The 72,089-nt window shown below is 35.9% G+C and overlaps 2 protein-coding genes across 2 annotated transcripts; one reads left to right on the top strand and one right to left on the bottom strand.

The window, feature by feature from the left end:
- Positions 1 to 22,138: 22,138 nt before the first annotated feature.
- LOC141713910 (cytochrome P450 72A397-like) lies at positions 22,139 to 29,973 on the top strand. Its single transcript, XM_074517473.1, has 6 exons — positions 22,139 to 22,418; positions 22,525 to 22,751; positions 28,689 to 28,825; positions 28,886 to 28,993; positions 29,089 to 29,476; positions 29,557 to 29,973. Exons 1-6 carry the CDS (start codon positions 22,139 to 22,141, stop codon positions 29,971 to 29,973), a joined length of 1,557 nt encoding a protein of 518 aa, XP_074373574.1.
- A 4,798-nt stretch (positions 29,974 to 34,771) lies between these two features.
- On the bottom strand, positions 34,772 to 39,724 carry LOC141711760 (putative F-box protein At4g22660). Its single transcript, XM_074514436.1, has 3 exons — positions 39,494 to 39,724; positions 35,862 to 37,157; positions 34,772 to 35,169 (listed from the first exon to the last, which is right to left on the bottom strand). Exons 1-2 carry the CDS (start codon positions 39,549 to 39,551, stop codon positions 35,875 to 35,877), a joined length of 1,341 nt encoding a protein of 446 aa, XP_074370537.1. The 5' UTR covers positions 39,552 to 39,724; the 3' UTR covers positions 34,772 to 35,169; positions 35,862 to 35,874.
- Positions 39,725 to 72,089: the final 32,365 nt, after the last annotated feature.

The raw sequence follows: 72,089 nt of genomic DNA on the forward strand, positions 1-72,089 counted from the left end.
AAGTAATAAATCTCAAAGAAAGGAAACCATTAAGTCTGTTGATAATGAAAAGAACATAGGACTTTTGTTAGCAAGACAATTGAAAAAGAAAATATCTGAGGTTACTGACAAACCTCAAATAAAAACTTCTAAAACAAACAGGAATGGTAAGCAAGGTATTTTTAAGGATTCGAATTATAAGGTTGTTCCCAATGCTCCTAGAAAAACTTGTTTTAACTGTGGAAATACTAATCATCTTGCTATTGATTGCAGGAGGAGTAAGAAAATGAAAAATGCTATTTTATAAACCACAAAATCATTATTTTCATTATGGTAGTAGTTGGCATTCGATTTATACTTGTAATTCTTATCACAAGTTGTACCATAATTATTATGAACCTTTGCCTAAGTTTAATAAATTTGCTTGTGTGCTTAATTCTGTTGGTTTTACTAAATCTGCTTCTGACAAGACAAATCCTGACAAAGAAAAAACTGTCAAAAGTACTCCTGACACACAAAGGCTTAAGTTGTCCAAAAAGAAGGCCCAACAAGTGTGGGTCCTTAAAAATCCTTCTAATTAATTATTCTTCTGATTGCAGGGTAACAAGAAAAATATACTTGTCTTGGATAGTGGATGTTCAGGATACATGACTTGGAATAAATCCCTGCTGTCAGAATTTGAGAAGAAGGCTGGCCCAGATGTATCTTATGGAGATGGAAATGTAGGACACACTCTGGGATATGGCAACTTGATAATTGGAAAGGTAGCAATAGAGAATGTAGCTCTGGTGGATGGACTGAAGCATAATCTTCTGAGCATCAGTCAAATCACTGACAGAGGTTATCATGTGGTATTCTATTACTCACACTTTGAGTCGAATAAATCCCGAAAAATTGTAATAAAATTAGATAGGGTTAGTATTTATAAGTATGAGTCTAAAATTAATTCTAAAAATAATTATAAGTCTAAAAATTAATTATGTGCTTTATGTGCTATGTGCTTTACGTGATTATGTGAATCTTATGTGCTATATAATTATATGTGTATATATGCGAGTCAGATAGAAACGCATGGGTAGACTGATAAGGTTACGTGATATCAATTCGAGATACACGTATATAGTAAGCTATCTAAACGACTATCTTTCTATGATTGGTTCAGTGTTAACAAGGCAGAGCAGGCTAGAGACAGAAGGCGGTGAGTTGAACCAGGTTAAGTACGCGCAAGACAAGTTTTTCCCCTATTCTAAATTCAGAAGAGTGAATTATATTTCTTTTATCATATCAGTTACCTTTGATAATCATTGTTCATATACGATGTTACCTATTTATTAATGCTTGTTTCAATTTCATTTCGATTCTTGATTTCTCTCAATTTATTGAATCCCCTATTCATATTCCAATACTTTTACCTTTGTTACATATACTCTGGTATATCCTGGTGTTGGGATATATCAAAAGCATTTTGATTGTTCCGGATGCTATACCTTGGACTGGATGGTTACTATATGGGTTGGGTTTTACCCTAACCATTATTTAATAGGCCATAGTTGCCTGAGTACTCTTTATGTTGGTTGGGTCTATGCAGTTGGGTATAGATCCGCACTATATCCTGACTGATCAGCAGGTTATAGTGCATATGTTGGTTCTTGTTTCCAGTCTTGTTCATTTGGTACTCGCCAGTATTGGCAAATTATTGTCCTATACAGATTCAGATGGTTGTTTAAACCAGCAGCTTATTGGTTCACTTATTTCTCTCTCTTTATACTATATATATTGTTGCAGGCTTGTTGAGCAATTTTGGCTCATCCCCTTTTATTGTTATTCCTATTGTTTTACAATTAAGGTAGAGAATGAAACCCATCAGGACCCGCGTAGTCAAGAAGCGAGTCAAGCAGCGGGACCCTCTTATACCAAGAGTGTTCCTTCCTATTCCCGAATAGAGCTTTGAATTGCCAGATCAGGTGTAACAGGATAAGTAGTACTGTTGGGTTGAATAAAAGTTTTGTGTAGTTTGAATAAAAGTTGTGTGGTGAGAATGTAGATAGAATAAAGTTTTGTAACAAAGAGAGTTCTTGGGTTTGTAATAAAGTGTAGTATGTGGTTCTTGTTTTCAACTCAACCCTTAAAAGATCCTGAGTAGTAATAGTTCGGGGTAATTATTATATTTATATTCCGCTTGTGCAGGTTTAGTTTGTAGTTATTGTTAATAATGCCCCAAATTTATACCCCGGATTTGGAGGGTGTTATATAAGTGCTTTATTTTGAGAACTCATACTGATCAGCTTGGAAAGTTTGAATCAAAGGCTGATGAAGAAATATTTGTTGGGTACTCACCTTCAAGAGCATACAGAATTTTCAATCTGAGAACAAGCACTGTAATGTCTCCATCAATGTATCTTTTGATGATAAGAAGATTCATGGATTTGCAGAAGATACTCATGAAAGTCTAATCTTTGCAAATGAAAATGTATTATTGGAATCTGGATCAAACTGTAATGAACTGAAAAATCCTGATGATCCAAATCTTGACACTCCTTCAGATCCTGAAGATAATCATTGTACTAATGAACCTGCACATATTGAGGGGGAGCAACTGCAAGGGTCAGCTGATGGCACTAACACTGAAGAATCATCTCAAGGTTTTTCTCAATCTAATCTCTCAGAATCCAATGCTGATTTAACATCAGATGAACATGAGTCAAGTCCCAATATCTCATCAGGAGATAACACAACATATTCAGTGGGAGCCTCAAATGCATTTGATGAGGCATACAATTCAGGGGGAGCATCTAGCTCCAGAAGGACACTTTCCAGTGCCAGAAAATGGACTAAAGATCATACTCCTGATCTGATTATTGGAAATCCTGATGATGGTGTAAAGACAAGAAGTACAACTCAGAATGAATGTTTATATCATAATCTACTTTCAAGAGAAGAACCAAAGAAAGTAGAAGATGCATTTAAGGATACAGATTGGGTCATGGCTATACAAGAAGAATTGAATGAGTTTGAAAGAAATGAAGTATGGAAGCTGGTGCCTAGACCTAAGAACAGGTCAATTGTAGGCACAAAGGGGGTCTTTAGAAATAAGACTGATTCAGATGGAACGATCATCAGAAACAAGGCAAGATTGGTGGCTAAAGGTTATTCCCAATAAGAAGGTATTGACTATGATGAGACATTTTCTCCTGTTGCTAGGCTGGAAGCAATCAGAATCTTCTTGGCATATGTTGCTCACAAAAAGTTCAAGGTCTTCCAGATGGATGTCTAGAGTGCATTTCTCAATGGAGAACTTGAAGAGGAAGTCTATGTTGAACAACCACCAGGATTTGTGGATCCTAAACATCCTAACTATGTTTACAGACTTGATAAAGCACTCTATGGACTGAAGCAAGCACCTAGAGCATGGTATGAAATCCTTGCTCATTTTTTACTTGAAAGTGGATTCAAAAGAGGTACAATAGATAAAACCTTATTTTATCTGAATAAAGGTAAAGATTTGCTTTTAGTTCAAATTTATGTGGATGATATCATTTTTGGATCAACTAATCAAACACTGTGTGATAAGTTTTCAAAATTGATGCAATCAAGATATCAGATGAGTATGATGGGAGAGATGAGCTATTTCCTAGGCTTGCAAATTAAACAGACTGATAATGGCATCTATATTAATTAGTCCAAGTACACAAAAAATCTACTGAAGAGGTTTAATATATAAGAAAGTGCAACTGCAAGTACTCCTATGGCAACTGCTACAAAACTTAATCCTCGTGAAGGTACAACATTTGATATCACAAGCTACAGAGGTATGATTGGTTCTCTTTTATACCTAACTGCTAGTAGGCCATACATTATGTTTGCCACTTATTTGTGTGCAAGATTTCAGGAAAATCCAAGGGAGCCACATCTCATTACAGTAAAGAGAATTGTCAGATACCTCAAGGGTACTGTTTCACTTGGACTTTGGTATGCAAGGGAAGCTGATTTTGCACTATGTGGTTATTCAGATGCTGATTTTGCTGGATGCAAAATAGACAGGAAGAGTATATCAGGAAGCTGTCATTTTTTGGGAGGCAGATTAGTCTCATGGTTCAGCAAGAAGCAGAAATCTATTTCTACTTCAACTGTTGAGGCTGAATATATTGCAGTTGGAAGTTGTTGTGCTCAGTTGTTATGGATGAGGAATCAGCTCATGGACTATGGATTATCATTTTCAAAAATTCCTGTTTATTGTGATAATCGAAGTGCTATTGCTATGACAGGAAATCCCGTGCAACACTCTCTTACAAAACACATCAGTATCAAATATCACTTCATAAGAGAGAATGTAATGGAAGGAACCATAGAACTTCATTTTGTTCCTACTGATCAGCAGCTGGCGGATATCTTCATAAAGCCATTACTTGAAGCAACATTTACAAAGCTTGTGAATGAACTTGGTATGGTTAATTGGGATAAATAAATTTATTTCAATTTATATTTGATCAAATCCTGATGTATACTGATCAAATCCTGATATGTCCTAAATGATGTGTTTTTAGATATTCAGCCAGAAATATTTGATGTAATTCATTTTTATATGCATGATAAATTAAGTGAATTTATTTGCTAAGCGTGCATGTATGAATAAATATATCATTGTCATCATTACACATCAGTCTAGGGAGATGTGCCTTCAAAAGACATCTTTTGGTTAAACATTAAGTTAACTCTTCACTTAATAATTGGCCAGTCTCTTAGTCTCTTGATATTCCTTCTCTATCGCTCTCGGTTATTTAAATGACCACTCATCCTTAAGTCATTTTACCTCTTCTCATACTCAAATACATTTCTTCACTTTCAATTCTCACACACAATGGCGAATTCCAGCTGGTTCTACTGCTATGGCACAAATAATGTGACAATTTTTCGAAATGGAATCCAAACTCAATATCCCATCAACAACATTCCACACGACATTTGGATTCAACTTCCAGACGTCATCAAAAATGATCTTCTGTTTTTCCAGAGAGAATTTCATCTCCACAATATTAAACAGCAGGAGAAAATTATTCGTCTTGTTGTTCTCTTTGTTGAAAGTAGGAAGAAGCATTAAACATCCTCCATCCGTTTCTCTTCACCATCAGCTTTGTCAGGCTTCTTAGACCAAGGCTGTTGATGTTCACCATCTTAGACTAGGACTATCTTGTAATCTTTTTGCATGTAATCTATAAATTTCATGAAATGTACTCTTCTGATATATTAATGAAATTTCTTTTGATTACAAGATTTAGTCTATGCTTATCTCGTATTATATGCATGTGAATGTTCTTATTGAAGCCTGTTAATCTTTACATCATCTACTTAAATTGTATATCTTGATGATTGTTTTGATTAAAATTGTGGTTGCTAATAATTTGTGTTGCTTTGACAAACAAATATTGAATTCGAATCGACATATCCTGAGTTTGTCAAATTCTGACGGAAACAAGGTCTCAAATACTGACGACAGGTCAGCACGTTCTAATTCAGATTATTAATCTTAATTAATTTCTGAGTAGTTTTCTTGCTGTAATTAATTATCTCACTTACTTATTGGTTAATGGTGGATTATCTGATAAACAAATTTCTACAGTTGTGTCTTGACATATCTGTATGTATTTTATCTTTACTTCCATAATTTACTCCACCGTCAAATTCTATAACTCAGTAATTGTTACCTGTTCAAAGTCATATTCACTTAATTACCTTCTTCATAGGAATGTGTTATACTCCAGAATAGAAAAGTTATAACAGAAGAAATTATGTGACATAATTCATCGTATACATAGCTTCACTGTGCATATCTCACGTATTATGTCTCTCACAAGCTATACATATTATGACAACGTCTGAAGTTTCGCCACTCTTCAGTCAAATCACAATCATTCATGGAAATATATTTGGCACTAACAATTACCTAGCTATGCTTACACATCAGCAGCTACCATCATCTTTTCATGATATTCAGGATTTTCTCCTTCTATGTCCAATTGGGTATGCTCTCACGAATCATGTCGAATCATGTCAAGGTGTCAAACAGGGCTGTCATGCAGGTTTGGAATACAGTTGTGGTAAATTCAACAAATACTGGCTTTTCCTTTAAATATAAGGGCCAAAGATATGAAGTTGATGTTGATATTCTGCTTCAAGCCTTGAGATTGCATGCCCTTGATGGTGCTCCTGATACTCATACCACTGAGCAGCTGTTTGATATGCTAAGGACCTTAGGCAATCAAGGAGAAATCACAACCATTGGAAAACTGGCCAGGACTAAACTGAAAAGAAAGTGGAATTTTTTCTTTGACTGCATCAGTAGGAGTTTCTTGAATAAGACACCAAATTTTGATGCTCTTCCATCCACGTCTCTGAGAATTGGGTACTCTCTTCTTTACTCTGGTGATTTTGATTATGGTAATACTATACTACAATTCATAATTGCTAGGAGAGCAGATGCTTCAGGAGTAATAGGGTATACTAGATTTCTACAACTGATTTTCAATTTTCTATGCCCTAATGCTATTTTTGATGATAATGAATTACTCCCTGTTTTTCAAATTTCTAAAAAAGCAATCACTGATCATATTAAAAGGGATGAAAAGAATAAATTTTCAGGACCTCCCTTTCTTCCTAGAGAGGTCAGGCAATTTTTGTTAAGAAATAGACCTACTCCTACATAAGTGCCTGTAAATCCTGATGCTGGCACCTCTGTCACAATTCCTAATGCTGAGAATCAAGAAACCACCCATCTTGTTTCTAACCCAAGCATTTCTTCTTCCAAACAGCAAACACATCAAGCTCTTATATTAGCTTCCTCTGCTGTCTCTTAAAAGACATCAGTTGTAACAAAGAAAAGGCTGTTTAAGAAATCTGTCACATCTGGACAGAAAGCTAAACAAGCCTCACTGAGTGAGAGTGAGAAGAAAGAAGACTGCTTTCCAATCAGGAAACGAAGACTGATCATACAAGAAGATTCTGACTCAAATGATCAGATGCCAATAGGGTCCTTATCAAAAATCAGGATGTCCATTGATCAACATCCTGATGACTCTGTAAACACTACTGGAACCAAGGAGCCAACTACTGATGCTAGTGCTCTGCTTGACAATCTTCCAGTAAAGGAAGTGAAAGAGATGTGTCCTAAGTCCAATCATGTATGATGATTTAGGAATAACTTTTATGTAATCTATTTTGATTTCATTGATATTAATAAAAGACTTGTTTTAGTTTTATTGCGGGCTTTATCTATTTAAGTGTTTAAATAAGATAAAACATAGTTTAGAGTAAAGCTTTTTATGGATTATAATGAGATCAGAATAATGAGACCTAAAAGATAATAACTCTAAACTTAAATATTTCTTGGTCATAGGATTACTAACTGGTAATTAGTAATCCGCAAAGATCGGTACATACTATGTTTGCTTCATTATGAAGGATGTCTGTTCTCATAGACATTTGTGTGGTGACACTATAGCTAGTATGTAGGTGCTTATTATAGAATAAGTTCACTGAACATGACTCACACAGCTGAACAACTGATGGAGTTCACTCACGTGTCAGCAGTTGTTCATATAGTGATAGTTATACAAGTATCCTTAGACTTGAGGTCATCATAGTCATCTTGTGTACACTGAACTAAGCTTTGGTTTAGTTCTTAGTCTCCAGGGACAATTATAAGGGCTCTACTAGGTATAGGAATTTGTACACGAAGATAGTGTATGATCAATAAAGGATCTACCCCTTCCAGTGAAGGAAGAGAATGTTCAATGCTAATCCACTTTTGCTAGTTCAGGAATCTCTGGCCAGAGTGAATGAAATTAGAAAGGAGTTTCTAATTTACATTAAATAGAACTAAGCATAGTGAATGGGAAAGCAAATGATTAAATAAGATAGGCTTGACACAAGTTCCATGCCTTGTATTTAATCGTGACATTGCAGGGTAGAAAGAATTGATTGTACGGTGACTACTCACTGAATAGGTTCTTGGTATTCTAAGCAGTGAATTCGTATTATCCGGATAGTCGCGATATGCTAAGAAGTATCCCTCACGATTTAGAATAAATATGATTAATTTATTAATTAATCATATTGAATTAGAGAATTTATATAAATAATGATAAAATAGTTTTATTATTATTTATTTCTACTACCGGCTTAATATTGAACCTACAGGGTCACACCATAAAAGCGAATGATTTAATGGTGGAGGAATTAATTAATAATGGCTAGTAATTATTTATTTGTGAAATAAATAATTAATTAGCAGATTTAATAATTGATTAAATGAGATTTAATTAATTCTTAATATTATTAATTAAGAATTTAATTTTGGAAATTAAATCAAGTGAGAGAATTATTTTTCTAAAGTGTTTAGAAAATGGATTAATGATTAAAAGGTGTTTTAATTATTAGTTAATTGGTTAATAAGAATAATCAATTAAAGGGTTAATAATAATAATATTTTATGGAAAATTTTCTGCGGAAAATTTTGCCTATAAATATACTATTATAAACCCTATTTGCCTCAACCCAAATAATTAACCATAATTCTAAAGTAGAACAAGAGGGAGGCAACTAATTCTCTCAACCTCTTCCTCCTCCATCACATTGTACTCTTGGTGGATACCAGTGGAGTGCTTCACACTTGAGGAGCAGCTGCTAGGGATTTCCGTTCATTATTCTTGGATCGCTATTAAAGACCTCCATCTTTCCATTAACGTAAAGCTTCTTAAGGTAAACATACTGAACTACGAATTTAATATTATTTTTCGCATGGATCCTGCGGAGGGTTTCGGTTTTTTTTTTAAGATTTAAATTTACATTTTCGTTGCGTTTATGTGCTAAAAACCCTTCAATGGCATCAGAGCTACTTGCGAAAAGTTTTTAATTCGTTTATGTGTTTAACTGTTTTCGATATATGAGCATGTACGTGATTCGCCATGATTTGATATTGATATAATATGCTTATATATGTATGGTTTTGAATATATGATATTCATGTGAGTTGTATACTCATAAGATGATTATGTAATCTGTATCTATACTGATATATACATGATTTATGTTTGTTCTAATTATGAGAATCATATTAGATACGGATTCTAAATTGGCTGCTGCAGATTTGCTAAAATCTGGGTCTGGTGTCCGATTTACGCAAATGAATACCCTATTCCATGGGTAAACGAGCGTCTGAACAAAACTGATAGCTAAAGCTATCAACGACTCGTGTGTAAGGCGTTTGACGTCGTTTACTGCCCGTAAACAGTGATTCTTATTTTTCTGATTTGATTTTGATTTTTCTGATTTTTGTCATATTTTTTTTCTGATTAGATCATGGATAATATGATATGTTAAGATCAGATTATGTGTTTTAACATGGTTTTATGTGTTGTATGAGCATGGTGGATGGTTATGGCCTTTCGACCTTAGTGTAATGGTTTTGGTTTTGGTTTTAAATACGACTTGCATGTCGTCAATCTTTGTAATCATAAATCTCCAATGTAACTCGAGTTATTCTTTTAAGCTCATTAGATTAGTTTTACTTTCAATCTATGTAATGTAATTGAAGACTCAAGAAGGCTATCCAATGGAGGTGATACAAAGAAGAAGACGAGGCATACAAGAAACCTAAACAAAGAAGAAGACTTATGTAATAAGTAGTTGTATTTATTTCAATCACCATATTAGATTGACCTTGATCTTTATCATGAGCTTGATAAAGATCACATAGGATGGGGCCATAACCAAACACATTTACTTTATTGTACTTTACATTTACTTGTTTATTTAATTTTATATATGAGATATATGCCTATGTTTACCATGCGATGATAGATTTAGGTGAACTTAAATCAATATAAGGCGTGCTCTAGAAAATCTAGAATAGGAATCGTTTCTTGCCTTAACAATAATATTATGAATACAATCATGAGATTCTTGTGTTTATGAAACACGTAATTAAATATGAATTTTCAATATTGAGAGAAAGGATGATTCTGTCAAAAGCAGATTTCTATCTGTAAGAAAGGGGTATTAAGTGACGCCTCTTGACAATGCTCCCCCCGATCTGGGAATCATCTGATTATCGATTATTGATTTGAAATATTTAATTTAAAAGGAAGAATCTCTTTATAATATGATTAGGATTGTAACATAATATAATCCCTCTAATATTAAATAATATCAAGTAGTAATTGGCCAATAACACAACGGGCTTGTGTCGGTCATAGCCTTCCAACATGGTAGAAAGTGGTTCTTATTTTTAAATCATTGTCATTTCGTGCTACAGCCGAGGGCTTTGATTTCGAAATAAGAAATACTTGTCTATTACATAGAGATGTGTATATTGAATTAGAATTTAAAGGTCGTTACGTGCTACAGTCGTGGGCCGTTGGAGACTAATTCAATTGTACGAAATGTTGGGTTAGACTTGACTTAGAATATTGAGTTTGTCGTGCTACAGCCGTGACTCAATTATTCAAGAGGCTAAAATTTTATTAGGGAATAACATAAGATGTAATTGATAAGAGTTGGCTACCTATTGAACATCACATGACGTTTCGTGCTACAACCGAGGTTGTGTGATGGAATGTAGGATCCCTATTCCCACTAGCATTATGAATGCTTAATTCTTAGGGGTTGTATAAATTAGATAAACTAGTGGGAGCCACTTATGAATAAAGACCCGATTCATATAGTGTCTTGAAATGAAATTGAATATTTGCTAAGTGTTGTTATGTGTTCATCATTTATAGATTTACTATATTCGTTATGTCTTCTGCACTATCACTCCGGAGTATACTAGATGCTCACAAGTTGACTGGTCCTAATTTTGCTGACTGGCTTCGAAACTTGAGAATTGTTCTCAGGGTTGAGAAACTGGAATATGTGCTTGACTCACCTAAGCCTACTGAACCTGCTAGTGATGCACATAATGATGAACATGTTGTGTATCGTAAGTGGATAGATGACGCAAATGTTGCTCAATGCATCATGCTAGCTTCCATGAACATTGAGCTACATAAGCAACATGAGCATATGGATGCTCACACTATCCTTATGCATCTACAAGAGTTGTATGATATGGCAGGGAGGACAGATCGATATGAGATATCGAAGGAACTATTCGGTTGTAGGATTTCTGAGGGATCATCTGTGAATGACAATGTACTTAAGATGATCAATTTGATTGAACGTCTTGGACAACTTGGTTTTGCCATGGATGGGGAGCTGAGCCAAGACTTGTTCTTGCAATCACTTCCGAGTTTGTTGTCGCAGTTTGTTGTGAACTTTCACATGAATAAGCTGGATATCAGCCTGCCTGAACTCCACAACATGTTGAAGACTGCGGAATCGAATTTTTCCCCTAAGAAGAGTTCTGTTCTTCTAATTGGTGAAGGTTCCAATCCTAAGAAAAGGAAGAAGAACCCTTCCAAGAAGAAGAAAGTAGGTGAGAAAAAGCCGGTTCCACCAAAAGCTGAAGACCCCAAGAGCAAAGCCGTTTGCTTTGACTGTAACAAGGTGGGGCACTGGAAGAGGAACTACAAGGTTTACCTTGCAGAATTGAAGAAGAAGAAGGGTAGTGAGACTACCGCTTCTGATTCAGGTATGTTCATGATCGAAGTTAATATATCACTAAGTCAAATTTCTACTTGGGTATTAGATACCGCCTGTGGTTCTCATATTTGCAATTCGTTGCAGGGACTAAGGAGAAGTAGGACTCTTGAAGAAGAGGAGGTGATTCTACGGATGGGAAATGGAGCAAGAGTTGCTGCTGAAGCTATAGGATCATTTCATTTACATATGCCTACGGGAAAGACTATTGTTCTAAATAATTGTTATTGTGTTCCCTCGATTGTGAGGAATATTATTTCTATTTCATGTTAGACTTGGCTGGATTTTCGTTTGTTATTCAGAATAATAAATGTTCAATTCTTAGAGATAACGTTCTTTATGGAAGTGGTATTTTAAACAATGGTCAGTATGTATGTGACGTAGAGCATAATTTACTACAAATTGAACATACTAATAAAAGAAAAAGGGATGATGAAAATCTCACTTTCTTGTGGCACTGCGGACTTGGTCATATGATTGAAAATAGACTGCGGACATTGTATAAGGAAGGGTTACTTGACCCCTTTGATTTTGAATCATATCCTACATGCGAGTCTTGTCTATTGGGTAAAATGGCCAAATCTCCATTTAGTGGACATGGAGAGAGGGCTGCAGATTTGCTAGGATTGGTACACACAGATGTATGTGGACCAATGTCTACGCAAGCCATGGGTGGATTTTCATACTTCATTGCTTTCAAAGATGATCGATCTAGATTCAGATATGTGTATTTGATGAAACACAAGTCTGAAGCCTTTGAAAAGTTCAAAAAATATAAGTATGAAGTGGAGAAACAAACCAAACATAGTATTATAACTCTTCGATCAAATCGAGGTGGTGAATACTTGAATGGAGAGTTTCTAGCTTATCTCAAAGAAAATGGTATAGTCTCTCAGTGGACTCCTCCATATAGTCCACAGTTGAATGGGGTGTCTGAAAGGAGAAATCGAACTTTGTTAGACATGGTTCGGTCCATGATGAGCTATGCGAATCTTCCAGTATTCCTGTGGGGTTATGCATTGGAAACCTCAGCATATTTACTGAATAAGGTGCCTTCCAAATCTATTCCTCAAACTCCATATGAGATATGGAAAGAAAGGAAACCGAGTCTTAAACACATTAAGATTTGGGGATATCCAGCTTATGTCAAGAAAGTTGACCCGTATAAGCTGGAATCTCGATCTGTAAAATATTTAAATTTTGTGGATATCCTAAAGAGACTTTAGGGTATTACTTTTACACCGATCATCGGGTGTTTGTCTCCAGACATGCTACCTTCTTGGAAAAGCAGTTTATCCTTGAAGGAAACAGTTGGAGCAAAATTGAACTTGATGAAGTTCAAGAAGCACAAACTACTACGGATCAAGTGGAAATACCTGTTCAGACTAAACAACCTTCTGTGGAACAGCCCATTCGTAGGTCAGGGAGAGTGTCTCGCCAACCTGAGAGGTATTATGGCCTTGTCATTGAGAATGACAATGAGTTGTCAATCATTGATGATGACGACCCTGTGACCTATAATGAGGCTATGAGTAGTGTTGACTCAGAGAAATGACATAGTGCCATGAAATCCAAAATGGAATCTATGTATACCAACCAAGTATGGACTCTGGTTGAGGCGCCTGAAGGTGTTAAGCCTATTGGGTGCAAGTGGGTATACAAAACAAAGATTGGAGTAGATGGGCAGGTGGAGACCTATAAGGCCAGGCTCGTGGCAAAAGGATTCAGACAAAGGCAAGGGATTGACTTTGATGAAACTTTTTTGCCTGTATCCCTGTTAAAATCAATTCGGATTTTGCTTGCGATTGCTGCTTACTACGACTATGAGATCTGGCGAATGGACGTGAAAACGGCCTTCCTCAATGGGAAACTTGAAGAGGAAGTGCATATGACACAGCCAGAGGGTTTTCTTTCCAAGGGAAATGAACACCTAGTGTGTAAGCTGCTGCGAACCATATATGGTTTAAAGCAAGCTTCTCATAGATGGAACATCCGTTTTGATGAGACAATCAAAGAGTTTGGTTTTATCAAAAACATAGATGAACCATGTGTCTACAAAAAGGTTAGTGGGAGCGCGGTAACATTTCTTGTATTGTATTGAAAGAGGAGACGTCAAGAGAGTTGACACACATAACAACGTAGCAGACCCACGCACAAAGCCACTTTCTCAAAGTCACTTTGATCGTCATAAAGACAAGATGGGTATTAGATACCAGAGTGATTGGCTTTAGTACAAGTGGGAGATTGAAAGAGATGTGTCCTAAGTCCAATCATGTATGATGATTTAGGAATAACTTTTATGTAATCTGTTTTGATTTCATTTATATTAATAAAAGACTTGTTTTGGTTTTATTGCGGGCTTTATCTATTTAAGTGTTTAAATAAGATAAACCATAGTTTAGAGTAAAGCTTTTTATGGATTATGATGAGATCATAATAATGAGACCTAAAAGATGATAACTCTAAACTTAAATATTTCCTGGTCGTAGGATTACTAACTGGTAATTAGTAATCCGCAAAGATCGGTACATACTATGTTTGCTTCATTATGAAGGATGTCTGTTCTCATAGACATTTATGTGGTGACACTATAGCTAGTATGTAGGTGCTTATTATAGAATAAGTTCACTGAACATGACTCACACAGCTGAACAACTGATGGAGTTCACTCACGTGTCAGCAGTTGTTCACATAGTGATAGTTGTACAAGTATCCTTAGACTTGAGGTCATCATAGTCATCTTGTGTACACTGAACTATGCTTTGGTTTAGTTCTTAGTCTCCAGGGACAATTATAAGGGCTCTACTGGGTATAGGAATTTGTACACGAAGATAGTGTATGATCAATAAAGGATCTACCCCTTCCAGTGAAGGAAGAGAATGTTCAATGCTAATCCACTTTTGCTAGTTCAGGAATCTCTAGCCAGAGTGAATGAAATTAGAAAGGAGTTTCTAATTTACATTAAATAGAACTAAGCATAGTGAATGGGAAAGCAAATGATTAAATAAGATAGGCTTGACACAAGTTCCATGCCTTGTATTTAATCATGACATTGCAGGGTAGAAGGAATTGATTGTACGGTAACTACTCACTGAATAGGTTTTTGGTATTCTAAGCAGTGAATTCGTATTATCCGGATAGTCGCGATATGCTGAGAAGTATCCCTCACGATGTAGAATAAATATGATTAATTTATTAATTAATCATATTTAATGAATTAGAGAATTTATATAAATAATGATAAAATAGTTTTATTATTATTTATTTCTACTACCGGCTTAATATTGAACCTACAGGGTCACACCATAAAAGAGAATGATTTAATGGTAGATGAATTAATTAATAATGGCTAGTAATTATTTATTTGTGAAATAAATAATTAATTAGCAGATTTAATAATTGATTAAATGAGATTTAATTAATTCTTAATATTATTAATTAAGAATTTAATTTTGGAAATTAAATCAAGTGAGAGATTTATTTTTCTAAAGTGTTTAGAAAATGGATTAATGATTAAAAGGTGTTTTAATTATTAGTTAATTGGTTAAAAAGAATAATCAATTAAAGGGTTAATAATAATAATATTTTATGGAAAATTTTCACCTGAAAATTTTGCCTATAAATATACTATTATAAACCCTATTTGCCTCAACCCAAATAATTAACCATAATTCTAAAGTAGAACAAGAGGGAGGCAACTAATTCTCTCAACCTCTTCCTCCTCCATCACATTGTACTCTTGGTGGATACCAGTGGAGTGCTTCACACTTGAGGAGCAGCTGTTAGGGATTTCCCTTCATCGTTCTTGGATCGCTATTAAAGACCTCCATCTTTCCATTAACGTAAAGTTTCTTAAGGTAAACATACTGAACTACGAATTAAATATTATTTTTCACATGGATCCTGCGGAGGGTTTCGTTTTTTTTTAAGATTTAAATTTACGTTTTCATTGCGTTTATGTGCTAAAAACCCTTCATGAAGCAACTGCTGAACACAAGAAAACTTCAAAGAGCCAGTTGAAAAGAAAAAGTGAAGAAGTAGTTAGATACATCAGAAAGAAGAAGAAGAAGACTCAGCCTCTTGCCAAGGATGTCAGTACACAAGAACCTAAGTCTCAAAGGGATTTAGCAACTGCAACACAACCAGTCACACAAGAACCATTTTCTCAACGGGAAGATGCAGACAATGAGGATGCACAAATTATTGTTAATATTGCTCAGAGTGATCTTCTTGCTGACTCTATTCAACTACTACAGGAAAATCAAACTCATCAGGAGATACTGTCAAAGGTGGATGCAATCATAAATGATCCTATTTTTGAGAAGAGCACACAAGAACCTTCACCAAGTACTGCTGAAGCAGCTCACATGTCTCAGACTCCACAAGAACCATCAGTTCAAAGTACTGATGCTGGTCTTTCACTTTCTCGTGACAGAACAAATCCTGATGTTACAACAGCTCCTATTGAGAATCATCCTTCAACTGCACTAACTACTATTGATGATCCACTAATGATTGCTAGTTTTTAGAAGCATCCTGATGTGCTGTTTGTTCCTCCACTATCCTCACTTCCACTTGAGGACTCACCTTAAGGTATTGCTAACTTTCTCATATATATTCTCATATTTGTATGATTATAAATAGTCTCTTCTTTGAGGTTACCTCTATTTATATGACAGACATACAACTCTTCTCAACCATCTCATATTTCTTTGCTAAATGTATAATTGAGCCTTTCTGTGAGACTGTGTGAAAATATCAGATTAAAAAAAAAATTAAGTGGCAGTCTCATGTACTGGCAAAAGGAGAGGTATCTTTGAGACAAGAATCTTATAAGTTTTTCTTTACTTATAAAGTTTCTTCTGTGAGAACAATATTACTCTTAAAAGTAATATATTGTGTGAGAAGTGACGAGATCACTTGAAAAGAACAGAGAGATTTAGGTGTTACCATGTTTCTGTTTCAGGATCTCATCAGCCACAGGCATCTCTTGCAAAGAATCTGGATAAAGGCAAGGTAACTCTGCCTGATTCTGCAAATTCTTCTGATGGGCTGTCTGATTCAGATAATGACAGTGATTAGGATAATTCTGACACAGCTCAGCTTAAGTCTGCAATTGATGCATCTAAGAAGTCCAATGTTGGTTCTTCTTCGCACTTCAATGAAAATCCTTCTTATTACTATGCTGATGCTGAGCATTTCAAACAAACAGACATAATGGGATTATAAATGGAGACTTACAAATACTTTTATCTCATCTGCTGTTGGACTGCAACATATTCATCGTGCCTATGATGAAATTCAAACTCTTGATCTGAAGTTGCATCTTAAGGTCTCCACTATTTCTGTTAAAGGAATTCACTCTGACCTTGATGAAATGAAGAAGTCTCATGCTGCTGTCAAGGAGAAAATTGATGGATTTTTGCTTCACACACCTACCTTAGCTGAATTCAAAAGTGTGAAAAATATTATCATAGATGTTGTTGAATCTCAACACAGCATGGCCTCTCGAATTTCCTCCCTAGAAGATAAGGTCTCTTCTATAGGTGACAAACTGGACGCTCTATTTTGTCTTCTTTCAAATACCGATGCCAAAAAGGGGGATAAGATAGTTGCTACAAAATGTATACCAGATTATATCCAGACAAAGGATAAAGATATTGATGATGATATTGATAAGAATAATCCGGTTACAGATGTTCAAATTGCTTCTATTGCTCAACAACCTCAACATTCCAAGAAGACTCATTCTTCAGGACAAAAGAAGTCTACTGGTACTCACAAAGCCAAGCACAAAACTACTGCTGGTGCTCCTGAGGATGATGATATTACAATCTCTAATTTAGCAGATGCTAAGGGATAATTCTTTCCTCACAGGCATAAGGAAACAGGTGAAGAGATTGTCTTGTACAACAAAGACAAGAGGTTTGAGCAAAAGAATGCTAAGAGTGCTCTTAGGTATATAACTAAAGAATTTCCTGATATGACACCTGAAGAAGCGGTTATGCAACAAAAGGAGCTAATGGCTCAGATTGAAGCTAATGCAAACACTTCTAAGGGAAGAGGAAAAAGAGGTGGTAGATCTACGAGAGCTAGAGGAATAGGAGGAAGAATTTCTAAATCAAGTCATGTGTCTGCATTTAACTCTACTTTTCCGAATTTTCTATCCAGAGAAGGGTATGTTCCTGTACAAGGACATGAAGGATATGAAGAAGGTGAAGAAGTTCAGAAGCCAGAAGAGTCGATTATACCAAGGAAGAAAAGATCATCCACTGACAATGATCAAGCTGATACAACAAATCAGAATGTAACTCCTGATGCAGACACAAATCCTGAGGTAAAAGCAGATTCTGATGCTATGAACCTGATAACTGATTTTGACTCTGATGAAAAGGTGATCGAAATATTAAATGATTCAGTCCTTACTCCAGTAGTCACTCCTCATTCTTCAGAGGTTGATGAAAAAGAAAAGGTTGATAGGAGGAAAGCTGATCAGGCATGTAAAGAATATTTGCAGAGAGTTTTAAAATCAAAGAGAGAGCTATGACATAAAACAAAAGGGAAGATTAATGACCTGTCTACAACTTATGCTCCTCTCAGCAAGAAAGACAGAAGATGGAAAGATATTTATACATTTGACTATCCTAAAGGGTTCAAGCATGTTGAATTTATGTCGGCAGGGTTAAGAGATTCTATTCCAGAACAGAATGATGTTGATAAGTCCATCAAAAACCTTCTTGGGTGGAATACAATGAAAAACTGAAACTTGTCAAATCTTGAACCAGAGGAGGGATTGATCATTCTGATATGGAGATTCTAAGATATGATCTGCTGGATACAAATACTCTGACAGAGAATCTTGGTGAAAAAGTTTCTCCTTCACATCTTGAGAAAGTTGAAGCTGCGAAGATCGTCTATAGAAAGATAAATGATAATGATGTCAGAGAAGAGATTTTGTACTTTTTCAGGGATGGTAAAATAAATAACTTTACATTGTAGCAACTCTTAATGAAGACTGTGACAGAATTGAAATACATTCACTATCTTCTTAGAGTTGAGAACAATGTCACTAGAAACTGGTCTTCTATGATACTTGAAGTCATCAGAAGAAGAGTCATGACAAAAGATGATAAATATAATGGTGATTATGTTCCTGAGTACAGAACTTATACTGGTCAAGAAATAAAGATGAAAAAGGGAGCTATAGTGCTACAAGTTTTTCTCAACAGTCATCAGTTATCCTTCAGTCCTGATCATGAAGATGTCAGTTTAACCTACATGTTGATTGGTGATCTTGAGATAGGAAAAAGCTCAATTTCTAAATTGAGATCAGCTATCTATCAGCTTGGAGAAGACACTGAAGAGAAGAGAGAGTTGAAGAAAAAGCTTGTTAAAGTCCTACGAGACAAGGAGGAAGAAAGATTGAAAAACTTTCTGGAAACAACTGTCAGTTATCTTCAGTTACTGAAGTAAGCTTTACTCCTTGTACATTTTATAGATTGGTTTTGGCATCATTGAGAATGGAATTTGTGCTTCATAACATTAAGCATAAATTTGGGGAGATTGTTACATATTGAATTCTCAATGATCAGAAGAAACTCAGGATCTGGCTATTCGGGTGTCATCAGTATCTGATGTGTCGTCAGGATTTGACACATCATCAGCATTTGGATGTCATCGGTATTTGAAAATAGTTAGCTTAAAAGATTTGTTTTATTCCTTATATTGTGGAGCATATATCTTTTATGTCTGAGTTATAGGACTTTATCTATTCAGTTGAAGATATGTATCAGTTTCGGTTATCTTTTGATAATGCATATCTTAGATTGATTTGTTGTAGCTGTATAGTATATAAACACAGTTTAGGTCATCACTAAGTGTATCGATCTCGAGTATCATTCGACCTAGCAGCTCTCAAGAATATCAGAATTTCTTGAGAGAGTTTTGTAACAGTTTTTATCAGATATATAAAAAGCTGTTATATTTTATCACTTGTTCGAAACATTTATACAATTGTATCCAACCCCCCTTAAACATTTGTATCTTCAGTGGGCAACATGTCGAACTTTCTATTTCAAATGTTAAGAATTTAGTGGGATGGGGGTGTTAGCCCTAACTGTCACAATTTGAAGGAGAATGACCCTCAATGTCATTTCGAGAAAATATGGCCCAAATGTCACTCCAAAATGGAATTTCGTGTTCTGTTTTATTTTTAATCAAAAACATAGTTGCGTGTTTCATTTTCATTTTTTTTTATTTTTTTACTAAAAACGTAACTTACAATCATGTTTACCGGGGCAAAACACAATCCCAAACTATGTTTTTCATGTTAATGTATATTGAGTTTGCGTTTTGTTTTTTTTATACCCAAAATGCTAGATAATGTTATATTTTAAAGTTTAAAAATTTACTCTAACGGGTTTTTTCATATTTTATTCAGATCTTTAATTATTTAATATTTTTAAAACTCAAATTGGGAATTGGTTAACCTTAAAATATTAAAACCGGTGAATAATTAGAGTTTGATGTCTAGGGTTTAGATCGTAAACCCTAGATTAAATTAGGGTTTAGACTCTAGGGTTTAGGCCCCCTAAATCCTAAATCCTAAATCAGTGTATCTTTTATTAATTTATTTTTTAATATTTCTAAAAACCTGAAATGGGGTGGGTGAATCCTAAAATGTTAAAAATTATTAAATTAGACATATTTTTTTCAATTTTTTAATATTTCTAAAATTCAAAAAAGTGATTATTGAACCCTAAAAAGTTAATGATTGTTGAATTGTAGCCCACACTTGAATTTTAAAAAATTAATTTAAAATTTTAATATTTTTGAAACTCAATAAGAGTTATGAAAATATAAAATATTAATTAAAAATAAATGAAAACATATTTTTAAGTTATGTTTTATTGTTAAAAACGTAATATCAAGTATTGTTTACGGTCTCCGAATATGACTTAAGTTATGTAACATAGTAAAGAAAAATAAAAAAAATGTTGAAAACGTGAAACAGAAATGAGTTTTTATATTTAACAAAAATGTGAACTGATTTTAAAGTGACAATTAGGGTCACCTTTTCATAAATTGACATTAACGGTCATTTGATTCAAAAAAATGACATTTGGGGCTTATTGGGGGACGGGGAGTATTATTTATTCCCGTTGCTTATAACAATAACTTGAAAATATGGACATTCTACAATTTTTTGCTTCATTTTAACTGCAATTTTTGTGAAGTAATTAATTATACAGTAACGTTAGAAAGCATTGTAGTGATTTTAGTATGAGCTAAAGTAATAGGGATGACTTGGTTGAGATATCAACTGAAATCAAATGCCAGTGAGCAACTTCAAAATTGATCAAGAAATGTTGGAATGGGCCTGGACGATGTGATAAAGTGAATGCAAGTTTTACTGGCGAAGAAACAACCTTAGATCTCCTTGTCTGGACAATCTTACTTACCTTAAAACTGTAAGTAGGCACAATAGTAATAGCAATAATCTTGCTCCTTCACCATGACTAAAATGTTTGGGGCAATGATGGAAAAGGACGGTACTATAGTGATCTTGATGAGCTTATAGGATATGTATTGCTAAGTCAGTAATAATTAAGTCAGAACAGAACATGCTCATGATTTACCCTCTGCTTGGGGGGGGAGATCGTTGTTCACAGTATTTCCGTCTGTTTGGCCAGATCAAGCTCAATAATCATATCAAGCTTTCAGATTATTAGTAAGTTGAAAGAAGCGAGGCCTACCTAACTTTTACCCATTGTTTCTTGACTCAGAATTGTAATCAATTTTCTGCTAAAGATTTTTAATTATTTGAATGCTGTGTTTTATTTCTATATTTCTATTTGTGTTGTTGTATAGCTAGTTGTCTGTATACCGCTTGATATTTGGAGAGTCTTTAACTCGTTGTGTTTGCTGAATACTATATATGCCTGAATTAAGTTATGCTTCTAACTACTTGAGATGACAAGGAGAGCCGATAACTTGACATTTTTATATAACTCAACCATATAACCCAAAACAAGTGGAAGAACATTATTCATGTTATAGGTAGAACAATCAGAAATAATCTAAGTTAAGATAAGATTTCAAAGCTTATTCTGAACCACTCATAGTACCTTCTCTATTTATCCGATGCATAAAAAGAATGATACAGTAATAGATTTAAGACCAGTGACGACTTTTATTCTTCGTCTTTGTTTATTGATTTCTAAAAGAAACTAATCAAAGGAGCAGTTGAATTAGGAAAGCTGAATTTTCTTTTGAGAAATATAAGTCAACAACCTAAGAGAAAGCAAACATGTGATGAAGAACACATGTGTCTACTTAATTCTAGATTGAAAAATTAGTTTAGGGCGTCAGTTATGACCACATTGAGTTGCTTACAAATATATAAATTGTTCTTGCAGTCCCGCCATGTAACTACTTATATTTTGTCTACTTATAATCTTGATGCTTATTTAATCCTTACTTTAACATAACAACTACTTATAATTTAATTACAAACTAGCTAGTAATGGATACAATAGGGTTGAAAAATATTGTTGTGAGTTTAATTTTAGCTTTGTTTGTGGGATGGACATGGAGGGTCTTGAATTGGGTATGGGTGAAACCGCGGAAGATGGAGAAGTGCTTAAGACAACAAGGGTTTCATGGAAACTCTTATCGCTTCTTGTCCGGTGATAACAAAGAAAACTCAGAAATGGTAAAAAATGCTCTTTTGAAGCCTATCAATCTCTCTGATGATGCTGTCGCACGTGCAATCCCATTCATCCATCACACTGTTGAGAAATATGGTAACACTAACATTCATTAGGCTTAGATCTTCTTTCTTATTTCTGTAGGGCTGCAACCATGATTCAAGATCCAACTATAAACAAATAAAGTTTACATTACTTGCAGGGAAAAATAGTTTTATGTGGTTTGGGCCGGCTCCAAGGTTGCTCGTCACAGATCCTGAGCTCATTAAAGAAGTGATGAACAAAAATAACATATTCAAGAAGATTAAGCAAAATCCAATCGTGAGAATGTTTTCTCATGGTCTGGCAAGCATAGACGGGGACCAGTGGGCTCAACACAAGAAACTTCTTGCCCCAGCTTTTCATCTTCACAAGTTGAAAAATATTGCAGTGAGTTTAGCTTTAGCTTTGTTTGTAGAATGGGCATGGAGAGTCTTGAATTGGGTATGGGTGAAACCGCGGAAGATGGAGAAGTGCTTAAGACAACAAGGCCTTAATGGAAACTCTTATCCCTTCTTGTATGGAGATTCCAAAGAAAGCTCAGCTCTGGTTAAGAATGCTCTTTCAAAGCCTATTAATCTATCCGATGATGCTGTTGCACGGGCAAGCCCGTTCATCCATCACACGGTCGAGAAATATGGTAACACTAACATCCACTAAGATTAAATTTTCATTTTTTTTTCTGCAGGGCTGCAACCATGATTCAGTATCCGACTTTACAAAAAACGAACATAACTTCAATTTAATAAGGCTGACTAAATAGATAAAGTTCACTTAATTACTTGTATTCATATAAACAAATGAACGAATTATTTGCGTTATGTACCTTACGAGTCTTGTCTACATTATTTGTGATGGAAACGTAATGAGCTTTAGAATAAGATATTACTTAAAATAAACTCAACAATACTTTTATTCTACTTAATAGGAACACAAGGACTCTATTTTATAATACAGGCTACAGCCCTTTACAAGACACGGAGCTTCTGCTCTTTTTCATTACAAATATTTCACTTTTGTGCTTTTTTACTAATACTGGTAGGACTGCTATTTATAGGCTCTAAAATGCTTATGTCATCGCTTACATATATTGCTATATATTTTCCCATACAGCCTACCAAAAACAACTGTCACCTTTCAAGCTGTTCTTATTTTTTTGCAGTGCCCACCTTAATTTCAGGAGTTACTATTTCTTTCTTTGACCAAGCCTTCTGGATAACATCTTCTTGAGGTTAATAGCCTACCTTATTTTTTGGACATGATTCCAAGACCTGTAGCTTGTTATTATTGACCATGAAAAAATGCTGTATTTTCTTCTTTTCTCATGCACAACCATCTTTTATTTCTCCCATGTACAGCTGCCATTTCTCTAACTTATAATTTTCAATTACTTTGTTTTATTCATTTAATATCCTGATGGAGAATTTGATTTCTAACACTCCCCTTCAAACTCGACTTTGCATTCCGAGCTTATTTTTTATTTTGTAAAACACATCCGGCTTCAATGGTTTTGTGAAAATATCCGCTAAATTTTCTTCAGTCCTACAGTGCACCAACTCCACAATTTTCTCATTCACTTGTTCGCGAAGAAAATGATACTTAATATTGATGTGCTTGCTGTGACTGTGTGACACTGGATTTTTCGCGAGAGAAATAGCGGATTTATTATCCACGTAAATTTTTAACTGGAACTTCCACTGCAAAATTTAACTCGCCCAATACGTAGCCTAGCCACATAGCCTGACATGCGCATGCTGCTGCTGCGATGTATTCTGCCTCACATGTTGAGAGAGCAACTGTTTGTTGTTTCTTTAAAGACCACGAAAATATCGCTGAACCAATATGAAAAGCATATCCAGAAGTGCTTTTCCCGTCATCCAAATCACCACCATAATTACTATCTGAGTAGCCAACTAATTTTACATTTTGAGAATGAGAATAAAATAATCCATGACCAAGTGTACCTTTAATGTATCTCAAAATTCTTTTAGCTGCCATGAAGTGATCTTGCTTCAGTTTCTCCATGTACCTACTAACCAATCCAACTGCATACATAATATCTGGACGAGTAAAAGTTAGGTACCTCAGACTTCCAACCAAACTTTTGAACAATGTCGGATTTACTGACTCCCTTGTTGAATCAACTCTGAGCTTTATGCTCGGTTCTGTTGGCGTGCTTATTGGCTTGCATTCCTCCATTCTGAACTTCTTTAAAATCTGCTCCGCATATTTTTTCTGCGACATAAAAATCCCATCTTTGTTTTGCTTCACCTCGACTCCAAGAAAGTATGACATTTGACCAATATCTGTCATCTCAAATTCATTAGTCATAACTTTCTTAAAATCATCAAACATACCAGGATTGTTTCCAGTAAAAAATCATGTCGTCCACGTATAAGAAAACGATCATAATATCTCCCCCTGAATTTGTTTTCATGTAGAGGGCATGCTCGTATGGACACTTCACGAAACCATTTCTCTGAAAATATTCATCAACCCTTGTATTCCATGCTCGTGGAGCTTGCTTCAAACCATATAAGGCTTTCTTCAGTCTGTAGACTTTGTTTTCCCGGCCTTTCTGAACATATCCGGGAGGCTGCTCAATATAGAATTCTTCTTCAAGATAACCGTTTAGGAATGCTGACTTCACGTCATCTGAAAAATCTTCCATTAAATTTGAGCGGCAATTGCTGTAAGAAGTCTGATGGTGTCAACTCGTACAACTGGAGCAAACACCTCATCATAGTCAATGCCATATCGCTGCTTGTAGCCTTTAGCCACTAGCCTCGCCTTGTATTTCTCCACTTCTCCATCCTGATTCGTCTTGGTCTTGTAGACCCATTTGACACCAATTGCTTTGTGTCCTTCTGGAAGATCTGTGAGTTCTCATGTATCATTCTTCTTGATTGCGCCAATTTTTTCATCCATGGCTTTGTTCCATTTGCTTTCTTCAGAAGCTTCCTCGAATGTAACTGGATCACATTCAGCCATTAAACAAAATAATGAATAATCAAAGGTTGTTTGTACCGGACTTGTAGCTTCGTAGATATCATCCAGACTCCGCATTTTTCTAGTTGCTCCCCCTGAACTTCTGCTTCCACTTGAATCTGATGGTGTTGATACGGTAGTTTGTTGATTCAGACTTTGTGGAGGAGTTGGATCATCATCTCCACCATCTTCTATATTGGGGCCGTCATTTCCATCATCATCATCATCATCGTTGAAAAATAAACCTGCAACTTTTCTTTCTTCCTCGCTCCATCTCCAATAATCTGATTCATCAAACTCAACATCTCGAGAAATGATTAATTTCTTTGTAAAGAGATTATAGAGCCTGTACGCCTTGCTCCTTTTGTCATATCCGGTAAAAATACACTTTTCGCCTTTGTCATCTAGCTTCTTTCTTTTCTGATCGGGAATATGGGCATAAGCAATACATCCAAAAATTATGAGATGCCCAACTGATGGTTTACTACCACTCCATGCTTCATTCGGAGTTTTATTTCTGACACTTTTTGTTGGACAATGATTCAATAAATAAACTGCACATTGAATAGCTTCCGCCCAGAAAGTTCTTGGCAAGTGTTTTGCTTTTACCATACTCCTTGCCATGTCAAGAATTGTGCGGTTCTTCATTTCTGTAACGCCATTTTGTTGAGGAGTATATGTTGTTGTCAACTGATGATTGATGTCATGTGCTCTGCAAAAACTTCTGAACAAGTTGGAAGTATACTCTCCTCCTCTATCTGATCTGAGTGTCTTCAGATACTGACCACTTTGCTTTTCTGTAAGTGCTTTGAACTCCTTGAATTTATCAAGAGCCTCTGATTTTTCTTTGATGATATATACCCAACTTTTTCTGCTAAAATCATCAATAAAAGTTAGGTAATACCTATTACCTCCAAGTGATGGAATATCAAATGGACCAGCCATGTCTGTGTGAACTATCTCCAATGGCCTCCTGGCTCTCCATGATTTTCCAACGGGAAAACTTTGTCTATGTTGCTTCCCCTTGACACACGCTTCACACAAATTTCCATGATTTTCCAACGAGAAGGTATATAATAAACATCATTTATATACTTTTTCTCATCATTCTTTGACATAATCGTAATTGTACCTTTTCCTTTGACCGGAATTTTTGACGAGTCGCCAAAAGTAACTTCTCCAGAGATGGTCTCATCTATCTCCGTAAATAAACCTTTATGACCAGTCATGTGATTGCTGGCTCCTGAGTTAAGATACCAAATATTTTTCTTGTTCTCCTCGTCTCCTTTATAAGTGAGAAACATAGCAGAACCAATATCTTTATCTTCTTTTGCTGCAGCAAAGTGACTTCTTTCTTCCACTTTTGGTGCTTTACACTCATAACTGAAGTGACCAAATTTATTACAATTATAACATTGAAATTGAGATTTGTCACCTCGTTGAAATCCACCTCTTCCTCGGCCTCTAAAATTTTGACCACGACCAGATGATTGAAAACCTTCAAAATTCTGGCCTCTATTGAAAGACTGTCTTCCACGTCCTTTTCCACCTCGGTAGCCACCTCTAAAGCCAGCTCCGCCACGTGCAGAACTGCTACTGCCAGAACTGTCACCAATGGACACCTTACTTTGCAACGCCTTTTCCAACTGGCTTGCATCATCATACTGGTTCATCTGCTGCTCGTGAGCTTGAAGTGAACCTTCGAGCTCATCAATGGAAATTGTGGACAAGTCCTTTGACTCCTCGATAGAAGTAACAACGTAAACAAATTTCCTCATCAACGAAAGGAGTAATTTTTCCATGACCCGAACATCATCGAGACTTTCCCCATTTCTTTTCATCTCATTTGTCACCGTTTTCAAACGCGTAACAAATTCACCAATATTTTCGGAACTCTTCATCTTCAAATTTTCGAACTCCCCACGTAGTACTTGGAGCTGAACCTTTTTAACTTTCTCGACACCCTGGAACGATTTCTGCAGAATCTCCCACGCGTCTTTCGCCATTTTTGTATTTGAAATTTTTTCAAAGGTTGATTCGTCAACTCCTTGAATAATTGTATATAACGCCTTTTTATCTTTTTTCCAGGTCTCTTTCAAAATCATCTTCTCAGCATTTGACAGGGCTACTTAAGCGGCTGAATCTGTGGGCTCGTCATACCCGCTTTCGACAATATCCCAATTATCGTAGAAACCGAGTAATACCTTCATTTGAATACTCCAGGTCCCGTAATTTGTACTCGTCAATTTTGGAATATTTGGTTGCACCATCGTTGCCATTTTTCACGAACGGAACCTTAGCTCTGATGCCACTTTATGGAAACGTAATGAGCTTTAGAATAAGATATTACTTAAAATAAACTCAACAATACTTTTATTCTACTTAATAGGAACACAAGGACTCTATTTTATAATACAGGATACAACCCTTTACAAGACACGGAGCTTCTGCTCTTTTTCCTTACAAATATTTCACTTTTGTGTTTTTGTTTACTGATACTGGTAGGACTGCTATTTATAGGCTCTAAAATGCTTATGTCATCGCTTACATATGTTGCTATATGTTTTCCCATGCAGCCTACCAAAAACAACTGTCACCTTTCAAGCTATTCTTATTTTTCTGCAGTCCCCACCTTAATTTCAGGAGATACTGTTTCTTTCTTTGACCAAGCCTTCTGGATAACATCTTCTTGAGGTTAATAGCCTACCTAATTTTTTAGACATGATTCCAAGACCTGTAGCTTGTTATTATTGACCATGAAAAACTGCTGTATTTTCTTTTTTTCTCATGCACAACCATCTTTTATTTCTCCCATGTACAGCTGCCATTTCTCTAACTTATAATTTTCAATTGCTTTGTTTAATTCATTTAATATCCTGATGGAGAGTTTGATTTCTAACAACTTGCAGGTAAAAATAGTTTCATGTGGTTTGGGCCGGCTCCAAGGTTGCTCATCACAGATCCTGAGCTCATTAAAGAAGTGATGAACAAAAATAACATATTCAAGAAGATTAAGCAAATTACAATCGTGTGAATGTTTTCTCATAGTCTGGAAAGCATAGACAGGGACCAGTGGGCTCAGCACAAGAAACTTCTTACCCCAGCTTTTCATCTTCACAAGTTAAAGGTTGGAGTTCATGTATACAAATAATGTCATAAATTACTAGGACACTCTATTTTATAATATTTATAAGGCAACTACTAGGACACTCTTGAACTTGCTCTTAGAAAATAGTAGAAGTTATTATATATTAAATTTCCAGTCCTGAAAATTTTTGATACCCCTACTGTTGTACATTAAAATACACTGAGACGCTAATTTTCCTGATTTTGATGCAGCTAATGCTACCAGTAATGTATATTAGTTGCACAGAACTGGTGAGCAAATGGGAGGAGAAGGTAGAGAAAAATGGGTGGTGCGAATTGGACATTGCACCGTATCTTCATACATTAACAAGCGATGTGATTTCGCGCACATCATTTGGAAGTAGCTATAAGGAGGGTCATAAATTAACAAGCGATGTGATTTCACGCACATCATTTGGAAGTAGCTATAAGGAGGGAAGCAGGGTATTTGAGATTCAACGCCAACAAATTGAGCTTGTAATGAAGTCTCTGCAGTCAGTGTACATTTCTGGATGGAGGTACTACTCATTTGGTTGTAATATACGAATGAAGCATTTTTTTTCCTCATGTCCTTTTCCACGTTTACATAGTAACTGTTTATAAATATCTGTAGATTTCTGCCAACCAAGAACAATAGAAAGATGAATGAGCTAAATGAAATGATACAATCATCCTTAAAAAATATTATTAGCAAAAAGACCAAGGCAATGCAGGCAAGAGAAAGTAGTAGTGATGACTTGCTAGGGATATTGTTGGAATCCATTTCCAGTGATCAACTTCAAAATGGATCGAGAAATGTTGGAATGAGCTTGGACGATGTAATTGGTGAATGCAAGTTTTTCTACTTTGCTGGCCAAGAAACTACCTCAAATATCCTTGTCTGGACCATAATTTTACTTGTTGTTCACCCCAACTGGCAAATTCGTGCCAGAGAAGAAGTTCTTCAGGTGTTGGGGAATCATGGCAAACCTGATTTTGACAATCTTAACCACCTCAAAATCGTATAGTTCTTGTGTACACATGCATATGCACAAAATAATAAATATTGATCAGATGTTAACTGTAAGTTAAATTTATGTAGGTTACTATGATTTTGCACGAGGTTTTAAGATTATATCCACCTGCACATACACTGAATCGAAAGGTATACGAGGATACTACCCTAGGAGGACTTAAATTACCTGTTGGAACGGAAGTAGCTGTGCCACTTTTGCTCCTTCATTATGACCAAAATCTATGGGGAGAGGATGCAAAAGAGTTTGATACGGAAAGATTTGCACAAGGAGTGTCTAAAGCAACAAAAAGTATTCAGGCAGCCTATTTTCCATTCGGATGGGGACCGAGATTATGTTTAGGACATGACTTTGCAATGCTGGAAACCAAACTAGCTCTTGCTACCATTTTACAACACTTCTCGTTTGAGCTTTCAGCCTCATATACCCATGCCCCAGCTACTCTGATAACTCTTCAACCACAACATGGGGATAATTTACAATAAGGTTCACAGAAACCATGACCTTTGGCTCCTTAGGATTTTGTATTTCAGTTTAATAGGATTTTTATTTTGAGTTTAATTTACAAAAATCTATGTAAGGGATGGATCCCAAGGATTTATGAAATTTATGAAGTTTTCAGTTGTGGCATTAAGTTTCTAAATGTGATGGGCAAATAAAACTGCATAAAGGAAGATAAATTTAGTAGTTCAGTGCATAAAAAGAAGGACAATAAATAGTTTAATACATAAAAGCACGAGTTCCAAATAAATAAACAGTTGCGCAGTGCTTAATAAAAATATCAGTGAGGTGGAGAATCCTCAACATGCATGCCATCCTCTCCCTCACTCTCTCCGGTTGTCCCTTTAGTGTCGGTCTCACCGGAAGAAGAGTTGGACTCCTCTAAAGCAGCCCTGGAAGATGAAACAGGAGGAGGAAGGAGCTCGGTGCGAGGGACATCCTCGGAGACCACCACAAGAGCACGGAACCTCTGAAGGAGGGGCTCATCGTCTAGACAAGGATAGTCTACGGGGTTAATATCCGGGCAAGCTTCGTTTACAGTCTCAAGGGTCGATCCTCAACCAGTCCTAAAGAACTCTGGAAACACCATGTCATCTATGACCCTCATAGACTGAGTAAACTCATCTGTATCCAAATATGCATCAATAATCTTGTCCTTCATAGCTTTAAGCTTCACTAACTCCACGTTGGCCTCGGAGAGTTCCTCTTCCTTGTGCTTCATTTTCATCTCCAGAGCAGTGTGTTTGACTTTCTGCTTCCTTAAGGCCCTGTCGGATATCTCTGAAGCCTTCTTCTAAGATTCATCATGACGAATAGCTGCCTGGAATTGAACATTATTCTGAAACGAAAACAATCACGAGACAAGGCAGAAATAGTCCTTAAAAAAGGGAGATTAAAATAAATTTTGAAAAAGGCATACTGAAGCAATGGATTGGGCTCCCATGAGCTTAACCCACTCTAGGTCCTGACCACCCACAACATCCGTGAAGTCCTTAGGAGTAATAGAATGGTAGGACCAATCTCAAGCATGCTTCGTGGATCTAACAACGGTGTCCCCTTGACGAAATCCCCACAGAGGTTGAAATGAGCCCGTAGAGGGAGGAGCGGGAATGGCTGTGGACTCAGTTCCAGCTGAGGAGGCCTCCACCACAGGTTCTTTATGCTTCCCTAGGAAGCTGGGCTCAGTAGCCTTCCCACGAGTGTCAAGCCCTGCAAGCCGGGCTTTCTTCATCCTGCCCGTTTCCTCAACGACCGACACAATGGTGTTGTTTATTTCCTGAGCCGCTGAAAAGAAAGCAGAAAAAAAAAGAATAAGTTATGTTAATAACATATAAAAAAGGGAAAACGGAAATAGAGAGTATGAGAAATACCATACAATATGACTTAAGAAAGTCCAACATGAATCAGGGAAACTCTTCCAACAAAGTCCAACTTGCGGTCTTGCCCTCATCTTTTATAAGATTTCTATATATAAGATTTTCCTCATCTGATAGGCGAAGGGTTTTGGGGCTACCATCACTAACTTTACCAAAGGAAGAGCTAAAGAGTGTGCCCAATCACCGTTCTCACATCTCAACCCAACAAAAGTGTCCCTCCAATGCCGGTTGTTATCAGGGATGGAGGCACTGTTGAAAATTTGAGGACATTTGGGTCTCTGTTTGATGTAAACCCAACCACAAGAGGCTGGGCACTGTTATAGCACTGAAAGATTTTTTTAAAAACAGCTACAGAAAGGGGAAAACCGTGCCGAAGACAAAGACCCATAAAACATAGGACATTCCTCCAAGCTTTAGGTAGAAGCTGACAAGGGTTAATTTGTAAGTCAGCTAACAACCTAGGAATAAACTTGTGAAAGGGAAACCTAAGCCCCGCGGTAAGGGAATCTGTATAAATAAAAAGAGTATCGCTTTTCCAATGGCATGTACGATCACCACCGTCAACAGGAACTATCCTAAGAGGAGGACGAATATTATAAGTTGTGTTAAGATGTTTAATGCCATCTACATTATACCATTTGTTGCAGTCATCGAAGAATCCAAGTGAGCATCGGATGGGTATTTGTCTCCCAACGGATTGATCATATCTAACAAAGACATATAAGATGAACGAACTTGAATTTCGTTACCTCTTTTAAAAGTTGAGGCAATTTTTGTAGCCATCTCTACACTCTTATCCACCATTGATGGAGATGAGATGAATGCTTGTAACTAGAAATTGGATGAAGAAGGTGAAGATTCAATTGATCTTCAAGCACAGCAGAAATCATGACCGGAAAAATTAGCTGACCGCCGGAAAAAACTTTAGGGGTTAGGAGAGGAAATATGAGAAGGAAGATTTGAAAATGTGAAAGTGAAGTGTGAAGTGATCTCACTTCACCCCCCACACATATATAGCACTTCTAGCCGGTCATTGGGCCGATAGAAGGAGAATGTTAACCGGTTATAGCCGGTCAAAAGCCCAACCCAAAAGCCTGGGCCCAATTTCAAAAGCTTCTAGGATATTCTTGAGGAATAAAAAATAAATAGAAGATAAATAAAATAGTAATTTGGAAAACTTCAGAACATTCTGGAGAAGTCAAGAAAAATAAAAAGAAAGGGGGTCGAGTTGACAGACCCCGTCAAAAGCCCAGTTTAATGGCCCGGTTGGAGAATTCTAGAAAGAATGCCCAATTTAACAAAAGGTAATAGGCCCAAAAAGAGGCCCACAAAAGAGCCCAATTGGGGTTGAAGTTCAATTCTAGTCGAATGAATCTTGATCAAATTCGACCAAAATATGATTTGAATCCTGGTCGAAAAACCTCCTGGTCGAAAAATCCATGACCAGTAATTATAGGTACTTAATTCGGTCAGTAATTGAGTCAAGGTGTAAATCCTGACCAAAATTCGGTCAGGATTCTGGTCGAATTCCATCCTGGTCGAATTCCATCATGGTCGAAAAACTCACGACCAGGAATAAAGGGAACATAATTCGGTCAGGAAGTAAGTTAAAGAAAAATCCTGACCGAAATTCTGGTCGAATTCCATCCTGATCGAAAAAGTCACGAACATGAATAATGGGAGTATAATTCGATCAGGAAGTAAGTCAAAGAAAAATCCTGACACAATCCTCACCAAAATTCTGGTCGAATTATATCCTGGTCGAAAAATTCACAACCTGGAATAATGGGAGCATAACTCGGTCAGGAATTAAGACCAAGGAAAATCCTGACCGAAATTCGGCCAGGATTCTGATCGAAATTCATTCTGACCGAAAAGTTCATGAGTAGAAGAAATGAGAGCATAATTCGACCAGGATCCTACCAAAAATAGATTCCTAGTCGAAATTAGCATAAAATTTTTTTTGAAAATTTTTCAAAAAATTAAGGAAAAATCCAGAAAATTAAGGAAAAATTTTGAAAAATTAAGGAAAAATCCTGAAAATTAAGGAAAAATTCTGAAAAATTAAGGAAAAATCCTGAAAATTAAAGAAAAATTCTGAAAAATTAAGGAAAAATCCTGAAAATTAAGGAAAAATCCTGAAAATTAAGGAAAAATTCTGAAAAATTAAGGAAAAATCCTGAAAATTAAGGAAAAATCCTGAAAATTAAGGAAAAATATCAAAAAATTTCTAAAAAATAAGAATAAGGTGAGAAAATGAGCATGGAAAATTAAGAAAATTCCAGAAAATTTCATGAAGCCTCGGATAAGGCAAATCGTTGTAAATGTATAGATCGCTCCACACTTTACGTTAAAAGCGATACCTTGCAAGGGAATAAAAGCTTAACTTCTACTAAATCCTATAGGATTTCCTAGAAGTTGGGGGGCAAATGATAGATGATAAAATAAATCCTGATTATATAATTAATATGGCATTAATTAAAACCTTTTTTGGGTTGCAAATAAAACTCATTTAAAAAGGTTAAAAACCCTGAATATTAATTAATTTTGTAATTAGTAGAAGTTCCAAATAAGGGTATAATTTCTTGGAGATTGGCCTCCAAGAAACCTCATATAAGGGATCAATCTCCTACATTCTAGGACTCCAAAGTCTATTCTAAATCTGAGACTTACCCGCCAAGTCTCCTAACCCTAATCCAATTCGGCATATCATGCCTATAAGGGGTCTCACCCCACAAATCAGAACTACGTTTTTGACTTGATCCTTAGCACACAGCAAGGTACGTAGGCATCTTGTGAAGGCAGATTGAGTCATGAGACACGAAAGTAGTCAAATAGAGTCTTGAAGCTCACGAACCCTAATAATAAACACAGTTTTAAATACACCCTAATTTTTTATCCATAACAACTCCACAAATTATTTCTTTCAAAAAGAATAACATTTAAATTTTTATAAGAAAAACAAAAATTATTTTGTGCACAGATGAATTCTGGCAAATAGAAATTTAAGTTACATTTAAACTTCTTTATCCTAAAATAAGAAAAGTTTGTGTGGTGTGTGCCCATGGACACATGTTACATGTTAAGTACTACAACTTATAAAAATTGGAGTGATTTGGTTGGTGTATTTGTTGTAAACGCAGGAGGTCCACCATTAATAAGAAGTGTTGGCCAATCAAAACAATTAAAATTATAGAAGTTTGTGCTTAGTGTATGCCCACAAGCATACCACAGGAAAAACCGAAATAAGAAATAAGGCTAAAAAGCTCATAGGAACAGAACATCTCCAGCAACTGAAGGATTCAGTTTCTGCTTCCGCAACCATTCATTTACAACTATATCACTGAAACAGACCAGGATTCTGATTAGGAAAAACAGCAAGACTTATATACTGTCCCTCACTTGTCCCCATCAATAAACAAGCAAACCACTGAATCAAACATCCACTTTGGTTTATTATAAAATTGCATGTAACAAGCTCGTTTCTAAGTGCCCAAACAACCAAAAGGGGCTTATTTCTCCAAAAACACACATACACATCCAGAATTTATTTATTAGAATGACAACATTTTAACTAATAAAAACATTGATAACCAATCTCTAGACTTCAGACCAAATAAAGCAGTAGTACAATCAAAGCAAATCCTCGAACAAGGGTGTGTTGCAGTGAGCTTGTCCAGAAGATTCTGTAAGATATGAAACATCTAGCCATTGACCAACTCCATAATACCGCGCCATTGCTGCATTCAGTACATCATAACTACTTGCAGTATCATAGTGAGACACATCAATCTTTTCCCAGACCTGCAAATGAGAAGTAGACGTCAGTCCAGCAAATTGGAAACTACAAGCAAAATGTGGCATGTGCTTGAAAATCCTCAATGAGAGTAAATTGAGAAGACGAGCAACCGATTCAATTTAGACTCCATCATTACAAAATTGGCTGTTCTGTAAGTTGAGAACGTTTTCTTTTACCTGGAATCAAGAACTAAATAATATAGCTTCATCTCAAAAGAAAAAGGCTAATAAACCTCCGCACTTGCATGGACCCGGAAGCTAGTTACAAAAATGATCTCACATATAGAAAAGAATGTTATATTAATAAAATAACTTCAAGCAATAGCCAACTAAATTAGACGTGTTTCTGAGAAAAAAAAACAGGTCATTTGCTTTGCTTGAATATGTCTTTGATAGTTAAAGAGATCCAGGAAACATAATTTTTTTCCCAGAAATCAGATATACAAATTTTATGCAGATATCCTAATAGTTTAAAACTTCAAAATTACAGAAGGATAAGATTTCCTAAAGTAATTTCATAAACTTCATAATCTAGTATTATGTAGAGAAATGAAAGAAAATTTGACGTTGTCGAAAAGTTGGCAGGAGTAAAAGAATAATATCAACTGTTTTCTTAATGCAAAAAGTTCAATTGAAAAGGGAGAATTTGGCTCATACATCCTTACAAAATGCAGAGGGAGATTACATTGTAGCCATACCTGCTCTGTATCATCAATGTACTAAAGATTCCGGGTCAATCCAGAAAGGCGGTGGTTCATTCTGCCAATCAAACCGAAGAGTTTTCTCGATACTTTTATCTTCCATGTGATAGACTCCAATATCATAATGATTTTTACGCCAATACATCATATCCCAATAATCATCCGTAAAGTAAATTGAATTTGCTTTGTATGCTGAATTATCTGGGACCAAAAGAGACTTGGATTGATTTCCACCTACAAAATACACTAGATCACCTAATGATTCCACCTCTTCCCACTTTTTTATACTAGTGTCAAGCTTATACACTTGGAAACAAAGTGTCTCATGTCTCAATTCAAATTTACTTGTTTCATGACTACGGACGAGCCCCCCAATAAACCTCACAACAAGAAATAGATCCCCTGACACTTCCACCAAGTAACTGCGGGTTGTATCACAATCACGGAATTTTAAAGAACGCTTGGTATCAAAAACTTTCTGAGGGTACTTGGCAACAATACTTGTTCTTTTTGTAGGATAACCATTATGGACATCCCAAATTTCAATCTCGTCTGGATAGTTCAAAGCATAAAACATATCATCATGGCATATAACATCACAGTAGGATTCATCATGGTCACCTAGCTGCATCCATACATCATCACCAGAATAACAAAAGGCAAGTATTGCTCCAGTCTTGCGCCATGCAGATATCATCAACACAAAGAAGTTCCCATTGTTGTGAGAAGGGTTCGCTGAAACTACAGCTTTAGAAACAAATTTAGTCCTTAATTCCTGCACAGACTTAATCCGCCGCCTGTGTTTATAAGGATTTTCATAGTAGTGTATATAGTAGCCACTCCCAACTGATCCAAAAAGACACTGAATATTTGGAAAAGTAAAAATTTCTGGTAATGTGATTTTTTCAAATGAAAAAGGGTTGAAGAGATATGGCTCTATATCTTTATCCAACATCACCAGCCATCCGTGAGAGGTTCCCAAACATAAACCATCATAAAATTCAGGGGGTGCATTAGTGCGCATAAACACCATTTGATCATCATAGGTAGAGAAGCCGATTCTCCTTTTATCTTCTAGTTTTCTAGGAAGCAAAATCCACGGTACTAGATGGACCTGACTATTAGATGATGATGAGACAAAAGATCTCACAACATTTCGTGAAGAACGGCACACAGTCTTAAAGTTCAAGATGCTGATTAGAGACATTTTCAATAAGATCTTGTCCGACATATCTTCAGGAAGATCAAAAAAACCAGTGGGTGATGAAGTTAATGCACCAGACCTGCCAAACTCTGCGGACAAACCAATTTGACAGGAAATTGGTTAAACTGTTATTTATCCACAAAACAAGCTAGCAAATCTCCCTGTGAAGCAACAAACAATTCTCTTGGACAAGCTCCTCTACAAGGATATTCTGGAAAGAGGTGAAACTTATAACAAATGTTTAAAGATAATCAAAGACCTTTAAGTTACAACAACAAACAAACACATAAACAAATGTCTCATTCTACTGAAAACGTGTGTAGTATTTTAAATAATAGCAAATTATGATTCCAAACATCCTGTTCTGGGTTAGCCATAAATTTCTGTAGCAAATCAGCGTTTTTTTTCCTTCTTTATTTTCATAAGAACAGTATTGAGATCTTTTTCTGTGTTGCAGAGATAATGATGTAAAGGGCTGGTATATTATAGATAAAATGTACATCAAATTTTGAAACACCTACTTTAACTTTCCATTCACAAGTAATAAATTAGTAAATTCTATGACGAACAGCAGAAATGGGACTACTTCAATTCTCACCTACAGCTTCAAGGATCCCCTAGATCAAACAAACTTTTAACATAATAGGAGCGACATGTTACTCATATAAATCATATACTTGTGTGGGTCAATTTTGAACAACCAAGTTTAATTCAGTATTTAAGTTGCATAGTGGAATCCATTTACTCTAGAAATTGATATAAATTTTATTCAGAAATATGCCAATATACGCACAATAAAAGCAAAAATTCAAGAATCATATAAATAACAAAAAATGATTGAACACTGCAACCAAAAAAATTAGCATATAACAAAAATAACAAATTAATGCAATAACTGGATAAAAGTTAAAAAGTAATAGTAGGCAAAAAGAAAATGGAACTAAGAAGATAAGAGGTCACATATGAATGACTATTAAATTGGATACAGAACATATAAGAGCACCTCCAAAAGACTCTCAGTTCACTATTTATTAATAATATAAATTATTGACTTAATGATTTAGTATGTGTTCATTTTTCATATTGACTCCTCAATTAATTTTTTAATATTTAAAACATTTAAGATTCATAAGAGTATAAAGGGAAGTGGAGAGAGAAAGAGAGTGTAGTTGAGAAAGTTGAAAAATAATATAACTTTAGTTAGGAGTGCAATTGGGCACTTTAGTTTGAGAAGAGAGAAAATCTCTTAATATCCGCTATTACTTTGTTAGAGGAACATCTTTGTTCTCCGTCCTTAATTTTTTAGTCAAGAGCTAGATGGAGATTCTCAAAGTGATAAAATGACATTTCAATACAATACAACGAACTGACAAATATAAATATACATACGTTGTAAATATAAATACAATACAAAATTCAAAGATTAATAATAAAAAAATAGAAAAATCACATGTAATTAATACATAACTGATGTTCAAATTATAATTTCTACGATTTGTTAAAGTTACTCGTATATGGTTAGACTAATTCTTTCTTTTATGCTCCAATTTTTTTATGTTGCATTACATATGTACATATTTTGTACTAACATAATATTCAAGTTGGGGGTATTTGTGGAAATAACTTCTATACTCTCTGTGCTCCGGAGTTTGAAAAAAGAGAGAAAAGAAGAGAAAGTGGAAGAGGATTTTCAGAATTTTTCTTCAGAAGCGTGTTCCTAACATGAATTTTTTGGGATTCCTATAATTTTCTCAAAAAAAACCTTCTTCCTTAAAATAGGGTGATTTGCAAACATCCTTTCCAACAAATTGATGAATAAACCCGACATGTCCTTTGTTTTCATTACTCTCTCTCCCTTTCTTACACCAAACTAAAAAGCACGAAAGAAAAAGTTCACTCGCTATTTTTTTGTTTATCTTCTCTTATCTTCTATCATACAAAACACCGGTGAACAACGTAAATCTTCCCTCTCATGCAATGGTATGTTTGGGTTGATTTATTTACTAATATATGTCTATAATTATTTTAAGAAGGCAAATATATTTTCAATGAACACCATGATACACCCTCATTAGTGTGTTGTCCTGCCCCTAAATGTACATGTGTCTGTAAATATGCCACCAAATCTGAATCTACTACCTACGTTTGGAAAGCAAATTTCTCAAAGTTTGAATTTGCACAAACACAAGCACGAGAAAGATATACAAGTTAAATAATTATATAATCTCCTAGGTAATAACCACATAGATCTTGATAAATATATAACTCGATCTACCAATATAAGTATAAACATCTATGATCCAAACAAAGAACACAAATCTAATTGATTAGTAATTAAAAAAATGAACATTAACTCATCTGTTTAGTAATTAGCAAAAACGAAGGGAACGTGCACCAAAATTGCAACTAGATTTTTCTTAGATACCTTCGTTATTGGAACTCTCTCCTTGCTCGGTTTCCTTTTCAACCACCACATTTTTCATAATTTTGCTCCGCTATTAATTATCACAATGCTTTCGCTCCTCCACTACTTTGATATCGTCCAAAACACCTAATCTCAATCGCAATCTTAATGGGAAACTGAAAATATTTGCCTTTACCTTTCTTTACTTAGAGAGGGGTATGGACGACAAAATTATTAGATTTTGAGGACTCATTTGGGGAATGGCATAGAACTACAATTAGAGATAACTATTGTATAATGCAACTTTTTCGCTTTCACGTGTATTGTGTTGTTAAAATAACTTCCACGTGTATTGTACTAGTAAAGTAGTGACATTGCATGTATTTCTGTCAGTGTCACTCACTTGTGTCTTTTATTAACAAATGTCCAAGGCATAATTACTTGTACCATTAGGTAGACTCGGCAATTTTGTACACAGAATGAATAACATTAAACGAAATAATACAAAATTTTAAATGAATAACAATACAGACACAAAACAATACAAAAATTTAGTATTTGTGTTCACATTTTAAGTACACAACTTAGATTTAGTGTGGTGTTTGAGCTTATCTTTTGTGTATACGAAAGGACATGATATATATATATATACTTATATTTAATATTAGTATTATAATAGATATTAGTATATTTATGATAAACATATGTATATTAATTTGTATAGTAATACATGATTTCACAATATGGTATGTAAACCTGATTTAATATTATTCACCTAATGTATTCCGTAAAAATTTCACCTACAAATCTTTCCTAAAATTTTATATTTTCATTTTTTATATTTTTCTAATTTATATTCAATTTTACCAAAACATGATATGGAAAGTACACAGACACGAAAGTACACAAACAAAACCTTAATGTACTTACATTTACTTAACAACGCAAGGTTAATGATGCCATTATTTTAAAAAGCGGGAGTAAAATGTGGCCACCAATTTGTTATTTTTAAACCTGGGCCAACATTTTGCTAATCTATAGAAACTTTAGCCACCTTTATGCTCTTTAGTCCCTAAATGATTGATGTTTGAATTTAGTATTGGTGTATACGTAATACGAAAGTACACAACACAAATGAATTATTTTTCCCGGTCTAGATGTAGGACAAGAATTAAACCAATAAGAATATAAATTTCATGATATAAACGCAAAATAAAACCCCGGGGCGTTCCAATTGCATAAGAACAACTAGATGTTAATCAAAGAAGAGTATAGTTTATTAGGATTTCAATTATTCAACCCAAATGTTTCAATAATATTACTTACATACACATATACCATAATATGTTTGAGATATTTAAATGGCAAGGGTTATGGTTCAACTGTTAGGAAAATATAAAAAAATTAACAAATTAGTTATGCTTTAATACTATCAATATTTAAAACATAATTGTTATTCCCAGTGGACTAACAATGAGATTTACAAAAGGGGGGTTGAATGTAAATCTCAAAACTTTTTCAAGTTTTGAGTATTTTCTAAGGCTAAGTGTTTTAGTGAGCAAATGTGTGTGAATGGCTTGAAGCTAATACAGACAGATATATATTCAAACACAAATGTAGAGAACACAAAGAACTTAAAAACTTTTCTGGTGGATTTGTTGTTCCACCAGAGATGTGTTATTTCAGAAAATCTGTGATTCAAAGAATTAAATCACAGCTGCTTCCTAGTACAAACTAGATGATTTTCTCTCTGGATTTTTCTAAACAACTCTGGAAAATTCACATCTAATTACTAGCTGCTACTTGGTTTATATATCACCAAGTTTACAAGTGAAGACAAAACTGTAAAATACAATTAAAAAGGCTCTTCACATGTTTCTTCTTTATTTCTCTTATCCAATGAAATTTAGGCTTAGCTGTTAATCTTTGAATACTCCCTTGTTTGCACCAGAATGGAAATCCTGCATTTTCTTGATTCCTCCTAGAGGCTTCCACATTCCAGTTTGTCTCTGTCAACCCATGTGCCTCTGTCAGCTTATGAATTGTCACTATCAACTGCTAATGAACTAAGTATCCGTTGAAGCTTTCATCCGTTGATGCCTTATCCGTTGAGGCTTTATCCGTTGAAGCTTTATCCGTTGATGCATTAGCAGTTGAAGTCTTTATCCGTTGAAGCACTTATCCGTTGATGGATATTATCCGTTGAAGCTTTAGGGACATCCGTTGAATCTTTGTTTCTTATCCGTTGAAGGTCTTCAATATCAGTTGATACTTCTTCACTTATACAAAATTACAAGGCATGAAATATTTACAATTAGCCCTCCTATTTGCATATCCACTAGTAGTCAACATGACTGATAATTTCCTACAACATCTAAGAATTACAACTTGAATCCAGAGAATGAAATGTGCTACAATACTAAACTTATTGCTAATTAAAGCTACTCCTTCAACGGATAGCCAAGATGGTCTTATCCATTGAGGCTACAAACACTAGATTTCTACTTAAGTGTTTTGTTTAACTTATCATCAAACTAATACACATATTCCTAACAATCTCCCCCTATTTATGTCTACTAGAACTGTAGGCATAAATTTGGGTTTAGCTTGATGATAACAAAACACTTGACAAATATATTAATTGTAATAAAGCAGAAATTCAAAAGTGCTACAAAAATGTGTATGCTGAGATGGAATTGAAGAATTACATTGTTTCCAACGGTGCTCCTTTAGCCTGAGCAGATTAATTTCTTTTCCTTTGATCCCTTGTTTTCTTTCCTAGCCTCCTGTCATTCTCCTCTATTTGAAGTTGAAGTTGTCTGTAGAACTCAACTTCATCTTCTTCATTGATGTCCAACTTAGATTGCATATCCTTGAGAGTTTCATTACTGGCAATCTTGAGCTGATCTTCAAGTTTGAAAAATCTTCTGACTCCTTTGTTGTCTCTGAACTCCATCAACCAATGTTGGGTCCCAATGAGTTTGTAGAAGGGGGGGTTGAATACAAACAGCACCGAATAATCGAATTAAATGCGGAATAAAAAATGTGAAACAAAATTCAAGTTAAATAAAAATATTATTAAACTTGAAAGGTGTTACAACAACTGTATCGATTACAAGGTGTTAATCTCAAATCAATTATCACAAATCTAGAATAAATTCGACATGAACTTTTTCTATTTTTTTACAATAATTAGAATCAAATGCTAAACGCGATTTGAGATTAAGTTCTAGGGATTTTGATCCGCTAGATTGTTACACAAGAACAAGATAAATAATTCTAGTGGTTTGGATTTAACATTAACAAACTAGAAATTGATCTTGAATTTCTGCAGAGAAGATGATTTTATATTTCAAGGCGGCTGCTCTTTTGTTCTTGACTTGTGTGTTAGATGATAGATAATTGAAAAAAGGTCTTCTGCTTCTTTTTAATCAACAAACCAATAGAATTGAATTGGCATGACAATCCTATAGCTGGCAAGACTTTCGGTAGGACAATTGAATGAACTAGCAAGACAATCTGAATGAACTAGCATGACAATCAGAATGAACTAGCAAGACAATTATCCTCCTAGAGTAACTTTCGGTATGACAATGGAAAATGGCCTAGCATGACAATCGGTATGACAATCCTGATTGTCATGCTAGTTCATTTTCAATTGTCTTGCTGATTTAATGCTTGAATTTAATCCAATTAAGCTTCTGAAAATTCCTAAAATTCCTAGAATTAATTCAGAATTAATTAATCAATTAATTCAATTAATAAATAAATTATTCTTCGCAGATATAATTTATTTTCTTAATTAAATTAGATGACTTAATTAATTAATAGAGAATTAATTCTAGTCTTGAGCAGCAACCATTCTTCTGCAAATCTTCTGAAAATCACTGAAAATTATGAATCAATTCCATCACTTCAACGTTGACACTCGATGTACTGTCTGGTTCATGAGTGACTAACTTCCGTGACGTTTCTTCATGTCTTGACTTTGACACTTTGATTTTCTTCAGATTAAATCCTTGTAATTTATTGATACCCTGACGAGATCTCTGTCACTTGATTAAATCCACGATCTTGACTTATATCACTGAGGCATGATCAATTTCTTGAACTTCTTCCAGTGAATTAATTCCTCAAGTCTGTAGATGAACCTTGTCTCTGAATCCTTTGACAGATATTACTTTGCGAGATCTCTCTGATGGTAGATCTACTATTTACTTATTACATTCTTATTTGAGTTGAGTTGAATCCTCGAATATACAAATAGGCTATGACATATGACTTACAATCTCCCCCTATTTGTTTGTTAGACAATAACACACAAATACCTAGAGGATAACTCAACTAACAAATAAGAAAAAGATATAAACATACATGCAAAGTAAATAGCAGAAAAGTTCTGGATGAGATTTAACATTTTCCAGATTCCAAGTAGATGTTCCTCTAGACTGAACTTATCTTCAAGTAGTTCCATCTTCATTTGTACAACCACATTTCCTGTTGAGAAGCCCATATCTCTTGCTTCTCCCCCTATGAGAATCAACTGATTAAAGAAGATCACCTTCGTTTTACCACCTCTCCCGTACAATAGGATCCGCAGATAAAAACCAATGGTACTCCCCTAACAGCTTCTTCCCTTACTAGGAAATCACCTTGTATTTACCACCTCTCCCGTACAATAGGATCCGTAGTTAGAAACAACAATGGTGTGGTGTAGTGTACATTTTTAGGATCTTTTTCTTCCTCCCTGCTATTTCTCCCCCTTAGTTGAGGAATCCTCCAAACTATTTCTTAAGCTTTTATCTCCCCCTTAAAGAAGGAATGTATGCCGTCGTCTGAAGGAGTTCTCATATTTCACTTGGTTGGAAAAGAAATAACAAGTAGTTTCTCTTTCTACCTCACTGTGAGTGTGTGATTCTGTTTAGTGTACCTCACATGTGTTTCACTCTTCTCTCCACTCGTGTTTACACTCATTCTCACAAGTGTATCACTCTTCTCTCATAGCTCCATAATCCAGCTGTACCTGCAAGGAAAATCACCTTAGCCATCCTTAAAGGAGGTCACAGGTGGTGCAATGGGAGTTCACAAATCCCCATCCTTGTTAAACTCGTCAGATAAATCTGAGTCATAATCTACAAGTTGCTAGTTTCCCTTTTAGGGTTCTAGATTTGAATTCTGGGAAGGTAAACAATGATCCAACGATTTTAGCATAAAGATCAAAGTTCCCTTCTAATGTCTGTGAAGACACTTCCTTGTGACTTATCAGGTAATATCTGAATCATTGTCAACAAGTTGCCGATCTGCACCTATGTCAGATCCACTATCCGCAGATGCATCCAGGGGATTTAAGCCTGGGGAGGTAGACACTGACCACTGACATATGGCTTTTGGATCAGTATCCTCTCCTAACACCTGTAAAGGCAATTGGTCCATTAACGAACCTTGAACAATCGAATCTGACCTTAAAATGGTCGAAACTCTTGTTTCCGTCAACTCATCCTTTGTGTGTGTAACCTCTCCTTGTGCATCAAGAATTGTTAATGTTTGAAGTGGTGACACTACATCGGATACCTTGGCCGACAGGCAAAATTCAATAGACTCACCCTGTTGAGAGAATGAATCTAGTAACTGATTTTGTGCCTTTTCAACCATTACATCTTTTTGAGAAGATGTATGGGGGCTAGCAGTTGTCTCGGTTTAAATACTACTCATCTATGTAGGAGACAGAGCTACTGGGTTGACTACAGAACCTTCCTTATGTGGTGCACTAAGGCACTATCTCCCTCATGCTCATTCATACTACATTTAGTGGTAAGAGAGTGTTGGTTGGTTCTGTTTTTGTGTTTGTCTTTACAGTCTGGGATAGACGTTGTGGGTTTTCAACCTCATGACTGTCAATGAAAGAAAGTCATTGGAGACTGAACCTGTAACATAGAACATATGGTAATAGAGAGAAAATGATTTACAATAGTGATTTCAAAAGATTTTACATGAAATAAGAAATCACTAATGTAGAAAGAAGTTTGATTTTGTTTTTCAATATGAATGAGTTTTTGATAAAACATTGATCACTTAGGGTAGAGTCTAAGTAATTCTCATTCATGTCAAAAGCTTACAAATATCTGCAACATAATGTTAACAAGATATCATTGACCGATACTTGTCAAGTACTTTAGATACTAATTGTTATGTTGCATAAGCAATATACCACTGCACATATAAAACAATATGATTGTGCCTAGTGATAAGATAGTTATTAATATGACGACTCTACTTATTCATATAAAATTATAACTTCTGTTAGAGTGCCATACCATGTCCTTGACGATTGCTTGAGCAGTATACTAGTTCATACCAACCTGAAGTGAGATTGTGAAGAAGAAATTGCATAGTCCAATAGATCTGCAGATGCAAAGTCCATGAACTGTGGTGCATTGACTTCCTCTTTTAACTCACCAATCAGGAGTGCACTTGTACACATCTTACTAGAGTACAATTCCAAGTGTAATGTGCAGCAGGTGTCTGATATGTCGTAATATTCTCAAGTCTCGTCACTGGTGCTATATGTTAGATACTGCTTCTTGATAATAACCTAGCACAATATACAAAATTACAATGATAACATTCCCAGCTTGCAAACAGCCATATCCCTCAGATAAACCTTTGCTGTTATCTCCAAAGGTACCAGGGGGCCAGCTTTCTCAATCCACATTTGATAGCAGGGCTCTATCTCCGGTCATATGTCTTGATGATCCACTGTCAAGAATCCACACTACCGGTTACACCTGTATACTGCCCTGCACTTCAAATGGATTAGACCTTCTTCGGAACCCAAACTTGGTTGGGCCCGGCATACTTGTAGAATTGTCCTTTGTCAGGCAAAACAACATTTTTAATTTTAACGATCTCAACATCCTCAATGACTGAACATTTGACCTTGTAAACAGCCTTAACAAATTTCTGTTTAAGCTTAGGCACAAATGTCTCCTTTCTAGCCTTAGAAGGACTGGCAGTCTTAGACCTATCATGCTTCTTGTTATTCACATGCTGACGAGGAGTAGTCTTATCATTAGACACATGCTTACCATTAAAATAAGCATACATCATATTAAAAGCACAAGACATACAATTAGCAACACCACATGCTTTATGAGAGTGATTAACAGCAGGTAATTTATGCATGGTAGACATGGCATTATTGTTATCCAACTCATGTGTGTCTGAGTTAGTCTCAGTTGCTTTCACAACTTTGACTGGAACTTTCGACTCACTTGACTTGGAAACAATCTTCTCATAAGCATGATCCTCAACACGTATTTCTTCTTGAATAACAGAAGAGGTCGCATCAAATGGTTCAGCAATTGATGCTTTATAGAGGGGTTCATCAACACCCTTAAGCACATGTGGTACTTCCCTCCCTTTAGCACAGACATGAGGAGGGGAGTTTATGCCTAATTCTCCAATAGCAGCATTGTAATCATATCCTATTCCAGATGTTTGATTAACAGCTTGCTTACTGTAGAACTCTTTAGCCTTCGAACAAGAATTGAAGTAGGCTCTAACCTTAGTCTCAAGACCGGTGATCTTGTCTTTGAGAATAGTTTCGAGTTTTCTATAACAGTCAACTCTATTCTCTAGAAAAGATACCTGCTCTTTTAATTTGTCTTGATTAATATGCACAAGTCTTAATTCATTGACCTCTTTCTCAAGGTCTGTGATCTTTAAACTTAACAGTTCATTATCACGACGTGCACAATCTAAGTTACCTCTTAGATGATAAACCATTTCAGCATCAGAAAGTTTTACCTCTATTCTTGACGATGAAGCTTTTCCATCAATAGCCATAAGAGCAAGATTTCCTTCATCTTCATCTTCACTGTCAGTATCATCCCAGCTTCTTCCCTTTTCCAGATAAGCCCTTTCAGAGTTCTTTCTTACTTGCTTTGGCTTCCTACATTCTGTGGCAAAGTGTCCCAACTCATTGCAGTTATAGCATCTGATGGTGCTCCGATCAACCATCCCTGTTTTATATCCACCACTGCTGGTGTTAGAGGATGAAGATCCACCTTTCTGGAATTTGTTGTAGTTGGACTTGTACTTAAGCTTGGGATTCCTCTTGAATCTGACATGGGAGAATCTCTTGACAATTTGGGCCATTGACTCGTCTTCCAATTGCTCCAGCTCTTCCAAGGAATAAAAATCATCACTTGATTGATTTGTAGTAGGAGGATCATATTCTGCTACTAACATATTTTCCTCAGCCTTGGAACACTGTACCATTCTTTCCAATTGTTGAGATTGCTGTTGTTGTTGACCTTCAGCTACAAGTGCAGTAGATGTGCTGACCATTCTATCCTTCCCGTAGACTTCCTTCTGTTGAATCTGCTCCAACTCATAGGTTTTTAACACTCCATAGAGCCTGTCCAAAGAAATCTCACTCAGATCTCTAGCTTCTCTAATGGCAGTGATTCTATGTTCAAGATGAGCTGGCAGTGTTAAAAGGAACTTTTTGTTGACCTCCCTGATTGAATAATACTTTCCATTGATGTTCAGGTTGTTGATCAACGCATTGTACCTCTCAAACACTTCAGTAATTCCTTCTCCTGGATTTGATTTGAAATGTTCATATTCAGAGGTTAGGATTTCCAACTTGTTCTCCCTAACTTCCTCTGTGCCTTCATTAATCACCTCAATAGTTTCCCACATGTGTTTGGAATTTTTACAGTTCATCACATGTCTGTTCATCAAGGGATCAAGGGAATCAATTAATATTAATTGAAGGCTGGCATCCAAGGAGGCTTCTTCCTTCTCAGCAGGAGTAAAATCTTCAGGCTCTTTTGGATAGGTTCTAGCTTCAGTAGTCACCACACCATCTATTATTACCTCCGGTTCAATAACCATCGGAGTTTTTATACCCTTCTTTAACAAGTTTGAATATTTGGGATTTGCAACTTGTAAAAATAATAGCATCTTCTTCTTCCACATGATATAATTCTCTTTATCAAATTGTGGAATTTTAACGGTTCCAACTTTATGTGAAGTCATTATGAATTTTTGAATAAATAAAAATTCAAGGAGTTGAAAAATCACAAAAGTCTAGGATCTTGATTTGTTCGTTAATCAGAAGGCTCTGATACCAATTGTTGGGTCCCAATGAGTTTGTAGAAGGGGGGGTTGAATACAAACAGCACCGAATAATCGAATTAAATGCGGAATAAAAAATGTGAAACAAAATTCAAGTTAAATAAAAATATTATTAAACTTGAAAGGTGTTACAACAACTGTATCGATTACAAGGTGTTAATCTCAAATCAATTATCACAAATCTAGAATAAATTCGACATGAACTTTTTCTATTTTTTTGCAATAATTAGAATCAAATGCTAAACGCGATTTGAGATTAAGTTCTAGGGATTTTGATCCGCTAGATTGTTACACAAGAACAAGATAAATAATTCTAGTGGTTTGGATTTAACATTAACAAACTAGAAATTGATCTTGAATTTCTGCAGAGAAGATGATTTTATATTTCAAGGCGGCTGCTCTTTTGTTCTTGACTTGTGTGTTGGATGATAGATAATTGAAAAAAGGTCTTCTGCTTCTTTTTAATCAACAAACCAATAGAATTGAATTGGCATGACAATCCTATAGCTGGCAAGACTTTCGGTAGGACAATTGAATGAACTAGCAAGACAATCTGAATGAACTAGCATGACAATCAGAATGAACTAGCAAGACAATTATCCTCCTAGAGTAACTTTCGGTATGACAATGGAAAATGGCCTAGCATGACAATCGGTATGACAATCCTGATTGTCATGCTAGTTCATTTTCAATTGTCTTGCTGATTTAATGCTTGAATTTAATCCAATTAAGCTTCTGAAAATTCCTAAAATTCCTAGAATTAATTCAGAATTAATTAATCAATTAATTCAATTAATAAATAAATTATTCTTCGCAGATATAATTTATTTTCTTAATTAAATTAGATGACTTAATTAATTAATAGAGAATTAATTCTAGTCTTGAGCAGCAACCATTCTTCTGCAAATCTTCTGAAAATCACTGAAAATTATGAATCAATTCCATCACTTCAACGTTGACACTCGATGTACTGTCTGGTTCATGAGTGACTAACTTCCGTGACGTTTCTTCATGTCTTGACTTTGACACTTTGATTTTCTTCAGATTAAATCCTTGTAATTTATTGATACCCTAACGAGATCTCTGTCACTTGATTAAATCCACGATCTTGACTTATATCACTGAGGCATGATCAATTTCTTGAACTTCTTCCAGTAAATTAATTCCTCAAGTCTGTAGATGAACCTTGTCTCTGAATCCTTTGACAGATATTACTTTGCGAGATCTCTCTGACGGTAGATCTACTATTTACTTATTACATTCTTATTTGAGTTGAGTTGAATCCTCGAATATACAAATAGGCTATGACATATGACTTACAACCAATGAGGTGATTTGTGAACTGTAATTCCTCTTTCTTGAATGAGTAATGTTCTAGGCAAGGCATTGGGCTCCCACCAAGTTTTCCTTATGTTGGCAATCTTGTTGAGAATCTCAGTCTTGGCAGTCTTGGTAAAGCCAGAATCCCTTTGTATGGCTGAGTAGACTCTAACCAAGGTAGAGTAGCCTTCATTCAGAATCCTGTAGAGAGGCCAAGTTCTTTCCCCACATCCTTTGTATTTGAACACTAGTCTTTTTGGTAGCTGTCTGTAGGCAGCTATTCCCCTTACTTCCTCCAGCTCATCCAGATAGAGTTCAATGTCTGAAAATTCTTTTATGTCAAAAATGTGAACATAATCATCCTTAGAGGCTTGTGGCTTAGGCTTAGGCTTCTGAGTGAATTTGATTGAGGTTTTAGAAGGTGTTGATTTGATTCTTCTTTTCTGTTTCTTTGATGGTGGAGAAGAGGTTAAGAAGGTGGGCAATTTGATGGTGTCCCAATCAATTGGTTCCTCCTTAGGAATGATTGTTTCACCATGAATGTTTATGAAGGGGTCAGGCACAATGGGTTCAGGAATAGTAGGTAGTGGTTTGGATTTTGATTGGGTTTCTTCAGTCTCATCTACCATCTTTCTCTTTGCATTGGCCTTCTTTCTGTTCCCTTTCTGCCATTCCTCTCTTTCCTTACTTCTTTCTTCCATATCATTATCAACCATGTCCCCCATACCTTCATCTTCACTTTTGTCTTCAATTTCTTTCTTTTCTTCAGCTTGACTTGACTTTAGCTATTTTTCAAGCTTTGCTTGTGCTCTTTTGTCAGCCTTTAGCTTTTTGGCTTCTTCCTTCAACCTTCTGGTTTCTTCCCTCTTGGCTATTGAGAATTTGGGATGTCCTTGCATCACACAGATGCTCTTTCCCTCTCTAAAGATAACAGCCATGTTCCTCCTTTCAGCCACATCCATGGTCTCTTTGTGCTTTATGATACTTCCACCCAAAACCTTGTCTTCATCAGGCTTTGGAAGAGGAAAATCCACTTCTTTCATCTGAGCAAGGCTTAGAGGATTCTTTGTAGAGTCCTTATTGGATCTGTTGTTGGGCTTGAGAACCATAGGTTTCAGATTCTTGGAAGAAGTCTCTCCAACCTTATTCCTCCTTACTGGCTTGAGCTCCATAATAATTGGTTCCACCTTTGTGCTATGCTTCACAGATTGTGATTTAGAAGTTGTAGAACCAAAAATTTGTTGTATCTTTTCATCAATTTTCCTCCTTTGCTCTTTGACTTGCAATTCAGCTGCTGCTATCTGGATTAGATCAATTCCATCAAGCTTTCCTTTAATTTGAATAGTTGGAGAAGTGGTGATGGCAGGAACTAGCACTTGAGATATTTGAACTGTTGTTGATGGCTCTCCTTCCCCTTCCCCTTTATTCTCCCCCTTTTTGTTATCATCAAGGGTAGGGGTCAAGCCTTGTGCTTTTGCCAGCTGCATTAGTAGATTTGTCTGAGTTTGTTGATTCTGAAGAATGGTGACCATAGAGTCTTCAATAATCTGAACTCTGTCTTTCAACCTGGCCAGCCTCTTGTCAGCATCAGATGCTTTCCTCAGTCTCCCCAACAAATCTTGCATAGTACCATAAGGCATGACTGAATCCATCTTCTCAGCATTGTAGGATTTCAGATCAGCAATGTCCTGCTTGAGTTCATCCACACTTAGATTCTGTTTGAAATGCTGCAACTGCAAGAGATGCAGAGAGTCCAGATGAGCTTGAAGAATTGCCTTGGTACCAGCATCTGTAGTCTCCTGAAGGGCCTTCTGAATAGTCATTACTTGCCTGACCAAAGTTACACCAAACTCTCCTGGTGTGGATGCCTTTGCCCATGCCCAATCAGGGAGATCTGGAACAGAACTTGGGTCTGCTTTTCCCCCTAAGTTTATGCTCTCATCCAAAGAATTAGAGTCATCATCATTAGAATTGACTCCAAATTCTTCAGATGGCTCACCAGCTTGAGAAGGCAGCCTGTTAACAGCAGCTTTGTCTCTGAGAAGAGATTCTGAAGTGTGTACAACGTGTAAATTTTGTTCTGCCTCCACATTGCCCTGAGCAGCCAACAATTGATAGGCTGGAACAGGGTGAGTAAAAGTGTCAGCATCCAAGGAAATGTTATCAATTACAGCTTTGTAATGTTGCTGAAATTGTCTTCCCTTGTCTGCATCATCCACAATCATTGACTCACTAGCAATGGTTGGATCCACCCTTATAGCTTCTGTACCTGCCTTTCTCTCATTTTCTCTATTTTCTTGCATCAGGGGCTCCCCCTGGCTCACACACACCCTCACACCCTCACCCTCACCTTCTAAGGTGGCACTCCCCTCACTCACTTTTGCCATGCTGGAAAAAATAACATGCATATGGTGACTCTCAACCTCTCCTTTTGCCTGGGAGCAACCCAGCATCTCACTCAAATTATCACTCCCTTCCCTCAAACCTAAAAGTGATTGTACAGTAACCATGTCCTCTACAGTTGGAATTGTTTCTGTTATATATGTAGAGACCATCAACGGATAGGGAGTATCCATTGAAGTAGAAACTGATGGTATCAACGGATAACTACTGTTAAGCTTATCCGTTGAAGAACAACCACTTGTCAACGGATGAGAGATATCCGTTGAAGAACATAATTGTTGAATCTGTGTGAATTGATTTTAAGTGAGGTGACACAGATTCTTCATCTATATCTGAAAGAATTGGCTGATGAGCCAACAAATCATCTAAAAGATGATGATCATCAGGTTTTGAGTGGGGCTCCTCCCTGAGTTTTAATGAGGGAGAATTAGGAAGTGATGTGAATATCATATCCACATCCAGAGAGGGTGATGGAGAGTTTGATGATGGATGTGTTTCTATTATGAGAGAATGGGGCTGTGACTCCACATTTGCTGGAGTCACATCAAGCTGAATGTGAGAAGGCAAAGATACAGGTGGATGTATCTGTGCTGTGTGTGCCCCTTGTGTGGAAACTAGGGTCTTGGCCTTCTTCTTCCTTGAAAAGGCTTTGATTGGTGAATTTGTGGCTTCAGTGTCCCTCCCTCTTTTGTTTTGTGTCCCTGGTTGGGGACTATTTTCAATAGTTGCACCCTTTTGGGAGGATGCAACTAGGGATGTGTTTGACTCCTTTTGAACCACCACAGTCTTTTGAAAGACTGTGGCTTGGCTGGCTGGGGTACCACTCACCTCTCCCACCTTATCCTGGGGGGTTTCTTGATGTTCACCCCTCCCCTCACTACTCACACCATGTTCACTCCCTTCAGGGTTTATGGTAGTTGTTACAACTGTTGTCTTTTGAGACATAACAGAGGTGGTTTTCTTTGGCTTTTGTTTTGAAATTTTAGTTTTGGTGGCTTTGGTAGGAACCTGTTTGGACAAAGACACAGATTACATTGCCACACTGGAAGGCAAAGAAATAATGGGGTTGGAAACAGTAGGAGTTATAGAAGTGTTTACCTCACTTACCTGTGGTGCATTCATGATTGGCAAATATACCAATGGCACCTGGCTGTTGAGGTTCATTCTCAAAAGGTCTGCAAGGACCCTTTTCTCTTGTGCCCAGCATTTGAGTTTATTGTTCTCATTAGATATAACCAATCCTTCAGCAACATGGTTAGCCAATAACATAAAGAATCTAGCATAGTAGATGTTATGTGGTCTATTAGCTTTGTTACCTAATCTGGAACCTAATTCTAGCATGACATAGTTGCTAAAATTAAAGTACCTATCAGAAACTAACATATAGAGCATATTAACAAAAGATGAAGTTATGGCATCAAAATTGCTAATCTTCCCAGAGAAAACCTTGATAAAGGCATCTCCAAGAAAACTCCATTCTTTCCTAAGGCCCTTCCTTCTAATACTACCTAAACTAGCAGAATCAAAAGCATAGCCTATGGAATCTAATATAGCAGATACATCTTTATCAGTGTGTGGTGTCATGGCATTATTCTCAGGCAACTTAAAGCAAGACTGTATATCATCACAGTTAATGTAATAATCCTTACCTTTGAGAGAGAAGGCAATAGTCATATCTGTGGAGTTGAACTCTGCAATTGTCCAAATCTCCTCAATCACCTCACAGTAGATGGTTGGGGCTTCCAGTATTGCATAACTTAGTTTGCAGTTTTTGATGAAGTCCATCATCTTGTGATAATCAGAATGGGCTTCATTCTTTTCAACCAAGGCTACGAAATTATTCTTTTCATAAACAAATCCAGATTGAGACATAATTTTGACTACTGGTGCCATTGTTGTGAGTAGAGGTTGCAGAGAAAAACTTGAGAATTTTGGGAGAGAAGGAGAATAAAAATTGCAAGAAAGCGTAAAGTGAAAATAAGAATTCAATAGGCTTTTATACTGTCTTGAATTAAAATGTAAATAAAATGATTAAAGGATACTTTTAAACAAATTACAGCCGTTTAAGAATAAAGAAAACTGTAAAAAATTCTGAAAACTGCCTTTAATACAAATACATACAACAGTGTATATCTGTATCAACGGTTAAGTAAAAGAATCAACGGCTGTGACTCACTTAAAGTAACTGATGTGACACTTCAACTGATAAGGTAAATAGTTATCCGTTGATGATCAACACTATTTTATCCGTTGAGGGATAAAATTACCAGAAATGTATTTGTCTTTCAACGGATAATGAACATCCGTTGATAGAACAATTTTGGCTTTCAACGGATAGGGAATATCCGTTGATAGGATAAGTCTTACTTAAAGCCAACTTTGTTCTTGCAGCAAATTCATTTCAGGCTTCAAGGTAGATTATATAGAGGACATAAATTTATGAATAATTAAGCATACCTAGCTCACTTACTAATCTTGTGAATGTTGATTCATCAAGTGGCTTGGTAAATATGTCTGCAATCTGCTTTTCACTTGGAACAAAATGAAGTTCCACTGTACTTTTCATCACATGTTCCCTAATGAAGTGGTACTTGATGTCAATGTGCTTGGTTCTTGAGTGTTGCACTGGATTTTCAGTAATGGCAACGGCACTTGTGTTGTCACAGAATATAGGAATTTTGTCAACAGTTAGTCCATAGTCAAATAGTTGATTCCTCATCCATAGTATCTGTGCACAGCAACTGCCAGCAGCAATGTACTCAGCTTCAGCTGTTGATGTAGAAACAGAATTTTGCTTCTTGCTGAACCATGACACAAGCTTGTTCCCTAGAAATTGACAGGTGTCAGTTGTGCTTTTCCTGTCTATTTTACAGCCTGCATAATCTGCATCAGGCTCTAGGTGCTTGCTTTAGTCCATAGAGTGCTTTCAATAGATAATACACATAGTCTGGAAAGTTTGGATCTTCAAATCCTGGAGGTTGGCTTACATAAACTTCTTCCTCCAATTCCCCATTTAGAAATGCACTCTTGACATCCATTTGATAGACTTTGAAATTGGCATGGGCTGCATAGGCTAGAAAGATTCTGATGGCCTCAAGTCTGGCAACTGGAGCAAATGTTTCATCAAAATCTATTCCCTCTTATTGAGAATAGCCATTAGCAACAAATCTGGCTTTATTCCTTATGACAATGCCATTTTCATGCATCTTGTTTCTGAATACCCATTTTGTATCAATAGAACTCTTGTTCTTTGGCTTGGGTACCAGCTTCCATACTTTGTTCCTCTCAAATTGGTTTAGCTCCTCTTGCATTGCTAAAATCGAATCTGGATCCAATAGAGCTTCTTCCACTCTCTTAGGTTCCTCCTGTGATAGAAAACTACTATACAGACATTCATCTTGAGTAGCCCTTCTAGTTTGCACTTTAGATGTAGCATCACGAATGATCAGTTCAAAAGGGTGATTCTTGGTCCATTTCCTTTAAGGTGGTAGATTAGCTCTAGATGAGGTTGCCTCAGTATTGTCATGATGTGAGATAGACTGTTGATTGGTTGAAACTCCCCCTGAGTTGCTGATCCTTTGAAAGGAATTGGGAGCTCTATCAACTGATGAAGTGGATTGATTATCCGTTGACAGACTGTGATCAACGGATGCTTCATTATGAACTTCAACGAATGATGCACTTTGTCTTTCAACGGATGCTGCATTGCTTCTTTCAACGGAAGCTGAATTATGACTTTCAACGGATGCAGCATTCTGTCATCTCATAGTGAATCCTTTGCTGTCATCTCCAAAGGTTATACTAGGGCCAGCTCTCTCCTTAAACTCTGTGAGCAGGGTGAAATCTCCTGTCATGTGTCTTGAACAGCCACTGTCCAAGTACCATAGATTCCTTCTTTTTCCCTGCACACAACAAAATCAATCAAGTTGATTTTGGTACCCAAGTTTCCTTGGGTCCAGCCTTGTTAGTCTTTTTCCTAGACTTCATTCCTCCTGCATCTTTTGACTTAGGTAACTTTGGGTCAACCTTGATCTCAGATGTGGTTGGTTGAAGTGTAGGGTTAGTCACAGAATCATTTAGCACATTTGATTGAATTTGATAAGGCATAGATTGTGCAAACATGTTATTCCACATAGGCATATTGTATGACATTTGAGGCATACTAAATGCAGTAAAATAAGGATTATTAATATATGGCATGTTTGCAAAATGTGCATGGGGATTCTGATGAGACATAACAGGCATAACATGCAGAGGTGACATAGACATGTTAGGCATGGAGGGATTTGAAGGCATGGGAGCATTTTTAACAGATTTGCAATTATCAGATAGGTGATTAACACTTTTATAATGCACACAACTTTTTCTAGGAGCATACCTATCAGGTGTGTAATTGTTATGTTTATTAATCCCTACCTTCCCATTTCTTTTAGATTTTCTTTTAGTTTCCTTCTTATCCTCAACCAACTTAAGCCTATTTTTCAGCTGATCTAAAGTCATGTGTCCTATATTCACCTTACTGGCATCTTTGGATGTGCTAGCTCCTTCTTTGACAAAGTTCTTGAAAGTTAAATCATCCTTCTTATTGAGATTTTTATTTTTAAAATTACTTGCCTATTTTAATTGATGAGCCTTTAACGGATGCTCTTTTTCTTCCTTCAACAGATAACTTTCATCATCTGTTGATTCCACATCCGTTGACAATCCATCAATTAATTCCAACTCCTTTTTGTTTTTCTTCCAGGCATCCTCATAGAATGATTCAATTCCCTGAACCTTGGAAATCTAAATACTAACATCCCTAGATGTTTTCCAGGCCTTGATTACCTCTTGCTCACTTTCTAACTGTTTAGAAAGAATTTCTACTTTCTTAACAGCTTCTTCTAGTTCACTCTCAACAATCAAGCATTTAAGTTTAACCTTTTCAAGCTCAATTACCTGATCCTCTAACACAGCATTCATATCACTTAAAAACACATTATTCTCTTTGATCCTAGTGTTTTCTTTAGCTAGTGATTTAAGGGAAACACGCAAATGATATAATTCATTGGACATATCATTTATGGCTTCATTGCATTCATTTTTAGAAAGCTGAGAGAGATCAATAGTAATTACCTGGTAGCTTGATGAACTAGTTTCATTTTCATCAGAATTAGCCATCAGGGCTAGGTTGACATATTCCATATCATCATCTTCATTGACTCCATCTGCTGCCCAGTCATCTTGAGTGAGAAAAGCTCTTTCCTTTTGTTTGAGCAAATCAAAATACTTCTTTTTGTAATCAACTTGCTCAAATTTCTTCTTATCAGAGGTTGGCTTCCTACACTCACTTGCAAAGTGTCCACTAATGCCACAGTTATAACATTTGAACTTGGATTTGTCCACCATGTTTTTGTTTGGCTTAGTGAATTTTATATTTTTCCTGAACTTCATCTTTGCAAACCTCCTGGACAGAAAAGCTAGATGTTCATCACCATCATCAGAGTCATCCTGACTGGAATTGTTTTCATCCTCAGCTACTTGCTCTTTACCCTTGCTTGATTCTGATTTGCTTGTGCCAATTTTGAGACTTGGCATTGTCTTCTCCTCATTCCTGGCTCCAACCTTCTCACTGTCAGCTACAAGTGCAACTGATCCTCCTTTTCTCTTTCCCTTTTCCAACAGCTCAGCTTGCTCCATCTCAAGTTCATATGTCTTTAAAATTCCATATAATCTTTCAAGTGTGAAGTCCTTATAATCTTGAGAATTTCTTAGAGAAACGGTCATAGGCTTCCATTCCTTTGGTAGAGACCTTAGAAATTTTAAATTGGAGTCCTTGACTTGGTACATTCTGCCATACAGCTTCAATCCATTCAACAGTTTCTGAAATCTGTTGAAGGTATCATTCAATGATTCTCCTTCTTCAAAATGAAAATGTTCATACTGTTGAATGAGAAGCTGCATTTTATTTTCTCTAACTTGCTCAGTGCCTTCACATATAAGCTGCACAGTATCCCAAATTTCCTTAGCAGTTTGGCTGTTAATGACATTGTCAAACATATCTTGATCTAGGCCATTAAACAGAATGTTCATGGCTTTCTTGTCCTTGTGAACCTCTTCAATATCTTCAACAGACCATTCTGCTTTTGGCTTGGGAATAGACTGTCCAACAGCAACTGTTGCAGTAGCAGCTGTGGCCACCTTGTGAGGGATGTGAGGACCATTTTCAATACAGTTGATGTAGCTTTCATCTTGACAGAGAAGATGTAAATGCATCTTCACTTTCCAGTGATGATAGTTATCTCTTTCCAAGATTGGAATCTTTACACCAATATCCTTCTTACTCATGATGTTAGCATAATAGATCTTTAAACTCTTTGTATGTTAAGAGCTGGTTCTGATACTAATTGTTATTCCCAGTGGACTAACAATGAGATTTACAGAAGGGGGGTTGAATGTAAATCTCAAAACTTTTTCAAGTTTTGAGTAGTTTCTAAGGCTAAGTGTTTTAGTGAGCAAATGTGTGTGAATGGATTGAAGCTAATACAGACAGATATATATTCAAACACAAATGTAGAGAACACAAAGAACTTAAAAACTTTTCTGGTGGATTTGTTGTTCCACCAGAGATGTGTTATTTCAGAAAATCTGTGATTCAAAGAATTAAATCACAGCTGCTTCCTAGTACAAACTAGATGATTATCTCTCTGGATTTTTCTAAACAGCTCTGGAAAATTCACATCTAATTACTAGCTGCTACTTGGTTTATATTTCACCAAGTTTACAAGTGAAGACAAAACTGTAAAATACAATTAAAAAGGCTCTTCACATATTTCTTCTTCATTTCTCTTATCCAATGCAATTTAGGCTTAGCTGTTAATCTTTGAATACTTCCTTGTTTGCACCAGAATGGAAATGCTGCATTTTCTTGATTCCTCCTAGAGGCTTCCACATTCCAGTTTGTCTCTGTCAACCCATGTGCCTCTGTCAGCTTATGAATTGTCACTATCAACTGCTAATGAACTAAGCATCCGTTGAAGCTTTCATTCGTTGATGCCTTATCCGTTGAGGCTTTATCCGTTGAAGCTTTATCCGTTGATGCATTAGCAGTTGAAGTCTTTATCCGTTGAAGCACTTATCCGTTATGGATATTATCCGTTGAAGCTTTAGGGACATCCGTTGAAGCTTTGTTTCTTATCCGTTGAAGGTCTTCAATATCAGTTGATACTTCTTCACTTATACAAAATTACAAGGCATGAAATATTTACAATTAGCCCTCCTATTTGCATATCCACTAGTAGTCAACATGACTGATAATTTCCTACAACATCTAAGAATTACAACTTGAATCCAGAGAATGAAATGTGCTACAATACTAAACTTATTACTAAGTAAAGCTACTCCTTCAACGGATAGCCAAGATGGTCTTATCCGTCGAGGCTACAAACACTAGATTTCTACTTAAGTGTTTTGTTTAACTTATCATCAACCTAATACACATATTCCTAACAATCTCCCCCTATTTATGTCTACTAGAACTGTAGGCATAAATTTGGGTTTAGCTTGATGATAACAAAACACTTGACAAATATATTAACTGTAATAAAGCAGAAATTCAAAAGTGCTGCAAAAATGTGTATGCTGAGATGGAATTGAAGAATTACATTGTTTCCAAGGGTGCTCCTTTAGCCTGAGCAGATTAATTTCTTTTCCTTTGATCCCTTGTTTTCTTTCCTAGCCTCCTGTCATTCTCCTCTATTTGAAGTTGAAGTTGTCTATAGAACTCAGCTTCATCTTCTTCATTGATGTCCAACTTAGATTGCATATCCTTGAGAGTTTCATTACTGGCAATCTTGAGCTGATCTTCAAGTCTGAAAAATCTTCTGACTCCTTTGTTGTCTCTGAACTCCATCAACCAATGAGGTGATTTGTGAACTGTAATTACTCTTTCTTGAATGAGTAATGTTCTAGGCAAGGCATTGGGCTCCCACCAAGTTTTCCTTATGTTGGCAATCTTGTTGAGAATCTCAGTCTTGGCAGTCCTGGTAAAGCCAGAATCCCTTTGTATGGCTGAGTAGACTCTAACCAAGGTAGAGTAGCCTTCATTCAAAATCCTGTAGAGAGGCCAAGTTCTTTCCCCACTTCCTTTGTATTTGAACACTAGTCTTTCTGGTAGCTGTCTGTAGGCAGCTATTCCCCTTACTTCCTCCAGCTCATCCAGATAGAGTTCAATGTCTGAAAATTCTTTTATGTCACAAATGTGAACATAATCATCCTTAGAGGCTTGTGGCTTAGGCTTAGGCTTCTGAGTGAATTTGATTGAGGTTTTAGAAGGTGTTGATTTGATTCTTCTTTTCTGTTTCTTTGATGGTGGAGAAGAGGTTAAGAAGGTGGGCAATTTGATGGTGTCCCAATCAATTGGTTCCTCCTTAGGAATGATTGTTTCACCATGAATGTTTATGAAGGGGTCAGGCACAATGGGTTCAGGAATAGAAGGTAGTGGTTTGGATTTTGATTGGGTTTCTTCAGTCTCATCTACCATCTTTCTCTTTGCATTGGCCTTCTTTCTGTTCCCTTTCTGCCATTCCTCTCTTTCCTTACTTCTTTCTTCCATATCATTATCAGCCATGTCCCCATACCTCCATCTTCACTTTTGTCTTCAATTTCTTTCTTTTCTTCAGCTTGACTTGACTTTAGCTATTTTTCAAGCTTTGCTTGTGCTCTTTCCAAGCCCATTATCCTGACTAAGTAATCAACTATTTTTATAAAATTTCGGTATGTACATATATAGGGAAGGTAAAAAATGTGGGCTATACATTTTGGGAACCCTAAGCGACGACTAAGTCTAACAATATATGCACAAAAGTTTTAGGGTTACCTGAAGCAAAGAAGAAGTGATCTTTGGTTGGTAAAAAAGCCATTGATGAAACCAAAACAATTGCCTGATATCAGAAAGAAGATCAATTAAAATGGCGTCTTCCATTTAATTTAAAAGAACAATAATTTTGCTAGCAGAAGATTGATCTATAGTATCAGAAATCCTCTGCTTTATTTTCTTCCTTCCGGACAATATGTAGTAATTTTATCCTTGGGCTCCTGCGAAATTTATTTATATTTTAACCCCGATTATTTTATTTTTAGAGATATTGGAGTATTTTTCTGATTTTATAAATAAATTTATATTATGTTGGTTTAACTAATTTTATTTTTAATTTTATTTAATTTCACATTATAATTTTTTCATGTATTGTAATAATTATTTATTATCTGGTCAAATATTATACATATTTAAATTATTTTTTAAGAAAAATCGTAACATTGTAAATATGGGTTTTCTGTGGTGTGACACATTGCAAGGATTCCTACTCTTTAACGATTATGATAAATCCCTTACGCATACAAGATCTGCAATAATTAAAATGAACCAATTTTATATTTTTTAGTAATTAACATGTGCACATGCACACAGTGTGCCAAGATTCGATTCGTTAATCGACGAATTCATGTCGCGTAACCTGGCGTGAAAAAAACCCATAATAAAAAAACCAAAAAAAAGTTTTGATGAATTATTGAATTTAGTACTATTGACCTAAGATTTTTAAATAAGTGTTTTTTTAATATAGGAAAGTTCAGAAGCCAATTTAAAAACTCTTGAAATTTGTTATTCCCTCAGTTCTGGTAGTTTTTTAACATTTGAAATCGAGATTTCGACACACATTTTAAGAGTTTTATCTAGTATAGTTCCATAACTTATTTTTAATATTTTCTTTTTTAAATAAAAATTTAATATTTCAACTTTTATTCAGAAAAAAGAAAATTTTAAAAATAAGTTATGGAACTATACAGAATAAGAGCTTGCCTTAAAATTAAAATATGTGTCGTGTTACATATTGAATTCTCAATGATCAGAAGAAGCTCAAGATCTGGTTGTTCAGGTGTCATCAATATCTGATATGTCGTCAGGATTTGACACACCATCAACATTTGGATGTCATCAGTATTTGAAGACAGTTAGCTTAGAAGATTTGTTATGTTCCTTATATCGTGGAGCAGATATCTTTTACGTCTGAGTTATAGGACTTTATCTATTCAGTTAAAGATATGTATCAGTTTCAGTTAGCTTTTGATAATGCATATCTTAGATTGATTTGTTGTAGATGTGTAGTATATAAACACAGTTTAGGTTATCACTTAGTGTATCGATCTCGAGTATCATTCGGCCTAGCAGCTCTCAAGAACATCGGTATTTTTTGAGAGAGTTTTGTAACAGTTTTTATCAGATATATAAAAAACTGTTATATTTTATTACTTGTTCAAAATATTTATACAATTGTATCCAACCCCCCTTAAACAATTGTATCTTCACTGGGCAATAATTGGTATCAGAGCTCACTGATAAACTTACAATCAGAAATGATCTAAACATGTCTCTGAACAAGTATGAAAGTATTAAAATTCTCCTTCTGAAAAAGACTGAATATCCTACATGGAAGGTAAAGATGCTCATGCACCTCGAAGCTACAGATCCAGACTATCTCGATATGAATAATGATGGACCATACATGCCAACAAAATTGGTGCCTACAACTCCTACTGTTGCTGAACACTATCAGCTAAAGGAGAAGAGTGAGTGGACACCAGAAGAGAAAGTAGTTGTGCTGAAAGATGCAAAGGTAAGAAACATTTTGCATAATAGTCTTGATTCTGTGATGTCAAACAGGGTGATAGCCTACAAGACTGCCAATGAGATCTGGGATGCTCTTGAAACTCAATGTCAAGGAACCGTGGCCATCAAGAAGAACAGAAGGGTTGTTCTAATTCAAGAATATGAACACTTTGAGGCCAAGCCTGAAGAAAGTCTTACTGACATCTATGACATATTTCTGACCTTGCTCAAAAATCCGTCTTTGTTGGGAAAGGTGTATGATCGAGAGGATTCAAACACCAAGTTTCTGATAGCCTTAAGTGAAGAATGGGAGACTCAGACGTCAATCATACGACATCAGTATGATTTGGAAATAATTACTCTGGATGAAGTCTATGTCATGCTGAGAACTCATGATTTGAAAGTCCAGCAAAGAAAAGAGAGGAAAAGCAGCAAAGGGAAATCTGTTGCTTTGAAAGTAAATGATAAAGCTTCAAAATAAAAGTCTGTTGGAGTTATAAGAAAGAAGAAAAATTTGCCAGAATCAGATACTGATGACTCATCATCACATCCTGATAATGATACTGATTCTGAAGTTGATGAGAACATGACAGATTTTGATGTTATGCAAATGGCCGTATTGCTGGTTAATAGCTTCAGGAGGATGCAATTCAGGAAGTCTAAGAACAACAGAAGCTTCAAGAAGAAGTTTACTGGAGGTGAAAGGAAGTCAACTGGGAGAAAAGATGGAAAGGACTCCAAAGCTGGAAAGGTAGACAGGACAAAGATCAAGTGTTACAACTGTGATGAACCTGGTTTTTTTGCCACAGAGTGCAAGATTACAAAGCATGATAAAGGGAAGAACAAAGCCCTGATCACATCAAGCAAGAATTGGATGGACTCCTTTGATTCTGAAAATGAAGACAATTGCTATGCACTAATGGCTAGTCTTGATGATCCTGCCTCCTCTGAGTCTAAGGTACCAACTTCCTTCTTCTCTTTTGATAGTGAAGATATTTCTGAATTGAAATCTATTCTTAAATCTCTGCATGGTAATTTTAAAAATAAGACTCTAGAAAATGATAGACGTATAACTGAAATTGAGATCCTGAAATCTAGGAATGAACAGTTAGGGTCTGACTTAATAAATCAGATAGATTTGAAGAAAGAATGTGAGAGAGCTAAACATACAGTAAAAATTCTTGAGGCTAGATACAGTATGTTGGAAATAGATTTAGAAAATGAAAGAAAAACCCTTAAGGCCTGGACTGATTCAGGAAAAAAGGTTCATGAGATGATCTCAAAGAAAAACTGGAAAGAATGCCTAGGCTATAAGGATGGAGTTAAGGATGTGGACACTGAAAATAAAATTTCCCTTAAAACTCCTGTTAAGTTTATTTCTTCAGAAGCTGGTGAACCCAAATCCATCTTTAAAAAGGGTTCAACATTAGTATCACAAGAAAAACTGGTAAGTAATAAATCTCAAAGAAAGGAAACCATTAAGTCTGTTGAGAAAGAAAAGAACATAGGACTTTTGTCAGCAAGACAATTGAAAAAGAAAATATCTGAGGTTACTGACAAACCTCAAATAAAAACTTCTAAAACAAACAGGAATGGTAAGCAAGGTATTTTTAAAGATTCGAATTACAAGGTTGTTCCCAATGCTCCTAGAAAAACTTGTTTTAACTGTGAAAATACTAATCATCTTGCTATTGATTGCAGGAGGAGTAAGAAAATGAAAACTGCTATTCCTGATTCTGATGTTAGGGGTAGATCAGTATTTTATAAACCACAAAAAACATTATTTTCATTGTGGTAGTAGTTGGAATTCGATTTATACTTGTAATTCTTATCACAATTGTACCATAATTATTATGAAACTTTGCCTAAGTTTAATAAAGTTGCTTGTGTGCTTAATTCTGTTGGTTTTACTAACTCTGCTTCTGACAAGACAAATCCTGACAAAGAAAAAACTGTCATAAGTACTCCTGACACACAAAGGCTTAAGTTGTCCAAAAATAGGGCCCAACGAGTGTGGGTCCTTAAAAATCCTTCTAATTAATTATTCTTCTGATTGCAGGGTAACAAGAAAAATATACTTATCTTGGATAATGGATGTTCAAGACACATGACTTGGAATAAATCCCTGCTGTTAGAATTTGAGAAGAAGGCTGGCCCAGATGTATCTTATAGAGATGGAAATGTAGGACACACTCTGGGATATGGCAACTTGATAATTGGAAAGGTAGCAATAGAGAATGTAGCTCTGGTGGATGGACTGAAGCATAATCTTCTGAGCATCAGTCAAATCACTGACAGAGGTTATCATGTGGTATTCTATGACTCACACTTTGAAGTTGTTCATAACAAGTCAAAGAAAATTGTCTTGATAGGATACAGACATGGTAATATATATGAAGTAAGGCTACATAAAAGTCTTGAAAAGGAAGCTACTTGCCTTATCTTTAAGGCATCAGTAGATGAAAGCTGGAATTGGCATAAGAAGCTCTCACATGTCAACTTCAATTCAATCAATGAACTTGCCAAGAAGGAGCTTGTAAGAGGATTACCAAACATGCTATACTCAAGTGATGGTCTTTGTGATGCTTACCAAAAGTCTAAACAAAGAAGAGTATCTTTCAAAAGCAAAACAGAATTCTCTATTTCTGAGCCATATCACATGCTACACCTGGACCTTTTTGAACCAGTGAACATAATGTCCATCAACAAGAAAAGGTACACACTCGTAATTGTTGATGATTTCACTAGATATACTTGGGTTTATTTTCTACACAGGAAGGATGAAACTCCAGAAATTCTTCTGGACCATATAAGGCAAATTGAAAATGGATCTACTCATAAAGTGAAAATCCTGAAAAGTGATAATGGCACTGAATTCAAGAACTCAAAACTGGAGGAATTCTGCAAGTACAAAGGCATAGAACAACAATTCTTAGCTCCTGGTACACCTCAGCAAAATGGTGTAGTTGAGAGGAAGAACAGAATCTTGATTGAAGCTGGAAGAACTCTGCTAGAAGAAGCAAAACTACCAACTTACTTTTGTCCTGAAGCAGTAAACATAACATGTTATACTCAGATTATCACTCTGATAAACAGATATGGTGTTACTCCTTATCAAATTCTAAAAGAGAAGAAGCCCAGTCTCAAACATCTTCATGTATTTGGATGTAAGTGCTTTGTTTTGAGAACTCATATTGATCAGCTTGGAAAGTTTGAATCAAAGGCTGATGAATGAATCTTTGTTGGATACTCACCATCAAGAGCATATAGAATTTTCAATCTGAGAACAAGCACTGTAATGTCTCCATCAATGTATCTTTTGATGATAAGAAGATTCATGGATTTGCAGAAGATACTCATGAAAGTCTAATCTGTTCAAATGAAAATGCATTATTGGAATCTGGATCAAACTGTAATGAACTTCATTTTGTTCCTACCGATCAGCAGCTGGCGGATATCTTCACAAAGCCATTACTTGAAGCAACATTTACAAAGCTTGTGAATGAACTTGGTATGGTTAATTGGGATAAATAAATTTATTTCAATTTATATTTGATCAAATCCTGATGTATACTGATCAAATCCTGATATGTCCTAAATGATGTGTTTTTAGATATTAAGCCAGAAATATTTGATGTAATTCATTTTTATATGCAAGATAAATTAAGTGAATTTATTTGCTAAGTGTGTATGTATGAATAAATATATCATTGTCATCATTACACATCAGTCTAGGGAGATGTGCCTTCAAAAGACATCTTTTGGTTAAACATTAAGTTAACTCTTCACTTAATAATTGGCCAGTCTCTTAGTCTCTTGATATTCATTCTCTATCTCTCTCGGTTATTTAAATGACCACTCATCCTTAAGTCATTTTACCTCTTCTCATACTCAAACACATTTCTTCACTTTCACTTCTCACACACAATGGCGAATTCCATTTGGTTCTACTGCTATGGCACAAATAGTGTGACAATTTTTCGAAATGGAATCCAAACTCAATATCCCATCAACAACATTCCACACGACATCTGGATTCAACTTCCAGACGTCATCAAAAATGATCTTCTGTTTTTCCAAAGAGAATTTCATCTCCACAATCTTAAACAGCAGGAGAAAATTATTCATCTTGTTGTTCTCTTTGTTGAAAGTAGGAAGAAGCATTAAACATCCTCCATCTGTTTCTCTTCACCATCAGCTTTGCCAGGCTTCTTAGACCAAGGCTGTTGATGTTCACCATCTTAGACTAGGACTATCTTGTAATCTTTTTGCATGTAATCTATAAATTTTATGAAATGTACTCTTCTGATATATTAATGAAATTTCTTTTGATTACAAGATTTAGTCTATGCTTATCTCGTATTATATGCATGTGAATGTTCTTATTGAAGCCTAATAATCTTTACATCATCTACTTAAATTGTATATCTTGATGATTGTTTTGATTAAAATTGTGGTTGCTAATAATTTGTGTTGCTTTGACAAACAAATGTTGAATTCGAATCGACATATCCTGAGTTTGTCAAATCCTGACGGAAACAAGGTCTCAAATACTGATGACAGGTCAGCACGTTCTAGTTCAGATTATTAGTCTTAATTAATTTCTGAGTAGTTTTCTTGCTGCAATTAATTATCTCACTTACTTATTGGTTAATGGTGGATTATCTGATAAACAAATTTCTACAGTTGTGTCTTGACATATTTGTATGTATTTTGTCTTTACTTCCATAATTTACTCCACCGTCAAATTCTATAACTCAGTAATTGTTACTTATTCAAGGAGAAATATATTTGGCACTAAAAATTACCTAGTTGTGCTTACACATCAGCAGCTACCATCATCTTTTCATGATATTCAGGATTTTCTCCTTCTATGTCCAATTGGGTATGCTCTCACGAATCATGTCAAGGTGTCATACAGGGATGTCATGCAGGTCTGGAATACAGTTGTGGTAAATCCAACAAACACTGGCTTTTCCTTTGAATATAAGGGCCAAAGATATGAAGTTGATGTTGATATTCTGCTTTAAGCCTTGAGATTACATGCCCTTGATGGTGCTCCTAATACTCATACCACTTAGCAGCTGTTTGATATGCTAAGGACCTTAGGCTATCAAGGATAAATCACAACCATTGGAAAACTGGCCAGGACTAAACTGAAAAGAGAGTGGAATTTTTTCTTTGACTGCATCAGTAGGTGTTTCTTGAATAAGACAACAAATTTTGATGCTCTTCTATCCACGTCTCTGAGAATTGGGTACTCTCTTCTTTACTCTGGTGATTTTGATTATGGTAATACTATACTACAGTTCATAATTGCTAGGAGAGCAGATGCTTCAGGAGTAATAGGGTATACTAGATTTCTACAACTGATTTTCAATTTTCTATGCCCTAATGCTATTTTTGATGATGATGAATTACTCCCTATTTTTCAAATTTCTAAAAAAGCAATCACTGATCATATTAAAAGGGATGAAAAGAATAAATTTTCAGGACCTCCCTTTCTTCCTAGAGAGGTCAGGCAATTTCTGTTAAGAAATAGACCTACTCCTACACAAGTGCCTGTAAATCCTGATGCTGCACCTCTGTCACAGTTCCTGATGCTGAGAATCAAGAAACCACCCATCTTATTTCTAACCCAAGCATTTCTTCTTCCAAATAGCAAACACATCAAGCTCTTAAATTAGCCTCCTCTGTTGTCTCTTAAAAGACATCAGTTATAACAAAGAAAAGGCTGTTTAAGAAATCTGTCACATCTGGACAGAAAGCTAAAAAAGCCTCACTGAGTGAGAGTGAGAAGAAAGAAGACTGCTTTCCAATCAGGAAACCAAGACTGATCAGACAAGAAGATTCTGACTCAGATGATCAGATGCCAATAGGGTCCTTATCAAAAATCAGGATGTCCATTGATCAACATCCTGATGACTCTGTAAACACTACTGGAACCAAGGAGCCAACTATTGATGCTAGTGCTCTGCTTGACAATCTTCCAGTAAATGAAGCAACTGCTGAACACAAGAAAACTTCAAAGAGCCAGTTGAAAAGAAAAAGTGAAGAAGTAGTTGGATACATCAGAAAGAAGAAGAAGACTCAGCCTCTTGCCAAGGATATCAGTACACAAGAACCTAAGTCTCAAAGGGATTTAGCAACTGCAACACATCCAGTCACACAAGAACCATTTTCTCAACGGGAAGATGCAGACAATGAGTCTGCACAGATTATTGTTAATATTGCTCAGAGTGATCTTCTTGCTGACTCTGTTCAACTACTACAGGAAAAGCAAACTCATCAGGAGATACTGTCAAAGGTGGATGCAATCATAAATGATCCTATTTTTGAGAAGAGCACACAAGAACCTTCACCAAGTACTGCTGAAGTAGCTCACATGTCTCAGACTCTACAAGAACCATCAGTTCAAAGTACTGATGCTGGTCTTTCACTTTCTCCTGACAGAACAAATCCTGATGTTACAACAGCTCCTATTGAGAATCATCCTTCAACTGCACTAACTACTATTGATGATCCACTAATGATTGCTAGTTTGTAGAAGCATCATGATGTGTTATTTGTTCCTCCATTATCCTCACTTCCACTTGAGGACTCACCTTCGGGTATTTCTAACTACCTCATATATATTCTCATATTTGTATGATTATAAATAGTCTCTTCTTTGAGGTTACCTCTATTTATATGACAGGCATACAACTCTTCTAAACCATCTCTTATTTCTTTGCTAAATGTGTAATTGAACCTTTCTGTGAGATTGTGTAAAAATATCAGATTAAAAAAAAATTGAGTGGCAGTCTCCTGTACTGGCAAAAGGAGAGGTAGCTTTGAGACAAGAATCTTATAAGTTTTTCTTTACTTATAAAGTTTCTTCTGTGAGAACAATATTACTCTTAAAAGTAATATATTGTGTGAGAAGTAATGAGATCATTTGAAAAGAACAGAGAGATTTAGGTGTTACCATGGTTCTGTTTCAGGATCTCATCAGCCACAGGCATCTCTTGCAAAGAATCTGGATAAAGGCAAGGTAACTCTGCCTGATTCTGCAAATTCTTCTGATGGGCTGTCTGATTCAGATAATGACAGTGATTAGGATAATTCTGACACAGCTCAGCTTAAGTCTGTAATTGATGCATCTAAGAAGTCCAATGTTGGTTCTTCTTTGCACTTCAATGAAAATCCTTCTTATTACTATGCTGATGCTGAGCATTTCAAATAAACAGACAAAATGAGATTATAAATGGAGACTTGCAAATACTTTTATCTCGTCTGCTGTTGGACTGCAACATATTTATCGTGCCTATGATGAAATTCAAACTCCTGATCTGAAGTTGCATCTTAAGGCCTCCACTATTTCTATTAAAGGAATTTACTCTGACCTTGATGAAATGAAGATGTCTCATGCTGCTGTCAAGGAGAAAATTGATGGATTTTTGCTTCACACACCTACCTCAGCTGAATTCAAAAGTGTGAAAAATACTATCATAGATGTTGTTGAATCTCAACACAGCGTGGCCTCTCGAATTTCCTCCCTAGAAGATAAGGTCTCTTCTATAGGTGACAAACTGGATGCTCTGTTTTCTCTTCTTTCAAATACTGATGCCAAAAAGGGGGAGAAGATAGTTGCTATAAAATGTGTACCAGATTCTATCCAGACAATGGATAAAGATATTGATGATGATATTGATAAGAATAATCCGGTTACAGATGTTCAAATTGCTTCTATTGCTCAACAACCTCAACATTCCAAGAAGACTCATTTTTCAGGACAAAGGAAGTCTCCTAGTACTCACAAAGCCAAGCACAAGACTACTGCTGGTGCTCCTGAGGATGATGATATTACAATCTCTAATTTAGCAGATGCTAAGGGATAATTCTTTCCTCACAGGCATAATGAAACAGGTGAAGAGATTGTCTTGTACAACAAAGACAAGAGGTTTGAGCAAAAGAATGCTAAGAGTGCTCTTGGGTATATAACTAAAGAATTTCCTAATATGACACCTGAAAAAGCGGTTATGCAACAAAAGGAGCTAATGGCTCAGATTGAAGCTAAAGCTAACACTTCTAAGGGAAGAGGAAAAAGAGGTGGTAGATCTACGAGAGCTAGAGGAAGAGGAGGAAGAATTTCTAAATCAAGTCATGTGACTGCATTTAACTCTACTTTTCTGAATTTTCTATCCAGAGAAGGGTATGTTCCTGTACAAGGACATGAAGGATATGAAGAAGATGAAGAAGTTCAGAAGTCAGTAGAGTTGATTATACCAAGGAAGAAAATATCAGCCACTGACATTGATCAAGCTGATACAGCAAATCAGAATGTAACTCCTGATGCAGACACAAATCCTGTGGTAAAAGCAGATTCTGATGCTATGAACCTGATAACTGATTTTAAATCTGATGAAAAGGTGATCGAAACATTAAATGATTCATCCCTTACTCCAGTAGTCACTCCTCATTCTTCATAGGTTGATGAAAAAAAAAGGTTGATAGGAGGAAAGCTGATCAGGCATGTAAAGAATATTTGCAGAGAGTTTTTAAATCAAAGAGAGAGCTATGACATAAAACAAAAGGGAAGATTAATTACCTGTCTACAACTTATGCTCCTCTCAGCAAGAAAGACAGAAGATGGAAAGATATTTATACATTTGACTATCCTAAAGGGTTCAAGCATGTTGAATTTATGTCGGCAGGGTTAAGAGATTCTATTCCAGAACAGAATGATGTTGATAAGTCCATCAAGAAACCTTCTTGGGTGGAATACAATGAAAAACTGAAACTTGTCAAATCTCGAACCAGAGGAGGGATTGGTCATTCTGATATGGAGATTCTAAGATATGATCTGCTGGATACAAATACTCTGACAGAGAATCTTGGTGAAAAAGTTTCTCCTTCACATCTTGAGAAAGTTGAAGCTGCGAAGATCTTCTATAGAAAGATAAATGATAATGATGTCAGAGAAGAGATTTTGTACTTTTTCAGGGATGGTAAAGTAAATAACTTTACATTGTAGCAACTCTTAATGAAGATTGGCACAGAATTGAAATACATTCACTATCTTCTTAGAGTTGAGAACAATGTCACTAGAAACTGGTCTTCTAT

This window comes from Apium graveolens, chromosome 3 (assembly GCF_009905375.1).
Source record: "Apium graveolens cultivar Ventura chromosome 3, ASM990537v1, whole genome shotgun sequence".
In the NCBI taxonomy this organism is placed as follows: Eukaryota; Viridiplantae; Streptophyta; class Magnoliopsida; order Apiales; family Apiaceae; genus Apium; species Apium graveolens.

Bases quoted from the DNA above. Each gene is read 5' to 3' on its own strand.
- LOC141713910 (XM_074517473.1), top strand. From the start codon at position 22,139: ATGGATACAATAGGGTTGAAAAATATTGTTGTGAGTTTAATTTTAGCT. The intron at 22,419-22,524 runs GTAACACTAACA...CATTACTTGCAG, and splicing joins TCACACTGTTGAGAAATATG to GGAAAAATAGTTTTATGTGG. The intron at 22,752-28,688 runs GTGAGTTTAGCT...ATTTTGATGCAG, and splicing joins ACAAGTTGAAAAATATTGCA to CTAATGCTACCAGTAATGTA.
- LOC141711760 (XM_074514436.1), bottom strand. From the start codon at position 39,551: ATGAAAAATGTGGTGGTTGAAAAGGAAACCGAGCAAGGAGAGAGTTCC. The intron at 37,158-39,493 runs GTATCTAAGAAA...GTTTGTCCGCAG, and splicing joins AGAGAGTTCCAATAACGAAG to AGTTTGGCAGGTCTGGTGCA.